The 72,089-nt window shown below is 41.0% G+C and overlaps 3 protein-coding genes across 6 annotated transcripts in view; 2 read left to right on the forward strand and 1 right to left on the reverse strand.

The window, feature by feature from the left end:
* The window catches only part of shtn2 (shootin 2), a 19,694-nt gene extending 18,533 nt beyond the window's left edge, over positions 1-1,161 (forward strand). For both annotated transcript variants that reach the window (XM_047386990.1, XM_047386991.1), the window contains one exon: positions 883-1,161. In XM_047386990.1, the coding sequence (XP_047242946.1) occupies positions 883-1,046 (164 nt within the window). In that variant the 3' untranslated portion in view covers positions 1,047-1,161. The remainder of the gene's footprint in view (positions 1-882) is intronic.
* A 10,116-nt stretch (positions 1,162-11,277) lies between these two features.
* On the forward strand, positions 11,278-17,916 carry tex261 (testis expressed 261). The gene is made up of 6 exons (XM_047386119.1): positions 11,278-11,510; positions 14,497-14,576; positions 14,695-14,848; positions 14,946-15,013; positions 15,114-15,216; positions 15,744-17,916. Exons 1-6 carry the CDS (start codon positions 11,441-11,443, stop codon positions 15,857-15,859), a joined length of 591 nt encoding a protein of 196 aa, XP_047242075.1. The 5' UTR covers positions 11,278-11,440; the 3' UTR covers positions 15,860-17,916.
* Positions 17,917-20,091: 2,175 nt separating this feature from the next.
* Positions 20,092-25,220, reverse strand: ankrd53 (ankyrin repeat domain 53). 3 transcript variants are annotated; one of them, XM_047386114.1, is made up of 6 exons: positions 24,601-25,220; positions 24,306-24,380; positions 22,208-22,426; positions 21,888-22,052; positions 21,686-21,806; positions 20,092-20,870 (listed from the first exon to the last, which is right to left on the reverse strand). In XM_047386114.1, the coding sequence occupies exons 1-6, from the start codon at positions 24,651-24,653 to the stop codon at positions 20,316-20,318; spliced, it is 1,188 nt and encodes a 395-aa protein (XP_047242070.1). In that variant the 5' UTR covers positions 24,654-25,220; the 3' UTR covers positions 20,092-20,315. The 3 variants fall into 3 exon arrangements, with proteins under 3 accessions (XP_047242070.1, XP_047242071.1, XP_047242072.1); XM_047386115.1 differs by having other exon boundaries at positions 22,208-22,407; positions 24,311-24,380; positions 24,601-25,217; XM_047386116.1 differs by having other exon boundaries at positions 24,311-24,380; positions 24,601-25,216.
* Between the last annotated feature and the right edge of the window lie 46,869 nt (positions 25,221-72,089).

The following is a 72,089-nucleotide window of genomic DNA, read 5'->3' on the forward strand; positions in this document are numbered from 1 at the left end:
GATGAGACAATAGTTGAACATTTTGGTCAACATGCAAAATGATATTGGCGGTGAAAAATAACATTACACACCCCATTCTTTCTGCGAAACATGGAGCTGGTAGCATAATGCTGTGGCAATCATTTTCTTCAACAGAAGAAGCAAAACAAGTCAAAGTTGATCGGGAGATGGATGGAGCTAAATACATGACAAAACTAGAAGATCTGCAGCAAGACTTGAAGACTGATGTTTACAGAGGCTCTCCACCCAAACTGACTGAGCTTGAGCAATTTTGCAAGGAAGAATAGACACACAATCTAGATGTGCAAAGCTGGTAGAAACGCACCCATAATAACTTGCAGCTGTAAAATGTATGAAAGGTAGTTTTATAAAGTAGTGGTTGAGGGGAACTGCATCGAAATGTACACCACACTTTTATGTGTAAAAAAAACTTTGGAAACTACTGATCACTGTTCTTTCACTTATTTTTATGCTACTTTGTGTTGGTCTATCATATAAAATTACAATAAAACACAATGACGTTTGTGGTTGTTTCAGAAAGTTCAAGGGATACAAATACATTTGAATGACATTGCATCTTTCAAATAATATGTTGTCTTTTCTGTAGGTTCTAAAACCTCTTGACTGACAGTGTTTTATGAGTTTGCAATATTGCATGTAAAATTATTTGACACAAGTCAAAGAATTAGATTTTTAAGAGTAACTGCACAGAACCGCTTTTGTATCAGGTAAAGACCAAGAGGTCCGTGGACATCCTGCCTAACCTATAATACTTAAACCAGAACAAACCTCTTTATACTAACGGATCTGTTGCACTGTGTCCTGTAGTTCTCATTTTTTGGGTTCGTGCCTAACCTGAATATGTGCTGATCTCTTGGTCAGATCTCCAACCAGGGCAGCAGCGCGTCCCAGCAGCAGGTGACAGTCCTTGGGCCGGTGAGAGCGGCAATGCACCTGTGCTCAGGAGGCTGAGGCAAAACAGGGAGAAGAGAGATTCCCGCATCAGAGCATCAGCGCTGATCATAAGCCACGGAGCCTTACAGTAGCCTTTCGAACAAATATAGAATACATCATCCTACTGCCTTACATACAGATGCACTCCAGTAACTAGAAACAACTGCCTGATTTTGGTTAATGTTAAATAAAAATATAATAAATAAACTATTCTGTTTTTGGCTTATTATTTTTCACATTTGTAGTCTATGAAGATCAAAGTGAATCATTATAAAGTGATATTGAACCCTACTTGGAAAAACCCAGTCCTTATTGAGATATACAGGTCCTTCTCAAAATATTAGCATATTTGGATAAAGTTCATTATTTTCCATAATGTCATGATGAAAATTTAACATTCATATATTTTAGATTCATTGCACACTAACTGAAATATTTCAGGTCTTTTATTGTCTTAATATGGATGATTTTGGCATACAGCTCATGAAAACCCAAAATTCCTATCTCACAAAATTAGCATATTTCATCCGACCAATAAAAGAAAAGCGTTTTTAATACAAAAAACATCAACCTTCAAATAATCATGTACAGTTATGCACTCAATACTTGGTCGGGAATCCTTTGGCAGAAATGACTGCTTCAATGCGGCGTGGCATCGAGGCAATCAGCCTGTGGCACTGAGGTCTTATGGAGGCCCAGGATGCTTCGATAGCGGCCTTTAGCTCATCCAGAGTGTTGGGTCTTGAGTCTCTCAACGTTCTCTTCACAATATCCCACAGATTCTCTATGGGGTTCAGGTCAGGAGAGTTGGCAGGCCAATTGAGCACAGTGATACCATGGTCAGTAAACCATTTACCAGTGGTTTTGGCACTGTGAGCAGGTGCCAGGTCGTGCTGAAAAATGAAATCTTCATCTCCATAAAGCTTTTCAGCAGATGGAAGCATGAAGTGCTCCAAAATCTCCTGATAGCTAGCTGCATTGACCCTGCCCTTGATAAAACACAGTGGACCAACACCAGCAGCTGACACGGCACCCCAGACCATCACTGACTGTGGGTACTTGACACTGGACTTCTGGCATTTTGGCATTTCCTTCTCCCCAGTCTTCCTCCAGACTCTGGCACCTTGATTTCCGAATGACATGCAGAATTTGCTTTCATCCGAAAAAAGTACTTTGGACCACTGAGCAACAGTCCAGTGCTGCTTCTCTGTAGCCCAGGTCAGGCGCTTCTGCCTCTGTTTCTGGTTCAAAAGTGGCTTGACCTGGGGAATGTGGCACCTGTAGCCCATTTCCTGCACACGTCTGTGCACGGTGGCTCTGGATGTTTCTACTCCAGACTCAGTCCACTGCTTCCGCAGGTCCCCCAAGGTCTGGAATCGGCCCTTCTCCACAATCTTCCTCAGGGTCCGGTCACCTCTTCTCGTTGTGCAGCGTTTTCTGCCACACTTTTTCCTTCCCACAGACTTCCCACAGAGGTGCCTTGATACAGCACTCTGGGAACAGCCTATTCGTTCAGAAATTTCTTTCTGTGTCTTACCCTGTTGCTTGAGGGTGTCAATAGTGGCCTTCTGGACAGCAGTCAGGTCGGCAGTCTTACCCATGATTGGGGTTTTGAGTGATGAACCAGGCTGGGAGTTTTAAAGGCCTCAGGAATCTTTTGCAGGTGTTTAGAGTTAACTCGTTGATTCAGATGATTAGGTTCAGAGACCCTTTTAATGATATGCTAATTTTGTGAGATAGGAATTTTGGGTTTTCATGAGCTGTATGCCAAAATCATCCGTATTAAGACAATAAAAGACCTGAAATATTTTAGTTAGTGTGCAATGAATCTAAAATATATGAATGTTAAATTTTCATCATGACATTATGGAAAATAATGAACTTTATCACAATATGCTAATATTTTGAGAAGGACCAGTATACCTGAGCTTTTCATCTCTATTTAATGTCTAGTAGCCTTTTTTTCACGTGTTTCACCAAATGTAGGTTACAGGACTTTTTTTTCAACAGAAAATAGATAAAAGATGACCAGAGCCATTAAAACCCTTCTATGAATACCTTCGCCCACTTCCCTCCCAGGGTGTAGCTTTCTTTCCCGAAGCGCAATCCGGCAGCGACAAACAGACTGCCCTTTATTTTGGCACATTAAAAGCTGTCGCACCTTATGCCCAGAGGCGTTGCTGAGATAAGAGCCCTGGGTGAGCCATGGCTTCCCTCCTGAAAGTTTTTAAATAAATGCAGCAGACCTCCTTTTGTTTTCTCACCTCTGCTCAGATGCTGCATATATGTGCGCATGGATGAATGAGTGCACACACCTTTGCTCCATGCCACCGATCTATCCACCTGTCTGCCTCTGTTGAAAGCCTTTGAAGAAAGGAGGAAATTACTCTCACCTTTCACTCTGACACCATTTTAGTGTCTTCACACTGTTTTGCATTATATATTTATCTTATTTAACATTTTATCAGAAGGTTTGCCTTTTCACTCCCAGGTATATATTTTTTATTGTTTTGGTCCTTGGTGTTAAAAGTGTCACCTTTTAAAATGTAGAAATGCACCTACTTTTTTGTTATTGAATCTATACGTGTGTGTGTCTTTGATGTGGGATGAATGTATGTGTGTGAAATCCTGAAAAGGCAGAACATGTTGATGACTCAAAGATGGAAGAATTGTGTAAATTCATGTGTTTTTTCTTCATTTAACATGTTTTCTGGATTCTGAATTTGTAATCATTTTAAGTCCCTACCATAGAAATAAGTATGACTTTAATGATAACATCAATATCAATTTGTCATAATCTAGATGTCACTGAAACATGCCATTATTTATTAAATATAAATCTTATTTTGAACCATTTCAGTAAATTTGAGATAAGCCACCGTCAAAAAGCAGAAGTGCTGTTTTCTGAACTCCTCTCAGATGATTTTGTTTGAAGGGCATTAATCATCATTTTTCTGTTATGTCCCAGCCTGTAGTGTCTGATAATTATATTAATTTCCATGTACAAACTTGAGAAATGTGTAAAAAAAAACAACAAAATAACATGAAAGAAGCAAAGCGAACACAAGACAACCAAATGTTTAGCTGAAAGTTAAATAACGGGACAACAAACTCAGATCAATGCATAGTACAACGTCCGCCCAAGAGAAAAGTATTGATAGCAATGTCTCCAACTCAAATTTAAGGTCAACAAGTGAAAGAAAAAATGTAGATTTACATTCTGAGATTTATCCAGTGAGGAGAGTAAAGTCGAAATGTTGTCTGAGGCCAGTAGCCTAGAGACGTACCAAAACAGTAATCTACCCAAAGATTTAAATGGCTCTGTGGTTAACTTTGTCTGCAAGTATTTCACCACAGTTCAGTTCCCACAGTTCACACTTCAGTTAATGATACCATGTAGATCTTGGAAGGGAAGTTCAAATATTGATATACAATCTGTCATTCATTTGGCTCTGACACTGATAAAAAGAAAACTTTGGGACAAATTTTTGTGGGTAAACAAATAGCATTGGACGGTATTTATTGACTTGATCTGTAGATGGTTTTTACTCACAGAGCTAAAAAAAAGTATAAAACCACTGTATTAAAACTTATTTTCTTAACAGATAAGCTTCATGCTCTCTAATAGAGATGCCCGTTGTTGCAGTGGCATGAGCTGCTTGTGTTGTCATCCCAAAGCCTTGGGTTCTTATATCTCTGCAGCCAAGTTCTTAATTGTTTCATTATGCTGGAGCAAAAACTGTTTGGAACAGTGACACTGCATTTGGTGAGGAAGGAGCTCACCTATTTTTCCTGATTTAGGCTTTTAGGAACAGTAATGGTTCTCACTCTGTTTTCTGTATTTCCACAAGAAGATTCAGCATATTTCCCTTAGAAATATATTTTTGCCAAGAAAACAGTCATTCTACTACAAATAAGAGAATGTTGTGCTCTGCTGTCACAGAAGCTGCAGTATTTTATCATCAGAACCAGAATCAGCTTTATTGCCAAGTTTATACAAACAAGGAATTTGACTCTGGTACACTTTTTTCTCAATAATAAAGAATATATATTTAAATGTACATATACAGGGGTTAGACAATGAAACTGAAACACCTGTCATTTTAGTGTGGGAGGTTTCATGGCTAAATTGGACCAGCCTGGTAGCCAGTCTTCATTGCACCAGTAAGAGCAGAGTGTGAAGGTTCAATTAGCAGGGTAAGAGCACAGTTTTGGTCAAAATATTGAAATGCACACAACATTATGGGTGACATACCAGAGTTCAAAAGAGGACAAATTGTTGGTGCATGTCTTGCTGGCGCATCTGTGACCAAGACAGCAAGTCTTTGTGATGTATCAAGAGCCACGGTATCCAGGGTAATGTCAACATACCACCAAGAAGGACGAACCACATCCAACAGGATTAACTGTGGACACAAGAGGAAGCTGTCTGAAAGGGATGTTCGGGTGCTAACCCGGATTGTATCCAAAAACATAAAACCACGGCTGCCCAATTCACGGCAGAATTAAATGTGCACCTCAACTCTCCTGTTTCCACCAGAACTGTCCGTTGGGAGCTCCACAGGGTCAATATACACGGCCGGGCTGCTATAGCCAAATCTTTGGTCACTCATGCCAATGCCAAACGTCAGTTTCAATTGTGCAAGGAGCATACATCTTGGGCTGTGGACAATGTGAAACATGTATTGTTCTCTGATGAGACCACCTTTACTGTTTTCCCCACATCCGAGAGAGTTACGGTGTGGAGAAGCCCCAAAGAAGCGTACCACCCAGACTGTTGCATGCCCAGAGTGAAGCATGGGGGTAGATCAGTGATGGTTTGGGCTGCCATATCATGGCATTCCCTTGGCCCAATACTTGTGGTAGATGGATGCGTCACTGCCAAGGACTACCGAACCATTCTTGAGGACCATGTGTATCCAATGGTTCAAATATTGTATCCTGAAGGCAGTGCACCAATACACGCAGCAAGACTGGTGAAAGATGGGTTTGATGAACATGAAAGTGAAGTTGAACATCTCCCATGGCCTGCACAGTCACCAGATCTAAATATTATTGAGCCACTTTGGGGTGTTTTGGAGGAGCGAGTCAGGAAACGTTTTCCTCCACCAGTATCACGTAGTGACCTGGCCACTATCCTGCAAGAAGAATGGCTTAAAATCCCTCTGACCACTGTGCAGGACTTGTATATGTCATTCCCAAGACGAATTGACGCTGTATTGGCCGCAAAAGGTGGTCCTACACCATACTAATAAATTATTGTGGTCTAAAACCAGATGTTTCAGTTTCATTGTCCAACCCCAGTATGCACAATTGACTTTACAATAGAATATAATGTGAGATCAATCCAAGTATGCATGGTGTTGTTCAGGGACTCTGACTCTCAAGTGTTTATCAGAGAAACAGCCTGGGGAAGAAACTGTCTCTGTGGCGGCTAGTTTTAGCAGACAGCGCTCTGTAGCGCCGACTTGAAGGTCAACATATTGTGCCATTCTCTTTAATGCCCTAATCACAACATATTTTAAAAACTACTATCGTCAACAGTTAAACTGTTGTACACTGAGCTTTTGTGTACATGAACACTATAGCAACTACCATGAGGTAGCGTTAGCTTACCCTCACACGTCCTCTAGCATGTACCCTTCGGTTTGATACCGCTTCCCTCTCTCTCCTGTAGTTCTCCAGAGTGTTTTCATCATGCTGCTTGAAGGCTCTCACCTTGAATGAAGAGAGACTTTTCTGGCTTTCTTCCTTCACTCTGAGTCTGACAACAGCCTCATTAGTATCTACGTGACTCGGGTTTTGTCGGTTGGGTCAACGCTACACGGTTTGGCTCGTTTTACATTACAATTGAGTACCATCTCAATGTGGGCGGGATCGTCGATAAGAAAATGCCCCCACAGTCTGAAAAACGTATGTAATGTAATTTGTAGGGACACAAACAAAACAACAATGGAGGATCTTCTTACTCTATGGCTGTTGTCAGACTCAGAAATAAAGAAGATGCAGGACCAATCACTCTGGATAAGTACAGTAGAGAGAAGGAAGTGGTATCAAACTGAAGGGTACAAGCTAGAAGACTTGTGAGGGTAAACTAACACCACACTATGCCATTTAAAGAACAACAGTTGAGAAACATATGTCAATCTGGAAAGTGTTACAAAGTCATTGGCTCCCACACTGTCAGGCGTGCTTGACTCCTTGGATGTCGGCCTGAACTAGTGGCAAACTCAATGGGGACATAAAGCGGGACAAGAGGGGATAGTGCCACCCCTCAAACAAATGTCTGGCCCCCTCAAATCAATTCTCAATCACAGAAGCACAAGCCCCTGCCATACCTCTCCCTCCTCCTCCTACATTTAAGGGCAAAACATAGTCACGCGTACTTGTCTCAGTGGACGTCCGCTGGACATGTCCATGCAAAGCTAAATTTTTACGACTGCATACACGGTATCACACAATACCTGCTTATGCTTAATATTATAGCGCTGCTGAAAACATTGCATGGCGTTTGGGCACGACACCTGCTGAAAAACGCTTGCATTTCCTTCCAATCACCATCCATGCATGACTGCATAATCCATTGCCTATGCGTTTTGAACTCAGAAAATCTGTGATTTCAAAGCCTTGTCCAGCTGTTGACTGATGTTTGTCAGCTTTAATAAAGAGAGAAAAATAAGAAGATACACAACCAAAGAGACAAATTAGACCTAATTTCAAGTCTGAAGAAGAAAAGAAAAAGCATGGCCACCACAACAATTTCCCTGAATGTCTAGTAACTTTCACAATAAAGTGTTGATAGTAGAAACAAACATACAGTATTATATATTTACATTATGTTGGCCAAAACTCTGTTCTGTGTAGTTAAAAGTCACTTTTACTCAAGGAGCTCTTTTTATGCAAACATTTTTACTTCAACAGTTGAGGAATCATTCTGCTAGGTAGTTGACAACAAAGGCTAATATATGTCAAAGGCTTAATATAATACGCTATGATATAGAGCAGCAAACAAAAAATTATGAATAAATAGGAAAATGTTACTTAGCTGTCTGTTTGATTGTATTAACATAATAATAGACCCAATTTTAACATTAACTACCTAAAGTAGGTTTGTGATTTAAAATGAAAGTCAGGTCTTAAGATGAGCTACATTAAAGGGTGGTGAGTTATATTTATATTGGTAGCCCTGGCCGTGTTTGCAGTGTCACACAACAAACTGCTCAGCAGGAACAAGTTTTCACATCAGACTGTTTTATATGTGATGCAGTGCTCTGAGCAACCAGTGGCTGTTACGCGCAGTGTCACTGCCATTGTCTGTGCTGCACTAAAAGGTGTATTCCCCTTTTTTGTCGCTAGTCTGGTTTAATGGCCTCATATGCCACCTTCTTTATTTTTTGTTTTTCCAGAACTACAAGACAAATGACCTCTTCACCCTCATTTGATGATGCCATGGCAGAAAGGGTGGGAAATGCAGGAATTCGTCACCATAAATGTAGGAAACTGGTAAGCTCGACAATGAAACCTCAAACATTGCTCGCAGAGTCTGTGCGGAGTACGTGCCACTCGTAGTATGCCTGACTCTGCAGAGGCCAAAGCTTTGGGACTCCAGAGAACCACAGTGAGAGCCAATGTCCACAGATGGAAAAAACATGGAATAATGGTGAGCCTTCCCAGAAGTGGCTGGACAAAGAAAATTACTCCAAGGGAGCATCAAGAAGGTCACAAATAAACCCATATACATGTAAAGCACTTCAGGCTTCAATTAAGCTCAGTGTTCATGACTTAGCAATACGAAACAGACTGGCCAAACATGGCATCTAAGAGTCCCAAGCCCAAAATCACTGCCAACCAAAATTAACCCAAAAACCCGTCACGCATTTACCAAAAAAACATTTTTATGATCCCCAAGGCTTTTGGAAACATATTCCTTGGAATGATGGGACAAAAGTGGAACCTTTAGGAAAGTGTGCCTATTTTTACAGTTGATCTAAAACTAACTCAGAATATCTGGCAAAAAAGATCATAAACAGTCAAATGTGGTAGTGATAGCCATGATGGTCTGGGGTTGTATTGTTTCTTCAGGACTTGACTGACTTGCCATAATTAATGGAACCATGAGTTCTGCTCTTTATCAGAAAATCTTGAAGAAGAATGTCAGACCATCTGCTCTAAACCTTAAGATCAAGCAACATGTTATGCAGCAGGACAAAGATCCAAACCACACCATCATGTCCACCTCTGAATGGCTCAAAAAACAAAATGAAACCTTTTGAGTGGCCTTGTCAAAGTCTAGACCAGAATTTGACTGAGATACTGTGGTGTGACCTTTAAATTCCGTTCGAGCCTGAAAACATGTTTAGTATGGCTGAAGAAAAATAAGTTCTTCTAAAAAGGGACGAACAATATTCTTCCACAGTAATGTAAAACAATCATTGTTCGGTATTGCAAATGTTTGATAGCAGTTGTTGCAAACAACGGTGGCACAACCGGTTTTTAAGGTTAGGAGGCAATTACTTTTTCACACGTTGGTTTAGAAACTTATTTCATTGATAAGTGAATCATCTTTTTATGAAAGAATTTTATATTTTCTCAGGCTGTCTTTACATTTGTTAATATAAAACATTTAAGTGGGGCAAATACTTGTACCTGATTTGTGCAACCTCAGACATCTCTGTGAGAGTACAGAGAACAATGTGATGGCAGAGCCATCTTGTTCTTACTGTAGGAGAAATCTTTGTTATTTATATTAATTGTTTTATCTTGCTATGCTAATTGATGTATTTGTCGGTTTTTACCGGCTTCTTTTGGGAGATGTAGTTTTTTTTGCCGTTTGCAACTTGACGGACTCACACCTAAAAGACATCACCGACCCCCTCCTTGACCCCCTGCAGTTTGCCTACAGAGCCAACAGGTCTGTAGATGATGCAGTCAACCTAGCCCTTCACTTCATCCTCCGGCACCTGGACTCCACAGGAACCTATGCCAGGATCCTGTTTGTGGATTTCAGCTCTGCCTTCAACACCATCGTCCCAGTTCTGCTACAGGAGAAGCTCTCCCAGCTGAGTGTGCCCGACTCCACCTGCAGGTGGATCACTGACTTCCTGTCTGACAGGAAGCAGCGCGTGAGGCTGGGGAAGCACGTCTCTGACTCCCTGACCATCAGCACCGGTTCCCCCCAAGGCTGTGTTCTCTCTCCTCTGCTCTTCTCCCTGTACACCAACAGCTGCACCTCCAGTCACCAGTCTGTCAAGCTTCTGAAGTTTGCGGACGACACCACCCTGATCGGACTCATCTCTGATGGTGACGAGTCCGCATACAGATGGGAGGTGGACCATCTGTTGGACTGGTGCAGCCAGAACAACCTTGAGCTCAATGCTCTAAAGACAGTGGAGATGGTTGTGAACTTCAGGCAGAACCCAGCCCCACCTGCCCCCATCACCCTCTGTGACTCCACAATTGACACTGTGGAATCTTTCCGCTTCCTGGGAACCATCATCTCCCAGGATCTCAAGTGGGAGCCAAACATCAGCTCCCTCATCAAGAAAGCCCAGCAGAGGATGTTCTTCCTGCGGCAGCTGAAGAAATTCAACCTGCCAAAGACTATGATGGTGCACTTCTACACAGCCATCATTGAGTCCATCCTCACCTCCTCCATCACCATCTGGTACGCCGCTGCTACAGCCAAGGATAAGGGCAGGCTGCAGCGTGTCATTCGGTCTGCTGAGAAGGTGATTGGCTGCAGTCTACTGTCGCTCCAGGAACTGTACACCTCCAGGACCCTGAAGCGGGCCGGGAAGATTCTGGCTGATCCCTCCCACCCCGGTCACAGACTCTTTGAGACTCTCCCCTCTGGCAGGAGGCTGCGGTCCATCTGGACCAAAACCTCACGCCACAAGAACAGTTTTTTCCCATCTGCCACCAGCCTGTTTAACAAAGCCCGGAAACCACAATGACACTCTCCCTTTCCCCCATACCCCCCCTTTTTTTGCTGACAGGACACCTGTAACCTGTAACTCTATGCGTTACATTAACGCTCAGCTTGGACTCCTGCTTACTTGCACTGCTTTACTTGCACAATGATCACCTGCACTGTTGTATTGCTCTTGCATCTTATACTGCTCTATATTTACTCTCACTCACTTAAAACTGTGCACTTATATTTATATTATATTGTAGATATGTTTGTACTGTTTAATTTGTACTGTATTGCACCGACTACGCCAAAACAAATTCCTTGTATGTCCACAAACGTACTTGGCAATAAAGCTTTTCTGATTCTGATTCTGATTCTGATTCTGATTTAAGCTCCCACCGCGCGTGGCGCTGTAGCAAAAACGTCGCTATCTTCTTGTCAATAAACCCGTCTTTCCTACACTTGTCAGCTAATACGGAAAACAGCGGAAGGAGCTCTGAACACGCTAGCAGGCAGCTAGCTAATTTCAGTCTTCATTCTCTTCATTCTGTGTTTTGTAGCATATGCAGAGAGATGTGGTTTATTTATTTACTGAGCTGGCTGTCGCTGGTCGTCCAGGTATCCTTCGTCACCCTAGCGATAGGTAAGTTGACGCTGAGAACGTCCTCAGCTGTTAGCTGTTAGCGGCTCAAATTAGCTCGGTAATGCTAACGCAGCGAACAGGTGAAGCAGCTCAGATGAAAGTCAGTGGAGCTTCAGGAAACAAAGTTAATTTTTAAATTTTCACATGATTGAGCTGATTTCCCCCCTCGCTTTTTCTTAGATGGGAATTTGGGGATTTGTTGAAAACCCAGCTAGCCAGCTGCCGTGTAACTCTCATTCTCTTTTGTGGGGTTATTGTAAATCCACTCTTATCTAGAGCAAGCTCTTACATTACACAATGAAGCAAAGATCAAAGTTACATCAGCTAGCTGAGACCTTCCAGTGCAACCAGTTCCTCAGCTGCTGAGTGAAATCTGAGTTTATTTACATGTGGAAAAACAGTTCAGATGAAAACTGAATCCTCAACAACAACGCAACAAATTAGACTTTAGGATCAGTCCAGTTGGCAGGTGTCGGTCAGTCGTCTTTATTTTCTAAGGTAAAAAAATAATAATAATAATAACAGCACACAGTATCAGAAAACACTTTAATACTTATTCTTATTTAAAGCCAAAAATAACATCCGTTGTTTGAAAGAAAAATTGTCTGCAAGTCTGTTGATGCTGCAAACAATTTTTTATCTATTTAGTTTTTCTTCAGGAATTAAAAAAAAATATTATTCACTAATGAAATTATGTTGTGTTCAAACTATTGCCTAAAGAGAAGCTGGTCTGCAAAGACAGCGAGGTCCAATTAAATCAAATCGTTTAAGTGAAACTGCAAGATAAACCATGGAATATACAGTATGTTAGACATATTGATCTTTTTGTTTTGTTAACTCCTTTTGCTTTGTTGTGCATTAGAGGGTGTTTGGGGATTTTAACTCAAACTAAAGGAAATATAGACTAAAGTACCTGAAATTTGCCATAGAAATCTTGGAAGCTCTACATACCCCTGTCACATTCAACATTGAAATGTCTGAGCCGTCCAAAGAGATGAAGAGAAACCACTTTAAGTACTTAAAAGTTCCTCGTTTTTGTTCGTAATTTGAATAGTTTAAATGCCTTTCTGTTGATGGCTATGTGGATAACACCTTCCTGACATTTAGGTATTCTACTTTCACGAAACATTTACTCTGTATTGTTTTACCTTTGTTGATGGGGAAAAAAAAATTCAACTTAACAGGAAGTAGTTTAGAGGGAAAGGATTAGATACTATACTGACCTACATTTCCCCAGTACACTGCCCTAGAACATTTTAGGTTTTATTCAACTGCCATTGAATAAAAATGGAAAAACAGTGAATACATTTGTTAAAATAAAGTATAAATATTTGTTTGCAGTGCAGTGGTTGCCCACAGAACATCTGCTGTAATATTAAGAACAGTTTCGCAGTGGCAGTATAATCCTGTCCTGTGGTTGGTGTAATATACATTCCTTAAGGAGAGGACGTATTCACTCAGAAGGAATGGTCCTGTTTGAACCTTAAGGTTCATTTCAACTATGGGGAGACAACATTTGAGGAGCTTCCTCTAATTAAATATTTTAATTTGGGTTTTTAGATTCAAACAGAAACTTTGTAAAACTCTTGTGACATTCAGCATGGGTTTAAATGCTGTTTGCAAAGAAAAATACAGAACTCCTTGTGCAATTTATAGTTAACGGAAAATGTGACTGGCAGAGGAGGAGATGACAAAGCTCCAGCTTTAGTTCAGCATCCATCCAAAAAGTCTGTCCTCCTAGCGGAGCAGGTTTCGGGGTACATTCCTATCCCCTCGTCTGATTTGGTTCTGGTTCCTCCAGTGGAAACACAGCGGACAGGAAAAACTACCCCATAAAACCACTGAAAAGGTTCCTGCAGTGGTAATGCACCTTTTATTTAGTACACTTGTAGACCAGTGATTGGAATTGGGGATGGGCAGTTAATATTTTGTCATTGGGGAAAAAGATTTTTAAGGCTAAACAGCTTAATTGATGTTTCCAAACCCTTAAAACTGAGAGTGTTGTTTGTTACTTTTACTGTTTAAACAGTACAACATCAATAAATATTGAAAAGTTTGAAAACATATGATTGGATGTAGTTATTGTGTGCTCTTTAGTGTAATGTAACTGGTGTAGCGATTAGCTTATTTGGTACTAGGACGGGGATCGTTTGAATCTGAACGGTTCACATTCCTCGTTTCGCTCGCGGTTCCTTAAGATTCTCGATTCGAGTTCTTTTAAGAGATCGGATCAAAAAAAGTTTACATGGTTTAAATGAGTTGGCTAACCATAGATATTCCTGGATAAATTAGTCTGGTCTTCTTTTTTTTAAATAAATTTTACTATGAATTTCTCACAGTGATTTCGGTTCGTTTGTCTATGAAAAAATGCACAAGCTTTGTTGGTGTTCGGCGGCTTCTTCTTCCAGTCGGTGGACTGGCTAGCGGTCAAAATTAAACAAAATTAAATCAATTTGGTTCTTGAAATTTGATGCCCAACTCTATTAATGAGCAAGTTTTAGTTTTACAAAAATATTTGTGTTATAAAACTCTGTTTGTATTTGGTGACAGCTGTATAGCCAAACAAACTAGGAGTTTTTGAAATACCTGTTCTTATCTCTTATCAGAAGAAATACTGCAAAACAATGTGTTAAAATTTTAAATCTCCATCACCCATCCCTAATGTGACTAAAAATTGGATTTGCAATGAGCTGAAATCTGTAGAACGTGATTTGATACGATCTCCCAGCTTTGTTAGTGCTGGTAATGCTGTTTTATGCATCTATGAGTCATCCTCTGTCTTTGTTGATCTTAACCCAATGTTTTGACTGATTATTGGACGCCCCAGCAACTACCTGTAACACATTTTTCCACTCATGATGCTCAGAGACCTTTTATACCCTCTGATGCCTGTTCTGGACTTGCCAGCTCCTTACTAATCAAACATACATCAAAAATGTTTTGCTACATACATAGTCCAAGTCATTTACTTTTCATCTTCCACCAGCGGCTGGCCTGTACTACTTGGCTGAACTAATAGAAGAGTACACAGTAGCCACGAGTCGAATAATAAAGTACATGATCCTGGTGAGTATGTGGTTGCAGGCTGATGCACTTCTTTAGTAGGTATTGTTGTAAGCTGTGCAGTTAATTGGACTTGTGTACAAACTAAAGTTTCATTGTGTGTGTGTGTGTGTGTGTCCAGTTCTCGACAGGTGTGTTGGTGGGTCTCTATGTTTTTGAAGGTTTCCCTGTGTTTATGGTGGGAGTCGGCCTCTTTACAAATCTGGTATATTTTGGCCTCCTGCGAACCTTTCCCTACATTCTGCTGAGCTCCCCGAACTTCATCCTCTCCTGTGGTACGCACAACACACACAGGCTTGATGTGTCACTTGTGGTAATGTTTTACTTTTAACAAAATGTTTTATTTATTTAATTTTGTCTTTTACACTGCAGTGTTAGTGGTGGTGAACCATTACATGGCCTTCCAGTACTTTGCACAAGAGTATTACCCATTTTCAGAGGTATTGCATTTCTACCATGTAGCCTTTTTGTTATAGCTCTGAATGCATAGAAATGTTTTTCTTATCCAACTTTGTACGGTTTGTTTCTGACTGGCCTCAGGTGCTGTCGTACTTCACCATCTGCCTGTGGGTCATCCCGTTTGCCTTCTTTGTGTCACTATCAGCGGGAGAAAATGTGCTTCCATCCACCATGCAGCAAGGAGGTGAGAGTCATCCAGATATTTGTTCATGACTGATAGTTTAAGATAAGGATGTTTAAAGCATAACATGACGGGCCTTCACCAGAGACATAACCAACAGAAAGGTTAGCCCTTTTTGTTTTGTTTTTTTATTGGATTTTTGCTTCTATTCAGAAACATTGCTAAATTATTTGTACTGAGAAGAGGAATGTGTTTTTAAGGCTTTAATAGAGAGGTTCATCGGGCTGAGATTTGTGGGCAACAATCTGGTTGTCAAAATGTGGTTTTAAGTCATTAAAACTACTTACAAGCAGACAGCAAACTTGAGCTTGCCTATTGTTTATGCTTGGTAAACATATTTGAAAATAATACCAAATTTAACACATTGACTGTTACATTAATGGGCCTCATGTGGGGCACAAATATTTTGTTGAATTCATTTTCTGTTGCAGATTACTTACTTTTCCATTAATTTTTGACCTTCTAGATAACTGTGCATTGTACAATTTACTTTGACATATTTTATTTTATTCCTTGTTGCTCTTTTTCAGACGATGTGGTGTCTAATTATTTCACCAAGGGCAAGCGGGGCAAGAGGTCTGGGATCCTCCTTGTATTCTCTTTCCTCAAGGAGGCAGTACTGCCCAGCCGACAGAAAATGTACTGAAGGGCTCGGTGTGCCGCTTTGCGGGCTGGGGATGTGTAAGTGTATGGGGAAGTTGGACAACAAGTGGGAAAGCAGGAAGGACAGTGGAAGTTTTTTGTGGTTTGGACTTAAGCAAAGCAGCGGCCAAAACAACGGGGAAACGCACAAAAAGGACGGACCAAGGAACAGAGTGAATGATTGAGTTTACAAAGGCCATGTTCATCTTTGGGTTTGTTCTGACTGTCAACAGCACCTACTGGAGACCTCTTTATAGGGATCTTGGCTGATACTGATTTTTGTATCATCATATTTTTTAAGCTTTAATGTTAAGGCACGTCTGAGAAGGATTTAAAATCACCAACAAACAGAAAATGTTGGTATGGATGGATAAATCATAATTGAATTTCCTCTTAAAGATTTCTTCTCCTGTCAGTTTTGTGTTTTTCTGATTAGGTTTTCAAGGTAGCATAAAGCCATGTAAGGGGGTGAAATATTTTCCATTCATTGAGGAAGACAGATTAGAGAGACCCGTAGCTGGAAAAGAGAGATCATCTTCGAAAGTACAACAGGGATATTTTAGGTCAGCTGCTGAAACCCACAGAAGACATTCATCAATTACTTTTAAGGATTACTTTCAAGCCTGTGAAAGTAATGGTGAGTTTTGTTCCAGCAATGAGGTGTTATCTTATTCAAATATACTTTGTAACTTTACTTTCTATAAATTTGGTTATGTGATCGCATATTTTATGTTTTAATTTAAATCTAGCGTCAAGGCATTTCTTTGCTCTGGATCAATTGAATTGGGAATTGGTCTTTTTGTCCCTTTGCCATTTTGGACATTTGCCATTCTGGTTATTTTGTACTCTAGAAGGAAGTGTGTAAAGAAGCTGTTTGCCAGGGGATGTTTCATATTAACCACTCATCCCTTTGTGCATGTAATGGGAACGGTTGGCGTTGACAGTGCATCAGTTTGTACCAGCGTGTTTGACATTAAGTATTCGTCCCCGCAGTAGGGTCTCCTCCTTTCACACCTGCTTTGGCAATGTTTCATACAGACCATGTACCTGCAGTTGGGTTAAATGTACCTTTTTTGGGGACATTTCTTATGTAACTTGCATTACTTCTTACTCACGGAGTATGCGCCAATTGGTACCTGCTTTAGGGATGTTTTGGATGCGTTATTTGTCAATGTCCACCTGTTATGGTTGTTTGTTGTTTTCTTACCCCCCAACTGTGTTAATCTGTACCCACTTCTGGACATTTTGTTCCCACCATGTGTCAGTTTATAACCACTTTGGACATAATAGTTACCGTAGGTCAATTCGACCCACCAATGTTTTGTAGTTTGTACTAGATTTCACAACCAAAGGTTTAAAAAAATCTTATAAAATCTATTCATTTTCTGCCATGAGGAAGTGCAGTTTTGTGACTCTAATGAACCTCATCTACTGGCAGATGGTTGCTTATAGATATTTTGTTTTAATCAGGGATCTTATCTAAGGCCAAAAGAGTCATCTGGGTCATACGGACGAGAACCCAAATCAATAACATATATAAAACCCTAAATTGTGTCTCATTATGAATATAAACTGATGCACAGTGGCTAAGTCCATAAATATAAAGGGGGTTGTTTACGAGCACAAACTTGAAGTAGGTTAGGACAAAATGGCAATGTGGTACGAATTGAAGAAGGGGCGAATTAACCCAGAGGTATCTACATCTGGTCACATTGCTTGGAGTTTGGTAGCATTCGCTTTAGCCCATTCACTACTGAGCAGGTAGCTAATGACAAGTGGCTACCTGCCTATCTTGATGTTGGACTGACAGAATTTATAGTAATAAAACAGATTTTTATAAATGTATCCAAGATTAAATTAGACAAGAAAGACAATGTAAAGACAACTAAAGATCAAACCGGTGAACTGATTTTTGTAGGATTACTGGTGGAGAGGGACAAAAGCTGCACAAACCGGTTTTATGATTGAAACACTAAAGCAGCTGAAACTGTTTTTACAAAGTATGATTTATCAAAGGTTGGTATGTACACAGCTGTGAAATAAATACTTTTATGAAAGAAATTTGTGAATTTAGCTGTTGATGTTTGAGGGAAACGAAGGGGAAACAAGTATTTTATCATTTCCAGTTAAATGAGGTCGGCGCATCCAGTCAACCACAAACTGTTGACCTTCACTGTTCAGAGAATGTGTTTACTGTCAAACTGAATGGGATAATGCTATTTTAGTCCCATATGACTTGGTAACAGGGGGAGCACCAGCTTCATAGTGGTCTGCACTCTGACCCCAACCGAGGTGTGAAGTGCTTAATCAAGTAAAGGAAAACAACAAAATCATGACCACACACACTCCAGAACACCAGACACCTTCAGCTGACAGGCCGTGACCCGTGGTTTAGATTCACATGCTGTCCAGAAGCCCTCACCTGGAACCTGGTTCCTATCCCTGGGGCAGATCAGTGAAAGTGCATACATCTGTGACAGGTGGCCCAGTTCACTGAGGTTTTCTCACCTTTCACTCACCCCACACCTTGTGCCAACCCTGCTTTTGTTGGGGTAGCATCTGGAGTGTATGACACATTTTGAGGTTGTCACTTTTGGCCTATAAAGTTTATGAAATGCAGTGACTCTCAATAGTCTACACCCCCCTAGTAAGATTCCAAGCATTCGAGGCCATGACCAATCATTTCAAAACCTTTTCCACCTTATTGTGACAGATATTCTGTAGAGAACACAGAAATTTGTTTGGGGGGAAATATAAAAACTGCAATAGATTGGTTTCAGTGTGGACACCCTTTCAGATTTTGTTGAACAACCTTTTGATTGAATTTAAGCATTCAGTTGTCCTCCCACATGCTGACTTAACAATATTTGCCTTCTCCATCTCGTGGAAGTTCTTCTATCAGATTTCAAGGACATTTCTGGTCCACAGCAATCCTCAGGTTTTCTCAGATTTTTTTCTCTGGACTAGGCTCGTTTATTCCAAAACTTCACTTTTCTTCTCATAAGGCCAATCTTTTGTTGATTTGGATGTATACTCAGATCCCAAGCAAAGCGAAAAATCAAACTGAAAACTGACTGGTGTTGGAAAACTTCAACCACTTTGACAAAAGACCCATTTCCATCTAAAGAAAAGTAACCACGGAGCATGATGCTGCCACCACTGTGTTTTACAGTGATCATGGTGATGGGCAGTGCTGTCTTTAGTGACCTAGTTTCAATAAATCAAAAGTTCCAGTTTGATTTGGTCTGACCATCACATATTGTCCCACAAGAATTTTGGAGTTTTTAGTCAGTCTTGGATATTTTCTTTGGAAAAAATGTCTTCTGTCCTGCAGGCCTACCTCCTCATTATTTCAGACTTTGTGAATACAGGAGACTGTTTTCATGAGTACAACACAATTACTTCTTGTTGGAAAATGCTGCAGCTCTGTGTCTGTGTTACTGTTAGCCTCAGTTTCTGTCTTGTTTTTATCAATTTTGGAAATGCTTCTTAAAGACTTTTTTTTTTTTTGTCACTGCCATGGTGTGTGTATGTGTGTGTATATTTCTACACTTATCTAACTGACTCCTTTGTACAATGAGATTGTTTTGATGCTTTGTGACCTCTCTGTAAACACTGGACTTTAGCTAAAGGATGCAAATGTCAAGACAATCCAACTAGAACTGAACTTCATTTCAGGTTTATCAGACTCATTAAAGCCTAATTAACAGCAACTGTGCACTCGTGAAAACTAAATGCTGAAATTAAAACAAAAGGAGTTTGGACAAAGTATCAGTTTATGGGTCTGAACACTTGTGCAATCAGGTTAGTGTTTTATATTTGGTCCCCTAACAGTTATTTTTCAGTTAACTCGTACAGGATATGTCAGATTAAAGGTGGGAAAATTTGGAAATTATTCTAAATAGACTTGATTTTCTTTTTTTTTTTTTTTTTAGATTATTAAAGACCTGTAATTTTAACGGTGTGTGTACACTTTAAGGGCCACTGTAGTTGTAAGATAAAGGTAAGAGTTGTTCTGTTGTAGAACGCACAGGATTATTGTTCATATGACCCATTTATACCCCAGCTGTGCACATTATGACATCTATGTAAGGCATGGTGCAAGTCCTGCAGTTTATGTTTGTGATCTTTTTGGGATGTTGGTGCTTACAAAAATAAGATCTGACAAATGCACAACGTTGACCTACTTAATGTGTAAAAGACATTTTGTTATTTTTCATGTCAGTTGGGAGGAAATCATAGTTTTGGGTGTTTTAATGTAATGGACTCAGGCTCCATATTTAATCTGATAGATTCTTAATCAAATGTGTCTAACTTAGGAAGTCGTGACACTGTAAAGTAAGGAGTTTGTTCTAACAGAAATATCCATATATTGGCGAAGCATCACAGTCTTTCTTCATGGAAACTTTATAAAGGATTTTAAACGTGATTTTTTTTTTATTGTCTGAAAACGAGTAAGCTCAGTAGTGTCCCAGCTCCAGGACCTCAGCCAGGTGCATGGCCACCTCTGTCCAGGGAGAGGTGCTCCTTCCCTGAGGGAATCTTCTGTGTTGGAGTTCCTCGATGTTCTGTGGCTCAAAGCCTTGTGACGTGGCGATCCTAGAAGGGAAGGCTCTGGGAAACAACACTCTTTCAACCACTTCTAGAGGCAGTTTAGGGGTGGGGTGAGGCTCTCTGTCCCACTTGGTGATGTACTGAAGCCTCTGGCTGCTGCTGTCCTTCCACACAATTACACTTTCTCTGAGGTCTGGCTCTGTGGGGAGTTTCTCTGGCTGGAGGCCAGCGAAGACAGTCCAGGGACTGTTGGATGAGGCTGCCAGTTGCATGGTGGAGATGCCCTTGTTTTCTTGAAGACCTTGTGACTGGCCCTTGGTAGGTTTTGGTTTACAGCTGGTCTGCTCTGGTAAGATACACCGTTTGTGGTATTTGGATACCTGGGCTCTGAGGGAGAACTCCTTCAAAGGGGGCAAGCCTTTTGTGTTTGCCCCCTCTTCTGTCTTCTCATTGATAAGAGCCTATTGAAACAAAATTGAGAAATACCATCTGAAATGATTGTTTGCATAGACAGTTACTTGCAAAGACGTTTTCCTGGTCGCTACTACATTTCATCAGGTTTCACCCACAATTTTAAGTGTATTTTTAAGAGATGTCTGAACTGTAGTTCTATGATCTCCTCAACTCTTATTTGCTGTGTCCTTGTTTTAGAAAAACATCCCCACAGCATGATGCTGCTTTCCACCAAATTAATTAATTTAAAGTTTTGGTCTCATTTTACCAGAGCACTTTCTTCCACATATGCTGAGTCCTATACATGGTTTGTGGTAAACTTTAAACAGACTGGCATATGGCTTTCTTCTTGCCAATCTTGTGGCAATGTCCAGATTTTCTCTGAGATTCTCAAAGCTTGGAATATTGTTTTATAACCAAACCCTGCTTTCAACTTCTCTACAACTTTCTCCCTGACCTGTCAGCTGTGCTCCCTGGTCTTCATTATGCAGTTTGATCTCTAATGTTCTCCAAGAAACCTCTGAGGTCTCTATGGAACAGCTGGATTAAGTGATCATTAAGTGACTTCTTAACTGGTTACATGGATTTTATTTAATGGTATCGTTGCTCTTTAGAATTTTGCACTATTTTAATTTGGTCTACCAGTAAGGTCCCGGTAAAATATATTTAGGTTTTTTGCTTGTAATGTGACCAAATGTGGAAAAGTTCAATGGGTATAAATACTTTTGCAAGACTGTAGAAAATTAAACGATTGGATTTCAGAAACAGAAACTCCTATTTATATGCCTAGGCTAGAATCTGTTTCTAAATATTAACAGCTTACCTTTTTATCCATATTCTTCTGCTTGACCATATTCATGAGATCTTTGTATAAAACTTGAGTCAGCTTTATCTCCTCCATTTCTTTCTCCTTTTCAGCATGCCACAAATTGTGTTTCAAATACCTGAATACACAAAATAACTTCTTTTATTCCAAATTATCTGATTTAAAAATTATTTGAGGTGCTTTCACTGTAGCTGGATACCTTGCTATTTTCCTGTGGCACCAGATGTGGGCCATGTCCAGAGGTGTGAGTCCCAGACTGTCTTTTGCCAAAATATCTGCTCCAGCCTTCACAAGGATTTCTGTGCAGTCAAGGAGGCCCTCGGACACAGCCAAGTGCAGTGGCGTTTGTCCTGAATCTGTGGTGCTAATTTGTACCAAACAAATGATTCTTTTTAAAATCCTTACTTTGCTGGTATAAATCATACAGAGATCTGTATATAGTTGTCTGGATTTTGAATCCAGTTGGGTCTGAATTAAAGACTAACAAGAAGAGAATATTTTTGTTAGAAAGGCTTTTACATGTTGACATCAGCGCCTTGCTCCAGCAGATATCTGAGGCAGGTGTAGGCGTTGGAGGAGCGCTGCGAGGACAGGACCATGTGTAGGGGCTGGAGACCCTGAGAATCCCTGCTGTTGATCCACCACGGTCTGGACTCCAGGAGGACCTGGACTGTAGCCAGCTCACTGTAAAGGCAGGCTGCATGGAGGGCTGGCAGACCCTGGTGGCAATGTTCAAGTCTTGAAAATGTAAGAATGGACAGAGGTCTGGATGGAACTACAAACACTTTTCCTCTAATACACTGCTCAAAAAAATTAAGGGAACACCCAAATAAGACATCCTAGATCTGAATGAATGAAATATTCTCATTGAATACTTTGTTCTGTACAAAGCTGAATGTGCTGACAACAAAATCACACAAAAATCATCAATGGAAATCAAATTTATTAACCAATGGAGGCCTGGATTTGGAGTCAGACACAAAATTAAAGTGGAAAAACACACTACAGGCTCATCCAACTTTGATGTAATGTCCTTAAAACAAGTCAAAATGAGGCTCAGTATTGTGTGTGGCCTCCATGTGTCTGTATGACCTCCCTACAATACCTGGACATGCTCCTGATGAGACAGTGGATGGTCTCCTCAGGGATCTCCTCCCAGAGCTGGACTAAAGCATCCGCCAACTCCTGGACAGTCTGTGGTGCAACGTGACGTTGGTGGATGGAGCGTGACATGATGTTCCAGATGTTCTCAATCGGATTCAGGTCTGGGGAACAGGCGGGCCAGTCCATAGCTTCAATGTCTTCATCTTGCAGGAACTGCTGACACACTCCAGCCACATGAGGTCTAGCATTGTCCTGCATTAGGAGGAACCCAGGACCAACTGCACCAGCAGATGGTCTCACAAGGGGTCTGAGGATCTCATCTCGGTACCTAATGGCAGTCAGGCTACCTCTGGCGAGCACATGGAGGCCATGCGACCCTCCAAAGAAATGCCACCCCACACCATTACTGACCCACTGCCAAACTGGTCATGCTGAAGGATGTTGCAGGCAGCAGATCGCTCACCACGGTGTCTCCAGACTCTCACGTTTGTCATGTGCTCAGTGTGAACCTGCTTTCATCTGTGAAGAGCACAGGATGCCAGTGGCGAATTTGCCAATCCTGATGTTCTCTGGCAAATGCCAAGCATCCTGCATGGTGTTGGGCTGTGAGCACAACCCCCATTTGTGGACGTCAGGCCCTCATACCATCCTCATGGAGTCGGTTTCTAACCGTTTTGCAGACACATGCACATTTGTGGCCTGCTGGAGGTCATTTTGCAGGGTTCTGGCAGTGCTCCTCCTGTTCCTCCTTGCACAAAGGTGGAGGTAGTGGTCCTGCTGCTGGGTTGTTGCCCTCCTACAGCCTCCTCCACGTCTCCTGGTGTACTGGTCTGTCTCCTGGTAGCGCCTCCAGGCTCTGGACACTACGCAGACAGACACAGCAAACCTTCTTGCCACAGCTCACATTGATGTGCCATCCTGGATGAGCTGCACTACCTGAGCCACTTGTGTGGGTTGTAGAGTCCGTCTCATGCTACCACGAGTGTGAAAGCACCACCAACATTCAAAAGTGACCAAAACATCAGCCAGAAAGCATCGGTACTGATAAGTGGTTTGTGGTCCCCACCTGCAGAACCACTCCTTTATTGAATCTGTCTTGCTAATCACCAAAGATTTCCCCCTGTTGTCTGTACCATTTGAACAACATCATGTGAAACTGATTGTCAATCAGTGTTGCTTCCTAAGTGGACAGTTTGATTTCACAGAAGTTTGATTTACTTGGAGTTATATTGTGTTGTTTAAGTGTTCCCTTTATTTTTTTTCAGCAGTGTATATTTTTCCATCTTTATAAATACATGGAAACTATTTAAATTAAATTCCAAACTTTTCTAGACTGCTCACAGAAAACTACATGTTGAGAATGCGTTTTGGTTAGTCTGAAATTTTTTTTTGGTAAACAAACAAGCAAAACATAAAGCCTTGTGAAAGAATGACCATCATTACATGTTTTTATCGAAAAGTATACATGATGTCAGCACAATTATTTAGCAGATTGTAATTTTCCCAGTCTGACCTCACCTCCTCTGAACTCTCGGCACCAACATCTGGCAATACTGGTCTGCCAGATGGAGCTTTAGGGGAAACTTTTCTGCAAGATAAAACCACAGTGAAACGGCTGTAGAACTTTAAAAGTGGAGCTTTTGGGACCACGCCATAACCGAATAGCTTTTTTTCTGCGTAACGTGATATGTTTTAGGCACGTAACTGACCAACGTTCCGATATTAACGTGTGGGAAAAGTTAAAACTCTATGTTTATAAGCACAAAGCTGAAATCCCCAAAGCTTTCATTGCTATTTAAATAGTTTACCTGGTTTTACGTCGTCCGCGTCTTCGTCTCCTGCTTGTGTTGGTGCGCTCCATAGTTGCCACGGAAACGTGTTACCAAGGACACGAACCCTTTGTCAACAAGGTCAAAAAGTTCTAATGTGTACTTATCGCACAGGAAATAAAGTATTTACTCCTGGTGTCGGTATAATGTTTTGTTAACTTAATCTACAGGCGAGGAGTATTTTAAAAGTAGCTAAAGTAGTTTTTAAAAAAGCTTTATGATTGTATTTGTAGTAAATGTTTTTGCAATGGATCTCTTAGTACGTATTTACGCCGACGTTTTACCAGGACTGATTCATTCATTAGGCCCTTCAGTACAGCCAACCAGACAGCTAAAGTGCTTTACAATAAAAATCAAAACCAGATAAAAGAATAAATAAAAGTTAGAAATCTGGGATAAAATGCCACGGTGCTACCGAGTATTAAAGGTTTCTCAAATAAAAAAGGTATTAAGTTTGGATTTAAAAAGGCAGGTACTTATCCCCAGCAGAATAGTATCCCCTGCGGCGGGAGCGCGCATTCGGCAGGAAAAGCGGACCCAGTTGTTTCCGTCTCATTTTTAACCAACTAGACCTGGAAGTACTGATGTTTTACTTTAATGAAAGATGAGTGTCGTTAGTTAATCGATCAGTTAGTGGTTAACGACAGAAAATGACACATTTACTGTTGTTCCGTGGTATCGGACGGGACTATTTGAACTAACCGAGAGCGTTTGCCTAAGAAGTGGATAATCACGTCAGTTGTAAACTTGATTCATAAAAACATTAATAAACCACATTCTCAACATGTAAGCGGATCTGTGATCATTTCCAGATCGCCATAGTTTTGTCTGCTGATGACAAAAATACACCTTCCTGTGTACATACCTGAACAGTTATCTACTTTATTCCTTTAAAGCTCAATTTTTGTTGCTAGATCCATATGAATGGATCATATGAAACAGATCCCAAATGTAAAAAATAAACACTGAATAAAGTTAAGCCCAACATGATTCAAAACCTTACCATATCTAGATTTAAAGTCATTTTAATTGGAAGGAAACAAGGCAGGTATCTTTCAAAATATGAGAATTGAAAAAAAAATCCCTTTTATTTATATTGTATTAAAATGGTATGTAGAAAAGTATGTATAGTCTTCTCAATGATCAATGGAAAACCATTTATTGATGCTGAAGCACTGAAACCTATTTTAAGTGTTAACCAGCTTTTTGCATGTTTCCACTGGTGCTTTGACATTTTTTCTTTGGAGCACAAGGTCATTCAGGCTGGAAGTCCTCCTTGCCATCACCATAATCTTCAACACGATGTCTTTTCTAACATCTTCATTCTAACATTCTTACTTCATTCTGCCAGAATCAGTATCTCCATTCTACTCCAACTATCTAGTATTTTATTTCTAATATCCTTAAGTTTATAATTAGTTACTGCTCTTTGTCTTTTTAAATTTTGTGTTCCCCAATCTTGCACAGAGTTGTCTCACAGTTTTCCCTCTGGGTGGAAACAGACTGTCAGGCTGACCCTGCCATAATTTGTATCCCCATCCCAATTAAGGACAAACATTATCCCACATTTTTGATTTTTTGTTTACAAACACTTCTTACAGTGACTAACTACACCTAAATTTATGTAGCTGGTAGCTCGTTATACAGTGGAGTTACAGGGGATCCCAAAAATATCAGGCTGACCCTGAACAGTTTTCCACGTTCTTGATTTCTCTGAATAAAACATTTCTCATCATGATTATCTACTCAAGAAACGTTGGATCATATCTTTCCCAGCAAGACCAAGCAGAGGAAGAAGACTTGCTTGGCAGCAAAGGAACATACAAGTACTTTCTCCATGTTATAACTTTATTTTTCTACTAAACTACATACATTTCAAAAACACTGCTAAGTTAAAGAAACCAATGATTGATGTTTTTTGCTAGCAGCCTAAATGTAGATGTGCAGATCTGATTTGTTCAAATAATCACGTCCGATACGGAACAACAGTAAATGTCTCATTTTCTGTTGATAACCACTAACTGAACAATTAACTAATGACACCCATCTTTAACTAAAGTAAAACATCTGTACTTCCACGTCTATTTGGTTAGAAGTGAGGCGGAAACAACTGGGTCCGCTCTTCCTGGCAAATGTGCGCTCCCGCCGCAGGGGATACTATTCTGTCGTGGATAGGTACCTTGGCAGGACACCTGTCCAGTGATTGAGCTCATGAGGGAGCTGGTTTCAGAGTCTGGGTGCCATGACTAAGAAAGCCAATAAGTCCGAAATGTAGGCTGTTACCAAACTGTTAAGAGCTTTATAAACAAACAAAAGTTTAAAATTAATTTTAAAATGGAAAGGAAGCCAGTGGAGGGAAGATAAAATGGTGGCAATGTGCTTGTGTCTGGAGGTGCCAGTTAAAAGACATGGAGCCACATTTTTTGAAGGGACAACTGAGAGACACCGACATAAAGAGCTTTACAGTAATTAATTCATGAGCTGATGGCATGTACAGCCGTCTCAGCCATCAATACTGTTTAAAAATGGCTTAACTTTTACTAAAAGACGAAGATGGTAAAAGCTCGATTTAACTACTGAATCAACATTGTCAAGAAACACCTCCAGATTTTCTGCAGTGTCACTAAATTAAATATTCTGAGAACTGACATCAATAGTGGTGTTCTCACCAAAGAAAATGTAGGTAGTTGGTCTTTTGTTAATTTAAAAACAGGAAGTTTTGGTTAACCACGGTTTTACTACAGAGATACCACCAGGGAGGGAGTGCTGAATGTGAGTGTTACCGGGTTTTAAGGACAGGTAAATCTGAAGATCATCTGCAAAACGGTGAAAGACAGGTTATGCTGAGTTATAATTGCTCTGAGCAGCAGCAGATAAAGGGGACAAAAGGAGGGGACCAAGAATAGAATCCTGTGGCACCCTTTGGTTGGGAGAAAAGATGTTGTATTTCAATTGGACCGTCAACATAAAATAGTAAAATAAAGTCTTTGCATGTTAAACTCTAAGCTTAGCTTAATAACTCATTGAAGATCAAATGACACAGCAGACAGGTCATGGATAAAGCTTTGGAGCAGTTTAAAGCAGGTTGACATTATAAAATAATATCCCAGGGTTGAACATCTCATGGAGCACTCTTTTGTCCATAATCCACAAATGAAGAGTTGGCATTGGGCACAACAGCAAACCTACCAACGCATGATTGAGCTCACAGGCCAGGCAAGGAGATGTATTAATTAGACAAGTGGCCACTGGTAACTTTGGGACATGAAAGCTGCTTTGAGTTGATGAAAAGGTTGATAGCAAGACATTCAATCCTGGGCAGTCCTGGAAGAAAACCTGTTAGTGGCAGCAAAAGACTTGAAACTGGGACAGAGGTTCATTTTCCAGCTGGACAACAACCCTAAAAATACAGCCAGAGCTAGAATGGAATAGTTTAGGTCAATGTATATTCATGTGTTGGAATGGCCTAGTCAACGTCAAGCCTGAATTGAATTTAAAATACAGGGGTTGGACAATGAAACTGAAACACCTGTCATTTTAGTATGGGAGGTTTCAAGGCTAAATTGGACCAGCTTGGTAGCCAGTCTTCATTGAAATGCACACAACATTATGGGTGACATACCAGAGTTCAAAAAAGGACAAATTGTTGGTCCACGTCTTGCTGGTGCATCTGTGACCAAGACTGCAAGTCTTTGTGATGTATCAAGAGCCACGGTATCCAGGGTAATGTCAGCATACCACCAAGAAGGACGAACCACATCCAACAGGATTAACTGTGGACGCAAGAGGAAGCTGTCTGAAAGGGATGTTCGGGTGCTAACCTGGATTGTATCCAAAAAACGTAAAACCACGGCTGCCCAAATCACGGCAGAATTATATGTACACCTCAACTCTCCTGTTTCCACCAGAACTGTCCGTCGGGAGCTCCACAAGGTCAATATACACGGCCGGGCTGCTATAGCCAAACCTTTGGTCACTCATGCCAATGCCAAACGTTGGTTTCAATGGTGCAAGGAGCGCAAATCTTGGGCTGTGGACAATGTGAAACATGTATTGTTCTCTGATGAGTCCACCTTTACTGTTTTCCTCACATCCGGGAGAGTTACAGTGTGGAGAAGCCCCAAAGAAAAGTATCACCCAGACTGTTGCATGGACAGAGTGAAGCATGGGGGGGGATCAGTGATGGTTTGGGCTGCCATATCATGGCATTCCCTTGGCCCAATACTTGTGCTAGATGGGTGCGTCACTGCCAAGGACTGCCGAACCATTCTTGAGGACCATGTGCATCCAATGGTTCAAACATTGTATCCTGAAGGCGGTGCCGTGTATCAGGATGACAATGCACCAATACACACAGCAAGACTGGTGAAAGATTGGTTTGATGAACATGAAAGTGAAGTTGAACATCTCCCATGGCCCGCACAGTCACCAGATCTAAATATTATTGAGCCACTTTGGGGTGTTTTGGAGGAGCGAGTCAGGAAACGTTTTCCTCCACCAGTATCACATAGTGACCTGGCCACTATCCTGCAAGAAGAATGGCTTAAAATCCCTCTGACCACTGTGCAGGACTTGTATATGTAGTTTCCAAGACAAATTGACGCTGCATTGGCTGCAAAAGGAGGCCCTACACCATACTAATAAATTATTGTGGTCTAAAACCAGGTGTTGCAGTTTCATTGTCCAACCCCTGTATGTGGCAAGAATTAAAAATTGTAATGGAGCTTCCTTATCCTTCCCCCTCACATTATGCACAACTTTGTGTTGGTCTGTCATAAAATCCCATTAAATACAATGAAGCTTGTGACTGCAATGTGAAAAATGCTCAAGAGATATGAATACTTTGGCAAGGTACTGTATATCAAAACTGAATATAGTGAAATATTTAGTTTAATGTGTTCTTGTGGCCAAGAATTGTTTGATCAGATGAAAGGAGCTGACATTATTATAGACTACCTAATGACCATCTCTTTCAGTGTTCAACCTACCTCGTTTATTGCTATAATCAGCGTACCATTACTACCTGATTTTTATTTTTTATTATTACCATCACTTATTCAAAGCCACATGTAGCATGTGAGGCTTACTGTATGAGATAAAGGTAGACGACACAGAAATGAATACGTTCAGCCTTCATCGCCTCTGTCCCACATGCAGGCTACATCCTGATGGACTCATCTTGATGGTGCATCAGAATTGCCCACTTGCTCTTGACCTTTAGTCAAACAGATCAATCCTGCCAATGCTGTGGAGACGTCAGAAGAATCACTAACACTGCAAGCTGCACTGGACGAAGTGGTCAATTCGCTCAGCAGGCAGTAGGCCACCTTGTTTGAAGCTATTGACCATTTGATCCATCAGTGAACTGGACGTGATGGACAGCACCTTTGTCAGGAAAAACAATCCTGGACAGTAACGTTGTGGTATGAATTTGGAGTGTTGGAACTGTTCTGGCCTCAGTGTGTGTTTGTGGTTCTTATAATAATATATGTAATAATAATATAATAATGTCAGGAAAAACAACAATGAATGAGGAACAAGACATTTGAAAAGATTCTATACATACACATACAATATATTTTCATATTATTCCCTAGTTTATTAGTTTCTCAAAGTTGTTTTAAAGTCTTTCTTCCTTGCTTCCTGTTTGTAACGCTTTCCTCTAAAAATATTGAAATCTTGAAAATCAATAAAAAGGGAATCAGATTGATTGAACCAAACTCTTACTAATTAGGAAATAAAATTAAAGCTATTTTGATTACTTATTACAAATAAAGCTTCACAATATTATGAAATCATAGAACTGCAAAACTATTGTTTATTATTGTGTTAGCATATCTGTTGTGATTATTACACATTTTCTTAATGTTTGTCTCTGCCATCACCATGTCCCCACTCCTCTCCATAACATTTAGCATCTAAAAACACTGAAATCTATACTGAGTGAGGGCATCATGGGCATAGAAAGTCCATCCATCTGGCAAATATACTGTTGCCTGGCAGAGCATAAATGAATAACATTTATGTATAAAAGCCAACTAAATAACACATCAGAGAGATCTTTGCAATATTACTTACAGTTAAGTCAAAAATTATTCATACCCTTCTTAGATTTAGGTTTAAATTAATCATTTAATTTTACTAGCATGGTTCTTTTGACTGGAAGTAATTTTAATGTTTCTGAGTGGCCCAATCAGAGTCCCCAGTTGAATGTGACAGAAGGCGCTAAAGAGTAGGTTGATGGTAGGAAGGCCTTCCCATAAATCATCAAAACACCACTGGTCAGCAAAAAAACTGGTCAGCGATCATAAGTTTGATTGCTGTAATGCTAATAAAGGGTCTAAATCATTTTTGGCATTTTATTTTTACACAAAAATGTAAATAAAAACATATTTTATTGATTCTCCTTTTACATTTTCATACTTTTTAAGACATTCCTGCCTCAGTTTGTTTCAGAAACAAACGTTTATTGATTAAAATGGACTCTTCTAAATCTAAAGCTGCCAGGGGTTTGAATAATTTTGGGCTTAACTTTAACTACAAGGCAAGATAAAAGAGGTATTAAAGGCATATTCAAATAAATCAGAGTCAAGCCATTTATTTCCAAAATACTCTAAAATCAAAACATTTCCATAAATGGATATCAGTACCAATCTTGCCCATTTAAATATTTCCGATAAATATATTTTGTGTCGTATGGTGTTTAAATGTCTAAAGGTACTCAAATTATGCATGTCCTATAAAGTATGTTCTGATATGTTAAAATGTGCAATAGACAAAGCAAGTAAAAAACTCTTAGTTTCTATCTGTGATGTTTTCCTCCTTGCTGTCAAAATTAAGCTGTGCTGCATAAACCAATAAACAGAGTTAAAAAATGGCTGTGCCTTTAGTGATTATCCTTGAAAAGAGTCACAAATGATAAACACTTCAGGCAGATCCTGGAAATGAGTTGGAAACATTCAGCTATCAATGTTACAATTTCTGCCTCCAAAAAGTTTGTCTTAAAACTACAATCTATCACTCACCACTTACTTAGCTTTTTCCAGAGCTTTCAGCTACATTTAACAAGTTAGTAAACTTAATAATTTATGACTCAGTCATCATGTATCACTTTAAATTTTCACTTTGAGCTCTCAAGACCTTTAATCAATGCCCCCACTCTCACTAGCTGGCTTGAAACTCATATTTGATTCAGTTCTTTAATAAGCGATCTCGCCTTTCACTCCCCATCATTCTCTGGATCCAGTGCGGGGTCAAGGACGGGCCATGAACCCGTGGCTTCCTGCTATGAGCTGTCGTCTCCCCGGGGCCTTTGCCTTTGTCCCTACATGGCCTTGTAGCCTGATGACGCAGATATGTGTGTGCAGAGAGAGGGAGCACAAGAGGCGCTCGTGTTTATGTGCGACCCATGCCAGAGTATATCACTTAATGGTACAGTAAGAGGGCAGCATAGCCCCACTGTGACCTAACATACTTCCTTTAACCTCGGTCATGTCTCATGAGAGGAGAAAGGGACTCCTTGATGTATAGAGCTCTTTCTTGTTTGACTTTCAGCACAAGTCCCTGGATGAAGACCAGTCAGCATGACCTCTTCTTGACAGTAGGTGTGTGTTTGACTGTCATCTTGATGTCGTGTCCATCCCTTATGTGGACACAAATCCCCTAAAAAACTTTTGATGACATTTTCTGTAAGGTTTACAGGACATTTAAATCTTAGATTTAGTCACATTCTTCTGCTGTTTTTAATTTCAGAAACTCAGTGAAGCTTGCATTTATTTGCAGAGTGTGCCTGCATTAGCTGCAAATCATCTAGTTGGTGCAGTGCTGATTAGCTACTGGCTATTCAGAGTGGTCTAAACCTGCTTAGGAAGAGGATGGAAATGATATATCCCTGCAGCAGGCTCTCTTATTGGTCCATTCATTTATCCACTTACACACCATCTGTTTTTATTGGCTTCATAAAATGAGGTCCTGCTCTGCAAGGCAACCAATAGGCCAACCACCGGTACACAGAGAGGGATTGGAAATATGTTTAACCTGGTTGAAATCATCTTATGTCCCCAATCTGTATTGTACATTTTTCTCTGAATGCTTTGGGGGCATCTTAACTGTTTTAATGGTCGATTGTTTTGATAAACAGGAATTTATTTTACATTCTGGATATAATAATATTAATAATAATAAAATGAAAACTATGTAAAAGAAGTTTTATCTTAAGAATTTATCTTTGATGATAAGCTCCGAGTCTTTAAGGTTTGAAAGACCTCTTTGCCCTAATGTTTAGTTCCCTCTGCAGATTTTATGTTGGGATTCTGACAGGGCCACTCTCAAACATGAATGTTACTTTCAGTCAGAAGAAACGTGTTGGTAAACTGGGTCATATTCTGACATGCTATTTTATTAGGTACGCCTGTTCATTTGCTTGTTAACAAAAGTAGTGTCTCAGCCAATCACATGTCAGAAACTAAATGCTTTTAGGCATGTAGGTGCGGTGAAGACAACTTCATGAACTTAAAACTGCAAATCAGAATAAGGAAGAAACGCAAAACATTTTGAACCAGGAAGCAGACAGGCTACAGTAGTACAAAGACACACTGCTAGCCAGTCCAGTCACATACAAACAGGAAACTGAGATAATATTTCACACAGACTCACTGAAAGTGGACAATAACAAATTGGAAAGATTGATATTAGCTGCAAAAATCAATTGTATGGTTGGAATTTGGCATAAAAAGCATGAATACCTTCTTCATCGTATAAACGGTTCAGTTCAGTGGTGAGGGGAATATTTTCTTGACATGCTTTGAATTCCTTGGTACCACTGGTGAATTATTTAAACCCTTTATGACCACAGTGTACCCATCTTCATCTTCATCATCTTCCGCTTTATCCGGGACTGGGTCGCAGGGGCAGCAGACTCAGTAGAGACATCCAGACGTCCTTCTCCCCAGACCCCACCTCCAGCTCCTCCGGGGGGAGCCCAAGGCATTCCCAGGCCAGCCAAGAGACATAGTCCCTCCAGCGTGTCCTGGGCCGTCCCCTGGGCCTCCTCCCGGTGGGACGTGCCTGGAACACCTCCCGAGGAAGGCGTCCAGGAGGCATCCAGTATGGATCCTCTTGCCACCTCAACTGGCTCCTCTCGATGTGGAGGAGCAGCGGCTCTACTCCGAGCCCCTCCCAGATGGCCGAGTTACTCACCCTATCTCTAAGGGAGTGCCCGGCCACCCTACGGAGGAAGCTAATTTCAGCCACTTTTATCTGGGATCTCGTTCTTTCAGTCATGACACAAAGTTAATGGCCATAGGTGAGGGTAGGAACGTAGACCAACCGGGAAATTGAGAGCTTTGCTGTTCGGCTCAGCTCTCTCTTCACCACCACAGACCGGCACAGTGTCCCCATTACTGCGGCAGCCGCACTCTGTCGATCTCCCGCTCCATTCTTCCCTCACTCGTGAACAAGACCCCAAGATACTTGAACTCCTCCAACTGAGGCAGGAACTCCCCTCCAACCTGAAGAGGACAAGCCACCCTTTTCCAGTTGAGAACCATTGCCTCTGACTTGGAGGATCTGAACTTCATCCCAGCCGCTTCACACTCGGCTGCAAACCGCCCAAGCGCATGCTGTAGGTCTTGGCTAGAGGAGGCCAGCAGGACCACTTTATCTGCAAAAAGAAGAGACCAAATCCACTGGTCCCCAATCCAGACCCCCTCCGGCCCTTGGCTGTGCCTAGAAGTCCTGTCCATAAAAGTTATGAACAGGACTGGTGACAAAGGACAGCCCTGCCGGAGTCGAACATGCACCGGGAATAGGTCAGAGTTAGTGCCGGCAATGTGGACCACACTCCTGCTGCGCTTGTACAGAGACCGGATGGCCCCTAATAAAGGGCCACGAGGGACACAGTCGAATGCCTTCTCCAGGTCCACAAAATACATGTGGACCGGTTGGGCAAACTTCCATGAGCCCTCGAGAACCTTTCAGAGGGTATAGAGCTGGTCCAGTGTTCCATGGCCGGGACGAAAACCACACTGCTTCTCCTGAAGCCACAGTGTACCCATCTTCTGATGGCTAATTCCAGCAGGATGATGCACAGTGTAACGAAGCTCAAATTTTAAACTGGTCTAATAAACACAGCTGGTTTATTATACTCCAATGGCCTCTGTGGTAGCTAGATGATGTGTTTGAATAGGAGATTCACAACACAGATGTACTATTGATAAATCTGCAGCAACTGGGTGATGCTATCATTTAAATATGGACTAAAATCTCAGAGAAACACCTTGTTGAATCTACACTGTGAAGAATTAAGGTAGTTCTGAAGGCAAAAGGTGGTCTGACCCTGTAATAGCAAGGTGTATGTGATAAAGGGGTCGTTGAGTGTACACGTGTTGCTTTATTTGAACTAATTCTCTTAATATCTGTTTAGGAACCATTTAAAACCTACATACAGTAGGATTTCCCACCCAGCATTGCAGAGATGGTTGTATTTGGTCAACCCAAGTGGGTCCTATTTAAAAAAAAAAACATTTAGGAAATACACATGTTAGCAGGTTCTTTGAGAGAACAAACTATTGGTGTGGATTAGTGCAGCTCTGGGTGTAAAATTTGCTGCTCTGTAGGAAGTTGTTATAGAAAAAAATATAAGATTTGAAAATGTGACAATTTCCAAGATAAGAAGTTTTTTGGGAACAAGGTGATAGAGAAAACAGGGTAAAGAAGGAGAGTTAGCAGAAGAAGGTGAAGATGAGCACTACTGTACATTCCTGAGTAAACACACACCTTGATATTCCTTTATATTTGATGAGCCACCTTACAAGGACCTGTGCCCCTGGAACCTCAGAGCTGCTGCTTCTGTAAGTGCGCTCATGTCCTCACTTTCCTCCCTCCATGTCTTCCCCCCCTTTCCTTTTCATCCCCTGCCTCCCACTCCGTGCTTTTGCTCCTCCTCTTCTTCCTCATCTCTCTCACTGCCTCATGCTTGGCCAGGCGGCAGCGCACTAATGCACCATGGCACATTCTGCAGCTCCAAGTCACAATGCGACTCGGCTTTACGCAGTGACCGAACGGCGACCTCCCTCAGCATCGCCGCGCACAAGCGCTGTGCTGAAGCAGGGCCTGTTCAGGGAGAGGATGAAAGCTGCGAGGGAGGGAGTGCAGGGTCAGGAGAGGAGAGGAAAAGAGGGCATGGACCTGACACTTACAGATATCAGATCAAACGACAGGAAGATGAATAATTAGTAACAGTTAAAGGGCGAAGCTGTCACATCCACATCAAGAAGATATTTTTTGTGCTACATACTGTATGACCTGTAAGGGTCAAACTAGAGGGGAGAAAATGCTTACAAAAACAAATCCAGCTCTGGGAAATGTAGATTATTTAGGGAATTGCTAAAGTTGTTGGTTTGACCTCTTTCCATTTTTTGGGGGAATTTGCTCTTTTATTGACCTGAGGTTTAAAAAGACACTCTGTTGTCACACCTTCCAATGATCTTCACATTTTTCCACATCCATTGGACACCTTGTTCTCAGTCCTCACAGCTCAGCAGAAATGACCAGAGGGAAGGAGAGGGAGATAAAAGGACTGTGTTAGTGAGAAAAAGAGAAGATAGTGAGGAAAGGAGAAGAAAGACAGATAAGTACATCATTTGTGTGCAGAAGAGGAGGAAAAGCTCCAGCTCAGTTGTGGTAAAGCTCTCCATTGGTTAGAATTGTTTAGAAATGTCTGTCCATCTGCTGATTCATCTTTTTTAATCTAGCACTGATTGTACCAAGCCCTGCTCTAAAGCAACTCATAATCTATTTAAGTCCACACTTTAATCTTTAACCTGAAAAAATTGGACATTACATCAGTTCTCCTTAAACATTTAAAGTTTAAAAATACGAGAAAACCAGATTTCATCTTGAAGTCAACAGTTTATTTTACTTGTCTCAGAAATTGCACAAGAGCTGCTCTGAAAACAGTGTCTATACTAACTGTTTGGCGTAAAACTCACACTCTAGTAGTGTGTAAAGTTGTACTGAAGCCAGAGTCAGTAGAGCACATCAGCAGCAGCAGCGGCAGTGATATCTGCACTGCATCCTGAACAGCAGCTCAAAGGAAGCGCACAAACATCTTGCAACACCTGTTCATACCAGTGCTTCATCTGTGTGCCATCAGATCCACAGTGCCGTGCAAAAGAAGTCACACTTGCTGAACTTTTCACAAGTTTTATTATGTTACAACTTCAAATTTCAGTGTATGGTATTGTAATTTTATGTTATAGACCAACACAAAGTAGTGCAAATTAGTGAGGGGAAGGAAAAGTGCAGCGTGCATTTGTGAACAAAAAGCATAAGGAAGCCCAAGGAACATAGGTCATAAAGAAAGATGTGAGGAAGTTTAAAGCAGGGTTAGGTTATAAAATAATATCCTGTTCAATCCATGATCTGAAAATGGCAAGAGTATGACTCAGCTGTAAAGCTTACCAAGACTGGGCAATGAGAGCATTAGAGTAGCAGCCAGGAGTGCCATGGTAACTCTGGAGGAGCTGTGGAGATCTGCAGCTTAGGTGGGAGAATCCTTCGACAGGACATGTTTTCATCATGTACTCCTGTAAAAATCTGCCCTTTATGGATGAGAAGAAAGCTATTGTTGACAAAAGTCCTATAAAAAGTCCAGTTTACACATTGCTGCAAGTGATGTTTGAGATACAGCAAATGTGAAAGAAAGTGCTCTCATCAGATAAGAACAAAATTGAACTTTTGGAATACATGCAAAACACTGTGGGACAGAGAACTAACACTACCTCACCTTCAAGGGCAGGAAAGGTTGAGGGAGTTGATGTAAAGATGGAGCTAAATACAAGATCATCCTGGAAGAAAGCTTGTTAGAGGCTGCAAAAGACTTGGAAATGTGCAATATGTTCCCTTCCAACAGGATAATAAGCCCAAATATACATCCAGAGCTACAATAGAGCTTATAACACAGTGTGTTGTGTTAGAATGGCCCAGTCAAAGTCCAGATCTAAGTCTAATTGACAATTTGTGGACCGACTTAAAAACTGATATTTACAGTTGTTCTCTGTCCAATTTGACTGAAGTTGATCTATTTTGTAAAAATGAACAAGCAGCCTAAGTCTTTAGATGTGAAAACGTTTTTTAAATTTTTGTTTGTGAATAATTTTGACAACCATCTCTAATTTTCCTTCCACCTCACAGCTATGCCCTACTTTATGTGGGCTGTCACCTAAAATCCCATTAAAATACATTGTAGTTGTTGATTGTGACTCAAGCAGTGTGAAAAGGTTCATGGGGTATAAACACTTTTGCAAGCCACTGTATGTTGTATTGTTTATTCCATATGAATGTGAGACTTCTTTCACTGTCCACACACAGATACAGCATGTCCGCTGGTGCTGACACTGTGACCCTTTTTATAAATGATACCCAGGTCACAGAGCATTGAATCGTCCCAGTTCATCAGCAGGGCATCACTCACCCTCGCCCTATTTGTTTCTCTGACTCATCCTGATTGTCTTCACAAAGTCTGATGAAGATTTAAATGAAAGAATAAAAGCAAATGCCACTGGGACATTGATACCACAACCTAACTTCATAAAGTGTTAAGAGACCAGTTATGCAAACATGACTCGACAGAGAGCAATAAAACACACGAGTCGGTCCGTGCATGTCTGCAAATAGTTTATTTTCCCGATTAAAACATAAATCATATTTCAGAGATTTTATCCATTAGTTGTCATTTAAACACATAGTTTAGAGTCCTATAATTACATTTTACTAATATTTAAAAACAGCTGTTATCACTGCCCTATTACAGCCTTAAAAAAAATGTATTGAGTTATCCATTGTGTCAGCCACAAGCAGAGATACCAAAATCCATTTGGACTGACAACGCTAAAGGGATGTAGCCTCATGCTCTGTGTACAGTACAACATGTTGACGGCTGCATTATTGATGCTGGATAGGCTGCATGTTTCACTAAGCTGTTAAGTGAGGTTTTGGAAGTGGTGAACCAGCAGCAGGTTGAAGGATATTTTATTGAAGTACTTCATGGGAAGGAGGGCGCTGTTTATGGAGAAAATGGAGTGTGGGGCCGAGAGACAGCTGGCTAAGCTTTAGTGTAGGGACAAGGACCTAACAGATGAGCAGTAAGAAGTTAAAGTCATGGTGTAGAAATAGAGACGATGACTGTGTGATTGATTGGGAGGTCCAGGATTCATGCAACATTGGGCTAAAGCAGAGCAGTAGCCTATACAGAGGTCTGTCACAGAGTCAATATTAATGGGGTTAGATTGGGTTTTGGAGATTGTTCCACCTAATTTCAGCTTCAGTATAGGTAAACCTCAATTAAACGAGTCAGTGTCTTCTTCTATTTATAGCCGTGATTTATTCTATTTAGGTTTAGACCAAAACAAAATAAAAAAAATTGTAAGGTCTACAAAACAGTCTGTAAACAAAGCAAAAATGTCATGTCAATGCAAAAAAGCATTAACTGACACTCAAAGACTGCTTTATTTGGTTAATTTCATTTTTTTGCTCTAATGATGTTACGGTAATAAAATCAATGTGCAGACAATATTCTGGATTTTCTTTTATTTGTACACAAAAATTGAAAATAATGGTAAAAATGGCAAGATATAGACATATTTACACTGTACTGATGGATGCAGACACGGATTTTAATTAAACAGCCCAGTTGCACAGACTGTGCACTGACAATAAGACACTTCCTTTATTGGTGCAGAATGTCTCCAAGGCAGATGTTTTTGATAGTCTGATCTTTGCAGTGCAGTATACTGTATATCTTTGTCTTCCATAAACCTGGTAAACACCTTTTTTAGATAAGTTTCACAGAATGCTGTGTTCGCTTTACTCCCATTTTAGTGAGTAAAGAGTTTTTTATCAGCTGTTAAGAAATATTATCATAAAAATGCTTTAATCCTTCATGTGGTGTAATTAACTAACTAAGGTAAATTTTATATTATATGAAATTTCCATTGTTTGGATTACTTGTAAAATATGAGAGATTATTACTCAAACCAAAATAACTGAGTGCTCTTCTGCTGATACAGATTATTTATTGAAGTCATGTAACCACATTTCCCTTGAGTGGGTTATAATTTGATTATAATGATTAAACGTCTTTAGATCAATAATCGATCGTCAGGCGTCTACGTATGATGCTGGGTTGATCTGAATAGTCCTGTGACATACTGCTCATTTTGTACCTATAAATTCGGGTACAGCCCAGTCAAAACCGCTAAAGTGGAAAAATGCAAAGGAGTGAAATGCTTTTCAACACATTTTTTTTATTATTTTCTGCACTTATTTCCCAAAAACGGACAACATGAACCTCAATAGCATGAATCAGTAGCTCATATTTTATGCTAATTTCACAAAGCTGCCAAAAGACTGCAAGGACAGCGGTGTCAATAAGACGCAGAAAAATTAGATTTAGAAGGAGGGCGAGGGCACGTTGCCAATGCAGATGCAACGCAGCCTCGTGCTGACCTAAAATTACCCCTTAACCTCCTTGAGCACTCGCTCGTTCTGTGACTTGAACACAGTAATATGTGCTTGGAAAAAACATTCTTTGTGAGTGTCTGTTTGGTAGAAATACATCCTGGAATGAAAAGTTGTCTCTTTTCTTCACGGAGGAAAGGAAAAGTAGCTTTGCTTTTAGCTTGACAGCAAGCATTTTTGACATTATCAGGTTGATTATGTAAAGGGTTCATAAGTTCTAGAGGTTAGGGAGCAATTCCCCTTTGAGCAACAGTACTGTAGAAGTCAGCAGTGGTAGAGTTCAATTTAAGGCTGCAAAACAACAGGGGCACAAAGTTCAAACAGAGTTCTTCCATTTAGACTTGAAAAAACGACCCATGCAAATTATCGATGCAGTCAGCTTTTGCTTGGCATCAATGAAGAGAGCTCATTTTGTGCCTGTCTGATGCATCTGAAAGGTTTATACCAGGCTGCCCGTGTGATTAAAATCGTTTAACTGGATGTGGTAACAACAAAAACATTTGAGTAATGAAAGATTGTTTCTGAAATTACTGTCAGTGGGAAGTCCATGTCTGTTTCTGAATATTCACAAAAAACAAACTTGATTTTGTTGCAACTGTTTAAAGATTTATTTTGTTTTGTTTTTAAAATAGAAATATAATTTTTGTTAGTTTGCTAGTTCACCTTTTTTCACATTTCGTGTCATAACAGCCACAAACATCTATTCATCCTATTGAGATTTTGGAGGATAGACCAACTTGAAGTAGTGTATATTGTGCAACAGCGGGGAAATGTTTTCAGGTCATTTTTATTTACTCTGATACCCTTAAATAACTCCAAAGCCACCTATTTCATTCAGAAGTTGCAATCGATCTTTGTGTATTTAATCTCAGTAAAGATCCAGCTGTTCTGTGAAGACTTCAGACATTTATTAGATAACAGTCAATTAATAGCTTTATGAAGACCAAAGAACACAGACAGATTGGGGAGAAACTATGTGGAGAAGTTAAAGCAGAGTTAGGTTGTAAAATAATATCATAAGCTCTGCTCCACCATCGGAAAAATAACTCAGCTGCCGACCGTCTAAACTAATAGGCTGAGGAAGGAGAACGATGATTCAGAAGAGCAACCAAGAAAGCTATTGTAACTCTGGAGAAGCTGCAGAGATCCTCACCTCAGGTAGGAGACGTTTTACAAGAGAGATATTAGAGTAAAGCTATAAAACGTCTTGTTTGCAGTTTTCCATAAGCCATGCAGGGGACACTCAAACATGTGGAAGATGGTGTTCTGGTCAAATGAGAAAGAGAACTAAACCTTTTGGCCTATCTGCAAAAACAAAATGGATGTGGCAGAAAAAACACAACGCATCAACATTAAGGAAGCATCATGCTGTGGATATTTGTTTCCTCAGCATGGAGAGAGAAAGTGGTCAGAGTTGATAGGAAGACTGATGGTGTAATGAACCAGACAAAGGACTCTAAATTTCAGCTAGACACAGAGGACGTTTAAAAAGATTTATTTCAATAACATAACTGGTGGATATTGGGAAACCTTTGCAGGAGCAAACTGAACACTGCGATAGGAAACGACAAGGTGTTAAAGAGTCAGAAAAATTGACAGGACTCAGAATGAAAGCCACTAAACTTTTCAATATCAGAATGAGGAACACGATCCAGATGGTTTGCACCTTTAGAAATTTAGAAAAGAAAAAGACTGCCTCAGTCTCCAAACAGTTCTACTTTGGCCTGCACGCTGTGGATTTCCTTACTTCTCCAGAGAGAAACTATGAAACAGCAGGTAAAGGGGATGATGTCACAACAGGCAGTGGGGAACAGACTCCTGAGCAAACTTGATTCGACACACAGCCGCCTCACAAACCATCAGAAGTGAATCCAAAACCCAGAGGGTAAAATAGGAAACAGGCAGGGGTCATAGACAAGGAAGCAGAGATTAGATTACCTACCCAGACACTGGGCAAATCTCAGAGGTTGGGGCACAGAAACAGGATTGTTATCCAGAAAGCAGAAGCTTGGCAGATGTTAGACACAGAGCAAGGCGAAAGAGGGGAATGAATCCAGGGCACAGAAACATGGTCGAAACATGGTCGAAACATGGAGATCAATCATGGACAAGGGAAAAACCCTGGACATCTACAGACAGTAACGCAACTCAATGTTATTTCACTCACAGGTCAGTGAAATAACACTGGTTAAAACAGAGGGGGTGGGCGTGGGAGAATGGAGCCGACGGACACCGATCAGAAGAAACGGAGCTTAAGGCAGAGCAGTTTCTAAAGAAAAACTGACATAGGCTGCAAAGGACTGGAGACGGAAGCAGATGTACACCTTCCAGCATGGCAACAACCCTAAACATACAACCAGTTACAAAGGAATGATCAAAGTATGTTACTGTGCCAGAATGGCCTACTCAAAATCCAGGCCTAACTCCTATTGAGTATCTGTGGCAAGACATGAGCTATTTTGCAAAGCATTTAAGTCTCTGGATGTGCAAAATGGTAGAGACATCCCAATTCCACATTGTATCGACTCAGGGGAGATTATTGCAATTGCATGCCACAATTTCTACAATTTTGTTTGTAAAAGATTTTGAAAAACCCATAATTTCATTTTCCTTATGCACTACTTTGTGCTGTTCTGTCAATTAAGTCCCAATAAAACACACATAGGTTTGTGGCTGTAATGTGCAAAGTGCAAAAAGGTTCAAGCCGTTTTAATGGTTTTCAATGGTACTGTACACCGATTAAAAAGGCCTTCAGTAAAAAATGGGATGAACTGTATTTTGAGAAACAGTTAAATGAATCTGTGTACACATGTGTGTGTATGTGTGTATGTTCATTCATGTGTGATCTTCATTTTTCCTGGCATCCCCTGCAGTGCCCACATCAAGGTGCGCCACACTTCCTGCCTATCTTTCCCTTACCTGCGGTCCCGAAGTCAGCGTGGTGCCGGGCAGCAGATTGTGATGTCGTCTGGCACATTTGGGCTCTTTCTGTATTTTTCTGCCACATCTGCCTGCTGGAACCTACTGTGCTCACTGTGCGATGCGCTCACAGCTTGTGTGCATGACTCTATGTATCTGTGACAGGGCCAAATGTGTTTTTTTAGCCTGCACACGCAGCTCCATGTGTTTCCCAGTTGACACCCTGATATATGCTCTGTATTGCCATCAGCTGTTTCATGTAGCATCGGCGCATATGGTTCAGATACTCTGTCAGATGTGCTGTGCGTCACCGGTAGCTTGTGTGACTGTGCGGGTATCCTCTTATATGCGCTATATGATCTAATTTAATGCAATCTGAAAATTTGTGGAAGAAATGCAGTGCGTGAACATCTGCTCTCACTGAGCATTGAGGCTTGGGGCCTATGTGTGTATGTGTACTCAGATGCCCTTTAGATGGTACTTATAACCTGAAAGGCCAGGCCAAAAGCATGCTCATTGTTTCCTGTTAGAGGAAGGTGAGGGTTTCTCCACATGCTTGACCTGGGGTCGATTTAGCGATTGTGATCCAAGTGTAAAAGGAGGTCCGGGCATGAGAAATGAGGGATGAATCACACCCCGGCCAAAGTCTAGCTCCTCTGATTCTCAGGTGTCATCTCACATCAGATAAGGCCAATGTGCGAAAGGCAGAACAGAACTGGAAGGATGCCTGTTTTCTGAAAAGCACCAAAAAAAAAAGAGTCAAACTTTCTTTTTCAGTCTTATTTCTCTCATTTCAAACACCAGGAGGGTCATAGATTTGAAAGCCAACGCCCCCTACCAGAGAGACTGAGAGGTACCGTCCTGCATGTCCGGTACTGCCGCTGTAGGAAACACCTCCAGGGAGGTAAAGATCAATACAGGCACGGCATATCAAGTTAGGCATAATACATGACAAGGTCACAGTGTGAGTTGTGGAGAACGATGCTGAAACAAGCAGTGCAGATTTTTTTTGGTGAAGATAAAAGACTCATTTATACCTTTATTTTCCTAAACAACTACTTAGGAATTTATTTTAAATTGAATAAAGACTGAATGGATAGACGACAGCTCTGTAATAGAGGTGTTGGACACAAATCAGATGAAAAAATTTAGCTTCACACCCTTCAGCTCTGCGGTGTACAGCGGGTGCAAATACAGTCCTCTAAGAATTGATATAAAGTGATATCAGAGATATTTAAGGTTGTTGAATACATTTTGTGTCTGAGTCTGAAACCATTACTGTGTCAGTGTCTTTCAATGGCCCACTGAGTTAAGTTTAGCAGAATCTTAAATAGAGCATAAGGTTTATGTAACGTCACTGTGTTTTGTTAGTTTCATTAGGTTTGTGACTCAGGTTACAATGAGTGCAGCAGGTTGCTGGAGAGATCCCCATGTCAGTTTAAATTGAAACATTGCCCTACTGTAATCACAAAAAAAACAAAAAAGAAAACAACAACACACAGCTTAGGGGAAACTAATGTCGCATTTTCTTAGTTTTCTTTGTTAAACACATCTTAGCAATGTTAAAACTCTAAATATTATTATGTATAGTGACTAGGAAAGGTAATCACACCCCTAGAACTATTTTACATTTTATCAAGTTAAAACAAGAATGTATCAATATATCTAATGAGCCAGACCAACACAAACTAGGTAATAATTGCGATGTGGAAGGAAAATTATACATGGTAATCAACATTTTTTTCAATATCTTGGTAATACTTACCATAGCTGCAAATACACCTGCAACTATTTTGTGGTTCATCTAGAAGCTTACATTTTTGTCTATTCAAAATCATTCAAATTTAATGGAGTCTGCAAACGGCAATTTTCAAGTGTTGCCACAGATTGTCATTTGGATTTAGTTCTGGGCTTTAACCAGGCCTTTTTAACAGCTGAATATGGTTTAATCTAAACCATTCCATTGTAGTTCTGGCTGTATGTTTAGAGTCATTGGAAAGTGAACCCCTGCCCTTTCTCAGTTCCTTTGAGGTCTCTAATGGATTTTCTTCCAGGATTGCCCTGGTTTTGGCTCCATCCATCTTCCCATAAACTCTGACCAGCTTCTTGGGGCCTGATGATGAGAAGCAGAGCACCTTCTTCCACATGTTTGCTGTGTTTCCCCCAAATTGGCTTTTAACAAACTGCAAATGTAACTCCTTATGTTCTTTTTTCGAAATAGTTTTTTTTCTTGCCACTCTTTCATAAAAGCCAGATTTGTGCAAAGCACTACTAATAGTTCTCCTGTTTATAGATCCTCCAGCTTGAACCGTGGATCTCTGCAGCTCCTCCAGAGTTACTATGGGCATCTTGGCTGCTTCTTTGATTACGTTTTCTTTGCCTTGCCTGTCAGTTTAGATGGTCGGCCATGTCTTAGTAGTTTGCAGCTGTACCATACTCTTTCCATTTCAGATGATGATTGAACCGTGCTCTGTGAGATGTTCAACACCTGAGATGTTGTTTTATACCTACCTCTGCTATAAACATCTCCAAGATTTTATCCACGCCTGTCTGCTGTGTATCTATCTCCTACATGACCACAAGGATGAGATAAAAAGGATACAAATAGCTGAAAGGAGCTTCCCCCCTGAGGGTAACAAGGCTCACCTTAGAGACACGGTGAAGAGCTCCATCACCCGGGGGGTCCAAAGAGTAAAAATATCGGTCTGTCAAAAAAAAAATATATATATATAAAGAATATATAAAATCAAAAGTTCTCCAAATTTCTTATCAAACACACCAGGGGAGGGGGCAAAAACAGTTAGTGATTAAAATAGCAGTAAATTGTGTCTATAACACCATTCATGTGAATGTGCAAATGTGTATAAATCAGTGGTTCGGATAAAAATCACATTATATTATATTTTCATATACAGGTCCTTCTCAAAATATTAGCATATTGTGATAAAGTTCATTATTTTCCATAATGTCATGATGAAAATTTAACATTCATATATTTTAGATTCATTGCACACTAACTGAAATATTTCAGGTCTTTTATTGTCTTAATACGGATGATTTTGGCATACAGCTCATGAAAACCCAAAATTCCTATCTCACAAAATTAGCATATTTCATCCGACCAATAAAAGAAAAGTGTTTTTAATACAAAAAACGTCAACCTTCAAATAATCATGTACAGTTATGCACTCAATACTTGGTCGGGAATCCTTTGGCAGAAATGACTGCTTCAATGCGGCGTGGCATGGAGGCAATCAGCCTGTGGCACTACTGAGGTCTTATGGAGGCCCAGGATGCTTCGATAGCGGCCTTTAGCTCATCCAGAGTGTTGGGTCTTGAGTCTCTCAACGTTCTCTTCACAATATCCCACAGATTCTCTATGGGGTTCAGGTCAGGAGAGTTGGCAGGCCAATTGAGCACAGTGATACCATGGTCAGTAAACCATTTACCAGTGGTTTTGGCACTGTGAGCAGGTGCCAGGTCGTGCTGAAAAATGAAATCTTCATCTCCATAAAGCTTTTTAGCAGATGGAAGCATGAAGTGCTCCAAAATCTCCTGATAGCTAGCTGCATTGACCCTGCCCTTGATAAAACACATTGGACCAACACCAGCAGCTGACACGGCACCCCAGACCATCACTGACTGTGGGTACTTGACACTGGACTTCTGGCATTTTGGCATTTCCTTCTCCCCAGTCTTCCTCCAGACTCTGGCACCTTGATTTCCGAATGACATGCAGAATTTGCTTTCATACGAAAAAAGTACTTTGGACCACTGAGCAACAGTCCAGTGCTGCTTCTCTGTAGCCCAGGTCAGGCACTTCTGCCGCTGTTTCTGGTTCAAAAGTGGCTCAACCTGGGGAATGCGGCACCTGTAGCCCATTTCCTGCACACGCCTGTGCACGGTGGCTCTGGATGTTTCTACTCCAGACTCAGTCCACTGCTTCCGCAAGTCCCCCAAGGTCTGGAATCGGCCCTTCTCCACAATCTTCCTCAGGGTCCAGTCACCTCTTCTCGTTGTGCAGCGTTTTCTGCCACACTTTTTCCTTCCCACAGACTTCCCACTGAGGTGCCTTGATACAGCACTCTGGGAACAGCCTATTCGTTCAGAAATTTCTTTCTGTGTCTTACCCTCTTGCTTGAGGGTGTCAATAGTGGCCTTCTGGACAGCAGTCAGGTCGGCAGTCTTACCCATGATTGGGGTTTTGAGTAATGAACCAGGCTGGGAGTTTTAAAGGCCTCAGGAATCTTTTGCAGGTGTTTAGAGTTAACTCGTTGATTCAGATGATTAGGTTCATAGCTCGTTTAGAGACCCTTTTAATGATATGCTAATTTTGTGAGATAGGAATTTTGGGTTTTCATGAGCTGTATGCCAAAATCATCTGTATTAAGACAATAAAAGACCTGAAATATTTCAGTTAGTGTGCAATGAATCTAAAATATATGAATGTTAAATTTTCATCATGACATTATGGAAAATAATGAACTTTATCACAATATGCTAATATTTTGAGAAGGACCTGTAGATTAGCTCATTGTGTGAACACCCAGGGTGTATGACTCATTGTCAAAGGAACTTCATCGTGGAGGTTATGGTTTTGCAGCTGATAATATTTATCCTTGCCTTTCTGCTTTAAAAGTAAGTGTTTTATCCGATTTCTTATTTGTTGTTTATTTTTATTATGGTTAATATTATGCACAAGTATATTAGTAATATAATTTTATCATCCTGCCAATTTTATTAATGCATTTACGTACCTCAATATTTACCTAATTTTTTCTTTTTTTTTTTCTGAATTGTTATTTTTTTCTCTGTGTGTGTAGCTTTCATTATTTTGCAGGCTGCACGGTGGAACAGTTGGTAGCACTGTTGCATTACAGCAAGAAGGTCCTGGGTTCAACTCCTGACTGTGGGTCTTCCTGCATGGAGTTTGCATGTTTTCCCTGTGCACGCGTGGGTTCTCTCTGGGTCCTCCAGCTTCCTTCCACAGACCAAAAACATGACTGTTGGGTTAATTGGTGTCTAAATTGCCCTTAGGTGTGAATGAGTGTGTGCATAGTTGTTTGTCTGTGTTGCCCTGCGATGGACTGGCGACCTGTCCAGGGTGTACCCTGCCTCCCGCCCATAGACTGCTGAAGGTAGGCACCAGCTCCCCTGTGACCCACTAAAGAATAAGCGGTATAGAAGATGAATGAATGGGTTATTTTGCATATTTACTGCTGCTGGAGTATGGCAGCCACAATCAAAAGGTGGTGGAAGCAAAGCTGCAGCAGCCTCCTCTTATCAGTGCCAATATCTATAATCCGAGAGAACTGTACCATATTCTGTGGCAGAAATGCGCTTTTAAAATTACAACTTCTGTTTTACCAAGAATAATCTGTACTTTATGCCTTTCAACTGACTGTTTCAAGAGGGTGTCTAACAGTAACTCATAAAAAATGCAGCCAAAGAGAAAATCTAATTATCCTGTTCAGTTCATTTTTCAGCTTTTTTCCCCACTGACGCCATTATGGTCTCCTGTCCTCTCTTCATCAGCAGGTCTCCTCTTGTGTTTGGAGGATCTGATAAGAAGCATCAATAAAAATAAGATTAAACTCTCAACTCTGCTAAAGAACCACATCTAAAATAATTTAAAAACTGACAAAACAGGAATATTTCTTACAACACATAAAGACCTAGAATATAAAGGGAATGAGAAAATATGTCCTGTATCGTTTGCATTTATTTTATTCGCACTTCCCTTGACTTGTTTCCACCTCTGCTGGTTCCAGCGCTGACTAACCCGACCCTGAATGTGATTCATAATCCATTAAAGTGGTTTTATGCAGCCACTTTGCAGCTTCAGTTCCTTCTAAACCCACCGCTGTCATTTGACCTAAACCAGCTCGGTCAGTTTGACTGTCAGTCAACACCTTTTTATCCCTGTGATGCAGTTTAGATGTTGACCTTGCATAACCTGAATGTACATGCTCGTGCTCTGATGCAGGAAAACGCCCCTTAGTTGCCTCATAATCTAAGTGCATTCACAGCAGAGATACTGAGCCCACATTATGGAGATCTCCAATAGATGGTACCAGGACTAAAAGCTCACACCCAGAAACATTTGCCTGCAGGACATCAAACAGCAGCACCTCAGGAAATGGTCCAGCTCAGTGGTTACAGTTCACGGATGGTGCTGGGACCAAATAAGGTTTCTCACATCAGCCTGTTTAATTAGACATCTGCAGGTTCAAATGACGGGATGAGCTTTGATGCTTTTTCTGCCCGCATCATACAAGCGATCTAAAAAAAACAGAGCTATTTCTGCTGATGTTAATTTGCTCTGTGTTAGGGCCCCGGTTCACAGCTCGGTCAGCCTTCCCTGATACTATATTCCCGTTTGTTTCAGTAAAGGTTCTCCTGTCACATCGCATTTAGGTCAAGATGCCTCTGAACTGTGAAAGCACCGCACAGAGGGACTGGGCCTCGCTCCGGCCTCCGGGTCCTGGGCTCCGCTGGTTTCGGGGATGACAGGTTTTTCTGCAGAATAGCAGTGCTGAATAAAGAGGTGGATTATTACTAATAAAAATTAAAACTGAATATATTTTTTAATATTATGTGGACACAAATGTAAATTTAACGCATTCAGTTTTAAATTAAGCTAGTAGCATCAATGAAGGCTAAAATTTGCACATATTAAAGAAATCACTAAAAAATTGCCTTCTTACAGATACAGTTTACAATGAAATGTATAATATAGTCTTTGTAAATATAAATTTTTTACCAAAGGTTTAGAAAAATAAAAAAATATATAAATGTTATTATAATAGTAAAACAAATGACCTAAGAAAAATGGAATTTAAATGTACTGAATAAAAATTTAAAAATAAAATTGTAATTTGTCAGAAAATAAGATATTAGTATATGAGAAAGAATTACCCGGTTTGTGCAGTTGTTTCCAGGCAGCAGCAGCAGCAGTCTGAGCATGTTTTCTAAGAAAAGGCAGCGGTGTCTCCTGTCTTTATACCAATCCCCCCCTCAGTGGGAAAGCTGATTCCTGCATTCTCTAATTTCATGAATTATTCATTACACAGTCAGACAGACAAATGAGTGTGCTAATTGGTGCCTTTTTTTAAAATCATCACAGTTATTATTGTTATTATTCCCAACTGTGGAGCATGTGATTTAACATGAAATTAAATTAACGTAATGATGGGAGAAATATTATTCTAACAGTCCCATTTTAACCCTGTTGGTAATTTGGAAACACATTTTGGGGAAATTAATTTCAAATTTGAGCACAGTTTGTGGAGATGCAGAACTCTAAATGGCCAATTTAGGTGTCAATTTGTGAAATAGTTCTATTTATTTCCCCCATGGAGATATGCAAATATTTCTGAAGATTTAATAGGGTTGTCATACAGCATGGGAGCAAAATAAACAAATAAATATGATCACTGTTATTTCTTCTCAGGAAAAAAATACTGAAATAAAAGCACCTTTGATTTCTTTAAAACTTTTATATAACAATAGTAATAACAGGAAGCAATAAGATAACATTAGGCTCCTTAGCAGATCCACATCTTAGCTAAATACACAAGTCTTAAGACTAGTTTCTACAGTTACCCTGTTTTCTGATGTTGCTGAAATAAAGTACAGAGCCCCTGTTACCATTTAAAATTGATGGAATAACCACACTCACCAGCTCATACTAAAGGCCCACTGTTTGACTACTTCGTCCTTCTGCATGCACAGATATGCTACAAAGGGGCTGCATCAAACACTTCATATACTGCAAATGGGCCTTATGTCTTATTAATATTTTTTTTTCTCTCTTTAAATGATTAATAAATAAATGGGCCTGGGCATAGCAACATTTCTAAGTCCGTCATGTATAATTCCTTTTGGCTACGTTCTAGACTAGATATCTGAGAAGTTTAAAATGAACTGTTAATTTGTCATGGATTATTCTGAAATAGCAATAGTTAACTTTAGAGTTTTCATCTTCTTTTTCACAACAATATGTTCACTCAGACTATCATCTGTTTTTGCATTTCCAACATTAAATGAGTGTCTTCAGGGATAATTGACAGCAACATGTTGTTGTTTTTGGCTGAAAACTTTTTATTAATATCATCTTCCTTTCTAACTCTAGTAATAAACAGTTTGAAACATTCTGGTTTTACTCATTATGACACGTTTTATTTAATTGTACAGTGCCCACTTATTGACTTAATTTACATCTACATCACAACTTTTAAAATGACAACTATAAAAAGCTTTTAAATTTATAAAAAAAATAACCTTGTAAGGTCCAAGCAGCAATAACACTCGTACTCGTTGTACTCATCGTCTTCCGCTTTATCCGGGACTGGGTCGTGGGGGAAGCAGACTCAGTAGAGACACACAGACGTCCCTCTCGCCAGACATCTCCTCTAGCTCCTCCGGGGGAAGCCCAAGGCGTTCCCAGGCCAGCCGAGAGACATAGTCCCTCCAGCGTGTCCTGGGCTGTGTCCTGGGCCTCCTCCCGGTGGGACGTGCCTGGAACACCTCCCGAGAAAGGGGTCTAGGAGACATTCGATATAGATGCCCGAGCCACCTCAACTGGCTCCTCTCGATGTCGAGGAGCAGTGGCTCTCCTCCGAGCTCCTCCGGATGGCCGAGCTCCTCACCCTATCTCTAAGGGAGTGCCCGGCCACCCTACGGAGGAAGCTCACTTCAGCCGCTTGTATCCAGGATCTCGTTCTTTCGGTCATGACCCAAAGTTCACGGTCATAGGTGAGGGTAGGAACGTAGACCGACCGGTAAATCGAGAGCTTCGCTTTTCGGCTCAGCTCTCTTTTCACCACAACAGACCGGCACAGCGCCCCCATTACTGCAGCAGCCGCACCAATCCGTCTGTCAATCTCCCGCTCCATTCTTCCCTCACTCATGAACAAGACCCCGAGATATTTAAACTCCTCCACTTGAGGCAGGAACTTCCCTCCAACCTGAAGAGGACAAGCCACCCTTTTCCGGTCGAGAACCATGGCCTCGGACTTGGAGGAGCTGATCTTCATCCCAGCCGCTTCACACTCGGCTGCGAACCGTCCCAGTGCATGCTGTAGGTCTTGGCTAGAGAGGGGCCAGCAGGACCACGTCATCTGCAAAAAGAAGAGACGAAATCCTCTGGTCCCCAAACCAGACCCCCTCCGGCCCTTGGCTGCGCCTAGAAATCCTGTCCATAAAAGTTATGAACAGGACCGATGACAAAGGGCAGCCCTGCCGGAGTCCAACATGCACCGGGAACAGGTCCGACTTAGTGCCGGCAATGCGAACCAAACTCCTGCTCCACTTGTACAGAGACCGGATGGCCCCTAATAAAGGGCCCCCGATTCCATACTCCTGGAGCACCAAACCACAGGGCATCACAAGGGACACAGTCGAATGCCTTCTCCAGGTCCACAAAACACATGTGGACCGGTTGGGCAAACTGCCATGAACCCTCGAGTACCCTGTAGAGGGTATAGAGCTGGTCCAGTGTTCCACAGCCGGGACAAAAACCACACTGCTCCTCCTGAAGCCGAAGTTTGACTATCGGCCGGACTCTCATCTCCAATACGCTGGAGTAGGCCTTACCAGTGAGGCTGAGGAGTGTTATCCCCCTGTAGTTGGAACACACCCTCCGGTCACCCTTCTTATGAAGGGGGACCACCACCCCAGTCTGCCAGTCCAGAGGCACTGTCCCCAACCGCCACGCAATCTTGAAGAGGCGTGTCAACCATGACAGCCCCACAACATCCAGAGATTTGAGGTACTCAGGGCAGATCTCATCCACCCCTGAAGCCCAGCCACCGCGGAGCTTTTTAACCACCTCTGTGACTTCAGTCTGGGTGATGAAAGAGTCTAACCCCGAGTCAATTTGGGTCAAAGGTTAATTTTTGAGCATTTTTTACATCTTACACATGTCGAACATGTCGAAACAAAGTTCTCTTAGGGATTTTGAGGTATTGACTTCAAATTTTGTCAGATTCCCCTAAAAAATGTGGGATTCAAAATTATCAAAGGGTGAGTTTTCCAGTATGTCTAGAGGGAGCGGCCTGGCCTCAATCTTTTGCGTTCTCTCCAAAAAATTCAAAACACTGTAACTTTCACATAGAAAAGCAGAATTACCATTTTGTGTTTTTTACACACGTATTATGTGAGCGAACTCCCCCTACAGTTTTTGACATACAGACTTCAAAATGACTCAGTATAGTCTTAAGGAAGTCAAGATCAAAAGTTATTAAAAACGTTTTGCTGCATCAAAGCATGTGGGCGTGGCCAAACCTCAAAATTTGACTTCTTGCCATAAATGATGAAGGTGTAATATATTACACACAGTACGTCGAAGCTGCACCAAACTTCCTGAGAATCATCACAGTCTAACACTCAACACATTCACATGGTCATTTGCTGACTTCACTTTAGTCCCGCCCACTCAGAACAGGTGACTTGTTTATCCTGGTCAGTGTAAATCATTTTGAACAAGTTTCAAGCTGTGTCTGATGATGCAGAACAAGGTGAAGTTGAATTCTACTCTGAACAGGAATTGTGATAACGATTTCCAACATCTCAGCGTTGGCATACGGTAAATCAGCATAAGGCTGTAAATCACACATGCATGATATGATTGGCTACAAACTAGATATGAATGATCTTTCTTAACCCAAAACCGCTCAATTGGATCACATTAGAATTTGAATCAACTGTGCCCCCTTCAAATATTTCAAATAGCTGCATCTCCCCGATTTATTTTCAGATCCACTCCAAATTTTGTGTGCTTCCTCATGAACACGTTGGTATGGTAAAACGATGACATAACTTTAGCCCTGCCCACTCAGAATATAGTCACAGGTTTCTGTGTTGTATGACCCTGCCTGACAGTGAAGTAACTACAATCTCCATCAGGAAGGTAGGATTTTGCTAAAATTTTAAACCCTTATCACCAGAGGCGAACTGAGTCTGACTGAACGTGATGTTGAGGCTCGCTGATACAACTGCCTATTGGTGACATGTGGGGAGTGAAAGGCTCACCGAAGCCATTTAGGCTGCAATGTGGTATGCCCACGGCTGTGACATGTGCTGAAATAGCATTGATTTACAAGCCCAAAGTGTTTACAAACGTGTTTTCTGTTAAGACTTGACTGTTAAGTTGTCTGGGGACTTGTAAATTACAATAATTAGCTGTGGATGCTAGCATTAGCATGCTAACATTAGCATGCTCTGCCAACTCAGGGCACAGTTTTTTATGGTTTATTTTTACTGATGTATAGGTTTTCTATACCACTCTACCGGTACAATGCCTATATTTCTACTACGCTATACAGCACCCTTCATAATTATTGGTATTCCTGGTTAACATGTGTAAAAAGTCTGAAATTGTAATAGCCTGGATGCTAAGGCTAAAACGTTAGTATGCTAACATTATATTGTGGTTGTGGTCTGTCGGCAGGGGGACCTGTCTTAGTGTGAGAGAGGGTTAGGAACCACATGTTTCCGATAGCCAATGAAAAATAGAGGCCAGGACACACGATCAGATTCCAGATGAATTTTTTAAACTTTATTTGTAACTACAAAAGATTATTAACATAAACGCAAAACAACAGTGGGATAATATAAACTTCTTGGTTACATTGGGGATTAATTTAGAGAAAGACTTTTCTGAATAATATATTTTGCAACTAAAATCAAGGTTTTTACCATAAATTCCTTATTTTTGTTTGCATAGTCTAGTTTAAACGTTATATTGTTGTCTGTTTAGATAAAAATAAAAGCATTTTTAGAATAATGTCAACACTGATAGTTATTCCTAAAACCCACCACCAACCTCACATGAAAAAAGAAATTCTCAACATGAGAAATAGAAAAACACAAAGCCAACACTGCCCAAATCACTTGTGGAAACTTAAAATATTTGCAAGACAAAATGATAATTTTCCGTGATTAAAGGCATAAATTTACAATATTAAAACTAAGATATTCCCTGACATTGTAAAGTCAGAAATGTGCATGAAGTCAGACAAGTCCTTAAACCTTAAAGGTGTCTGACTTTTTTACATTTAAGGACATCCCATTTTTTTAATCTCATAAATATGTGAAATGCATCTAGACATTTTCTCCTCAGTGGCCACCTAATCTTTTTCTTTTATCTAAGATGGCTTTAATACTACGTCGTACATCTATGGTCACTTTAGTGGACACTTTTCTGTAATCTTATGTTATTTTGTATTTCAGTGAATTCTAATATTTTCTTTCCTGTTACTGTAGTATTTGGTAATGTTCCTGTTATTGTTTCATTCATTTAGTTTCATTTATTGAATATCATCCACAGTGCCCTGCTTTCTGACAGCTGATTCTAGGTAACCAGACAACTATTAGACGTGAACCTTTCTTTTTACTTAAAATTACTTTTGAAATGATTCTCCCTGCCTCATGCCTGCGTTTGGGTCCAGAATCACACATAATGACAATGGTAGATTAAACTGCATGGGAAATAGCAATGTTTTTTTTCTTCCTGGTCAAAAAAACACAAACAGTTGACCATCATTTGGTGGCACTAATGCATGTTTAGGATGGTTTTCCCAATTTACTAACTGCAATTTAATTTGAACAAGAAGACACAGTAGCTGGTCTGTAGCTCAGTACGGTTGGTTTCTATGCTGTGTAGTGGCATCAAGAGTCAAAGCAAAAACCACCTGGTACAGCCATAAAGGACAAATACATCTCAACTGAACCTCCTAATGCAATAATTAAAAATGTACAACAAAGTGTTTGGAAAAACGGATTTTTCCGTAGAATCCAAAATAGGTGAAGCATAAATTGTCTAATTTTCTCTTCACCAAACAATTCCTAATTATTCTATTCAGTGCTTCGAGGTTCTGGAACTGAAAAGTTAAACATTTTGTTTCAACAAGAATAAACCTCAGAATGCATTGTAGATTTAGATTATACTAAATTCTTTAAAGATATTTCTGCTGTTTTTGGTGTTTTGAGCACTCTAAAGAAATGGCTGTGGTTCTGTGATGCAGAGAACACCAGAGATACTTCTTTCCCTCAGGAGCGGGAAGAATAAGATGTGTTCTGATGTGTTGGAAAAACACCTGTAATAGCCCAGGTGTGTGAGAGGATTGAAGAGCATGACCGGCAGCGCTCTTGAGAAGCAGGCTTCTCTGCACTTTAGTTAGCATCACAGTGCATACGATTGCACCTGCAGCAACAACAAAAAAGCATCCCTTACTCCTCTTTTCCTCCCCTTTTCTCCTTGTTTTCTGATCTGTCAGACAGCAGCAGCATCAGCAGCAGAGGCGGCAGTTGCGATGGCAACAGGAGCAGATGTCGAGGGGCTTCTCCTGTGTGACGGAGTTTGAACTGTTGAACTATGCAGATAAAAAAAGAGTAGTAGCAGTAATGGATATGGATTTACAGTGGGTGTACGGGCTGCAGCTGGATTTGTTCTAACACAGCTTGGCACACCATATGCCGCAGGATGCATTTTTTATGACGTGGGCCCATATACTTGCAGGAGTTGGAAGATTTACTTTGCTTACAAGTTTTGGGGTTTTGCAGCTGCCTATGCATAGTTCAACATACATAATATCTTCCTTTGCATAAAACAGTAATGCCTTTAAATCTTGATCTCTGCTGTCGACTTAAATTAACACAATAAATGATTGTATAGTAAAAATAACATGGGCAAAATTGCCTACAGCTTTAAGAAATGTCGACCCCATTCGACAGACTTGGCCACAAGTATGCATTAATGACTTTGGGCACAATGTGAATCATAGTAAAGCTTACTCCGAGGGCCTACGTCTTCATGATTATCCAGAGGCTACAACATGCAACATAATGATAATCCCAGACAATTTATCTTTTGCAGAGCGGTTATTTCACTGTTGTGTTGCTCAAATATCAATGAAAGGAGGACTGAGGATTATTTTTCAGCAAAAGCTGAAAAATAATCCTCAGTCCCCCTCATGCTCGGGGTGTTGGAGTAAACTGTTAAACCTGAATAACCAGATCATTGCTATTGACGATTTGTTGTTACTAGAACCATGGCGTTCATTTTTCTCCTAACAAATCAAAATGTAGCACAAATATGAAACTATGCAGCGACAACTACTTATTGCAGGTGACAAAAATATCAATAATGATGTAACTTTATACTTTTACAGCGGCATGTACCACTACTTTGTTACATTTCTCTGGCTGAACAAGAGTTCATTCTGAGCTGCCAAGACTTTTGGTTCAGATGTTTTATTATTAGGCTGGTAATGAGTTGGCTGTGTTATAAAGCGAAAGATAGAAAAAATGAGTACAGAAATAATAATAATAATAAAAGCAGATTTTGGTGTGTGTTTCTCCAGCTGTTTCATACGGATGTTTTGCTGCATTTTATGTTACATTTCTATTGTGGCACATTTTCTTTCATTTTACACAGTGCCTTGCAAAGGCTTTCATGTCGCTAGAGGTTTAAATTATACACATTAGTACATCTTTTTGAGGTAAAAAAAAAAAGAAGGAATTACAAATGCAAGACTTGTGGGGGTATGTTTCGATCAGCTCTGCACTTGTAGAAACTGATGGTTTTTAACACTCTTCTTTGCAAAATAGCTCAGGGTCAGTCAGAGTGAATAGAGGGTGTCTTTAAAAATCAGCTTTCAAGTCTGGCAACAAATTCTGAATTAGTTTGAGGTCTTGACTTTGACTGGGCCGTTCTAACACATAAATTTGCTTTGATCTCCTCACCTGTCTTGTCTGTCTCTGCTGAAGAAATCATGCCGACATTATGATTCTGCCACCACCATGTTTAACTGTAGGGATGTTGAGTTCAGGGTGATGTGCAGAGTACGTTTTCCTTCAAAACATGTTTTGTGTAGGCCAAACATTTTTAATTTTGGTCCCATCTGACCAGACCACCTTCTTCAACATCTTTACTTTTTCCACTAAATTGACTTTCTTTCAACAAAGGCTTTCTTCTTGCTACTCTTCAGTAAAGCCCAGACTTGTAAAGTCTGGTCCTACGTGACTTGTTGAAAGCTAGATGTATAGTTTTATAACCAAATACTTCTTTAGAACTTCCCCACAATGTGTGTTCCTTGGTCTTCATGAGACAGTTTGGTCACTGATGTCCTCTAACAAACCTCTGAGGTCTTCGCAGAACAGCTAATTACACACAGGTGGACTCTGTTTGCTAATTATGATCATGCTGAAGGCAGCTGGATGTTATTTAGAGGAATCATACTCTGACTACAGAAACATGCCACACTTTTCAGAAAAAAAGAATGAAAACCATGAATCATTCTCAGTTTAAAATGACGTGAACTGATCTGAATTAAATCTGAACTGAATTGGGTTTTATAATTGGAGTACATGAACTGAACCAGTTTGTTTAGTAAAGAGTCTTAAGATGACATTTTTTGTGGATTAGTTTTGTATAAATGAAGTAAATCTAACTGAATAGTTTTGTTTTTCAGATCTCATATTCATAGATTTCTTTTGCATTTATTTGTCATTTGGTCCCCCTGATGCATGATAATTATACGTCAAACCTTTTCCAGTTTGTCCACTCTTGATCTCTTTATTTACTTTTTGTTTTATTGTGGACTTTACCTTTTTTGGTTCAGATTTAGTTAATTTAGAGTTGGTGTGGGTAGTTGTGTCTGGAGTTATCTCTGTTACTCTCTGCAATCCTGTTGCAATTCTTGACAAAACGTTTTTGTCTCATTTTCATAGTTTGGGCTCTTTCTTTTAAAACTAGAGCATCCTGACCCATTTGGCCCCAGGGTCTGCGCCTCCTGTATAATAATCTGTCCGAGTGTGTGTCTGTATTCAGAAAGCACCCTGTCACTTTTCTGTTGGATGCTAACTCCAAGTAGGAAAACCCAAATCAGGATTCAAACTCACGACCTTGTGGCTGCAAGGCAACAAGGTGAACCATTGCTACATTGTTACATTAGTAATCCATGATTTCCTGTTTCCCTGATGTATAAATATGATCTGACACAGTAACTCATTTCTTTGTAGTGAATCCTAAAAATGGGAAAGAAAAGAGAACATGCCATTCTAATATGTTGCTGATCTTCATAAGTTAGTAAACTGTAGCAAAGAGTGGCACCTTGAAGTCACCAGGTCTCCATAACAACTATTAGACCCTGTACAACGATACTTCTAAAATACATTTATCTTTTTTTAAATATCTAAAACCTTTGACCCTTCAGTTTCCCTAGCAATATATTGTAGGCACAGAAGCTTATGTCTTTAAGCCACTCAGCAAAATGGGAAAAACAAGTAAACATGCCATTCAAGTGACTGATCCTTACAGATCAGGAATTTGCTACAAGTAAATAGCAACTTGTTTAAACGTGCCCATATTTTCAGTCAGAGTTATGATTCAAATGTTTACAGAAAACTAAAAATAAAGCTAAGAGTTTATCTCCGTTATTGTTGCATATTTTGGAAAAGTTATAACATTGGCAACAAAAAATAAAAAGAACATAACATGTTTGAAACAACCTGGAAAAAAGTCTAACTTTTATAGTCACATTTAGAACCAGTTACCCATCCCAATTTTCCATTGTCTGATTTATGATTTGAAGCATTTTCTCACCAGCTGCTTATGTTATTTGGGCATTTTTGGGTGCATTTATTCCCTTACAGTGTGCAGGTCACCAACACTGCTGCTCAAATGAGTACACACATGCTCTGTCTCTCAAACACACGCACAAATGCCAAGAGGTGGAATTTTCTTATTTTTTTGTCCCAGGAGGACTTCATTATACAAGACAATTAATCTTTCATCTGCTCCTCACCTCCACCCAGAGCTGTGACTGCTGACTCATGAAATATTCATGAGGGTAATGGAGATAAAGCCAAAATGGAATAAATCCTCCCTCCTTTCAGTCCCAGAGGAAAGGTGAAAGGAAAAGGTTTTTAAGGTGTTACATTGTGCTAGACAGCTTTCTGAATAGGGTTTTCTACACAAATACAGGGTCACTGAATTTTATCAGATGAAGTGAATTGAATATTTACAGAGATCTGGATAAACTGTGGGATGTGTGTAGGTGTTCCCTGATGTTTGCCAATAAGTGTAGCCTATATAAACGTGGAGGTTTTAGCTCAAAATTGTGAGATTTTTCTTTCTTCAAGAGATCAAACATGTTAAAAACAATAAAATCTAGCTCAGTTGCTGCAGTTGAGATGTCAAATAGGGGGGAGTGTGTGTTGTGTGTGTTTTAGTCAGATAATTCCCTGCTCATCTGTCATGCAAGTCTTATATAATGTAACTTACCTGAGGTAAAGCACTCCCTTCGGTGCATGTGTGAAAAGACAGGACAAGCAGCAGAGAACAGAATCAGATGGCGTAAGCATTTTAAACTGATATAAATATTTCTAAAATTATTGTTGCCTCAGGACATCCACTCAGGCGTGCATTCATCCGCTTAGTGTATACAGCCACATGTGATGCACTGCATCATGCAAGAACAGAACTGCAACCTAACCGCTAGAAGGCGCTTATCCTCTGTGAACTTTTGACCCCCTGCTGCTGGGCATTCACACAGTATCACATCTGTTATAATCTAATCCTGCTTTGACTAATTAGATGAATGCAGCAGCACACAGTGACTCCATGACCTTACACGAGGACAGAAGCTCTGTACGTCCATTGGAGTTTTGATGTAAACAGGCCAGGGAGAAGTGATGCACATTGACAAACTAAAGGCAACGAGAAAAGTGGAGCTGACACAGGAATGTAACAGATGCTGTAAATATTATTATGATTATATTATTTAACATTTAATTATATAATAATTCCATCTGTTAAATGTTGTCCGGTGAATACCAGCCCAATAAGGCGGTGTTATTAGGACAATTGTCAGTGTGCAGACGAACACTTGGGAGCAGCATGGTGAGTTGAAGAGTCTTTTTAATAATAATAAACAAAGATAACTTACATGGGTAAGCCAAAAAGTGAAATGGACATTGAGCCAGGAAGCAAGCAGGGTAGCATACATAGTTGATAACAGGGATGTACACAGAAGGAACTAGCGAGGAACAATGAAAACCAGGAAGCTAATATACTGAGGGAAGTGGAGTATGAACCAATGAACAGGGAGACAGGCTGATCAGAAGTAATCTGGAACAGGTGTGGATCAGGGCTGCAGGGAGACCGAGGGAGTGTGACCAATTAGTATGACGAGCAGGGGGAAAACAGGGACATGAGGAACTGAACAGAAGGTAAACAAAGGACTAGACCAAGGAACAAAACCAAGGGAATACAGATCTGAAGGAAAATATAACTAGACACCATAATCAGAAAGAAACAAAATCTAAACAAGACATCCACTAGACCTGCGGGAACAGAAAACACCTGGCTGAGAAAAGAAAACAAAAACACAACACTGACACTGGCTGAGAAGAAGGAACAAAACACAAACTCAAAAACCTAACACTGGCAGATCATGACAACAATAGAGAAAAGGGTGAACCGAGCTCTGGCATTGTGAGCAGCAAAACTCTGCACACGCATGGAATAAATTCAGACAATTTCTTAAAATAGAAGTATTTATTAACACAAATAAGTCAACTCAAAGTCAAACATATTTCAGTCAACAAATTCTTTACTATGCTAAAACAACCCAACTAAACTACCAAGCAGAATGAAAGAAAAAGGAAGATCAATGAAGTCTATGTACAAAATGAACAAATGAATCAAAGAGTGAACAAGACTGATGCAACATTACTATTAAATGTTATTTATGTTTGAGAACCAAGGATTATCTTGAGGAATCTGGAAATGAAATGAAATTGATCTTGGAACTAACTTGGTATAATAACAATAATTGGTATACCTTTGTTGGGACCCACAGCCATGGATTTCAACATTAAACTCCGGTACGAACTCTTCTGGAACTTTTCCAAATAAATTGCATTAACCTACTTCCGGCACAGCTTAGGAATCGAGGGTAACAGCGGACGTCCCATGATGCCTCTGTCTGAATAAGAGCACCCCCTCTCCAACAAGCCGATCTCTTTCCACACGGCCTCTAGTGGGACCGGTCAGGGGAGGCCCAGCGCGCTGATGTCTTTTTTCTGGCAAAAAGACATTAACTCTTCAAAATGGATCCAAGAGTGTCATACGATCATCGATCATATGCAAAGATAAGTACGAATGAAATACTGTCTGTGTATTCGGTATTTTCATTCATGAACGGGGGTAATTAAGGTACAAGCATTATTCGACTTTCTCTCCGAGCCCTGTAGGAGCGGACAGGATGGGCCGCCCAGCTACAGCTCCGGAGCTAACCCTTTTGTTCAGAGCGAACCCACCTTCAACCCCCCGCGAAGCTACCGAGCTAACCGCTTGTTGACTGTGGATACTTTCTTCAAACTTCACCCTTGGACAACGTTTCCTCACCATGGTTCATGAGGTTAGGTGTTTTGGGCAGAGACAGATTTAGAATGAAATGATCTAAACATTTTTCATTTTATTAAGTTTTGTTTGTGTTGAACTCAGCTATCTTGGTGCTAGCAGGCTATCTGCAGCACACGTGTTCAGGTTGTGTTCTTTGTGTGTTTTTAAAGTTAAGACAAACTTTACTTGAAGGGTGATTCTAAACAGAATATTGATCATAACGCGCTGTCCGCGCTTATGCATTTTAAGCCTTTTATTAAAGGTATTGTAAAGGTATGTGTTGATTCTGGTGCTAAGCTATTAGCTTCTTTTGTTAGCTCAAATGCCTCAGAAGAGAACATCAAGCTTGTCTTAATTACCCCCTTTTTATGAATGAATGCTGTGTTATTGAACAGCAGATCAATAATTAACTTTGTGGATCCAAGTTGAAGACATGTCTCCTCACTTGCGAGGAGACATGTCTCGCCTGTCCGGTTCTTGCCTGAGATCCATGTGGAAAGAGACCGCCATGTTGGAACGGTACATTTGTTTAAGACTGAACGGGACGTCCAGCAATGACTCCTCCTCTTCCTTGTGATTCATTTTAAAAGTTCCATGAAAGTTCATACCGGCCTTTGATTTTGTACAGTTCTGAGTCCATGTTCATCCATGTTGTAACCCATGGCTGGGGTCCCAACACAGATTTAACTTATAGATGTTTAGCTCTGGATGTGTGCAGAGGAGCATGTTTTTGTTTGTCAGATGACCCCAGAGCTCCATCTATACCTGGAAGAGCAAGTTGTAACATCTTGTAACTTTAAGGAAAGTATAGTGTGCTTATCATTACCAGCTACAGCACAATAAGGGATTTCTGGAAAAAAAAAACATTTACTCTCTTGTTTTTTTTTTATTTGTGGTAAAGTGAACTTGCCAGTCGAACAAAAGTCTCGTGTTGCATAATTTGTTTAAACTATGTTGTTTCTTAGTTAAAACAGCTGTTAAAATTCAATATACAAAGCCATGTTGACATATTGCTCTTCCAGTCTTTTCTTAATGCTGGCTTCATGAATGTAGACAGAAATGCTGACAGAATTAAAATACAAAATATTTATGCAATATTTAATACCTAGCCTATATTGTGGCAATCCTTATCACTTAACAATAGTGGATGAGCCCTGAATTATTGAAATAGCTTCAGTGGCTGGTAGATTTTGGTTTTTCCTGAAGCGGTTGCCATTTTGAAAAGCCTTTAAAATTGCCTGAGTCCCACTCTTGACACACCCATTATACAACAGGCATAGGATTGCATGACCTTCTCAACTGAGGATTTAGACAATTTTACAAGAGGTGTCTAGCATCATGAGGAGATGATGTAGACAAAAAAAATAATTTTTGACCAAAAATGACTTAGGCCATTATTTCAGGAAGGTGACAATATGCAGTTTGATCACCATTAAGGCCGAGCTGACATGGAGATGTCTTTAGAAAGACGATCTCTGGCATGAGTTTTGCAATACAGTTACACCCTAAAATTATTCAAACCTCACAGCAAATAAGGTTTTATTGCAAAATATAAAAACTCGCTGCTGTTTGCAACAAACAAATCAAACAGGAACAGTTGCTCAACAGAACAACTTTTATGTGTTTTTCAAAATAAACATCAAAGACAGCCTTCAGTGATTACCGCAGTCTCAAAAGCACATATTGTTACTACCTGCTACAAATGTGATTCATGGCTAGAGATTACCTTCTGGCAGCGATCATGAGGGATTTTAGCCCACTCTTCGCAGGTAAAGCCCTCCAGTTCATTTATATTTATACATTTGGGTGCTGCAACTACCTTTTTCAAACCCACCATAGATTTTAGGTAAAGAGGTAAAGAGCAGATCTGATGACTTTGTAAAATGGCCGCTACAGTATCTTCCAAGCCTTGGTGGACTTTAAAGTAGGCTTGGGATCTTTGTTGTGTTTGAAAATGCTTTAATACCCATCGTTTCTGTTTCCTCACAGCCAGCCTGACATTTTCTCCCAGGACTTTCTGATAAATGTTTGAATCCATCTTGTTCTTGACACAAAACAACATCAACTGAAAATGTTTATATCTGTGGATTATGACGCTACATTAGTGGGTGTTGAACATCCACACTTTTACAAGAGACTGTTGTGAAAAGTGTGTTGCCGTTTCCTCAGCTGAACTGCATATATGTTACAACACCACATTAATGGGTGGGGCTGCTTGCCATGTAAACTCACTTCATCATCTTATTACCAAACAACTATGAAACCCTGTGAAGCTCAGACACATACATTTTTTTGTGATGTTGTTTAATTGAAAGCATCTTGGAAAATCTGAAAGTTTGTTCAACTCCTGCAAACGAGTCAAGCTGATTGATCAGACCGATAACAGCTGACAGCATCAACCTGGTGGCAGTGAAGTCTTTTACTGAGAAAACAGCAAAAGTCTTAAAAATGCTTCTCTGTAAATATTCATTTTTGTTTTGTTTTAAATTGCTGAAAACAATTTAAATAGTCCCTCGCTGTCTATTAGCATTCCACCATACTAAGGATTACCTCAGTGTTGCCCAAACTCAAGACAATATAACATCCTTCTACCACAGGTAAGAAAACTAATAATGATAACTTCACAGAACCCTGTTCAGAACAATTTGATCTCACGCAAATGTGCAGACACTCTGTCTACAATGATGAAGACGTGTATTCATCATTGTAAGACAGACATTTAGCATGTTGGTAAACGTTTCTTCTTGCAGACCCAAGATGACAAGCTTGGGCTGTGGAAAAAAGACATAGACGTGCATGCATATAATCTGAATCTTAAATTGCATCTTTCTGAACCTGCATTCCCAAATTTCCAACTTGCATTCACAAATCTGCCTGAGATGACCTCAGAGAAACCCATAAAGGCTATAGAAACACTCAAAAATGACTTAGCTTGACATGCAACACGATCATTTTGCAATTTCTCTTTAAATATGCAAATTAATCTTGAAAGGTTCAAAGGCATGCATGAAAAACAAAGAACAATGTAGTTGTGTGTATGAATCAGGGTCTGTTCTCATAATCTTTCATGCTTTCTATGCTACTTTCTAAATTGTCAGCTTTATGTCACAGATTGGATTTTCCCTTTTCTGTCTTGGCAACAGCTACACTGTTTGCCTCCTCATCATCCTTATTCTCCTCCTCCTCCTCCTCCTCTTCCTCTTGTCATTTAGCCTTTGGGCATCTGCCATCATGGGCTGATCAGAGAACGTCCACTTAGGACCTGAAATGTTCATTTTTCCCTCTCCTCCCGTCCTGACCCTCAGCTGAACCCAACTCACAGCTCCAAGGAGACTGCTGAGACAGAGAAGCTAAATGTCAACGCTGGGGTGAAAACGCAGAAGGTTGGACTTTTTCACATTCTCCGCTTAAGTACATTTCAAATGTCTTGAACTCGTGTTACCCCCTTTATCTTCCTCTTAAAAAAAGCATACAAAAATGTACCTCAACTTTTAAAATGATCACCAGTTTTAAAATAGCTCACTCCTTTGCCCCAATTGTCGAAATAGTTTTAACCTACAAGCAATGGCGGTGTCAAATTTACCAGGGGGGGCAATGTTATGGGGGCACAGAACAAAAGAATAAAAACAAAACAAAAACAAAACTAAAAACGGGGCATTATTTTATATATTAAGTGAGCCACAGAGAGATTTGTGGCCCTGGAGCTGCAGGTAGCGAACCCCTGATCTAGCAGATGAAAACTGTGATCCTATCTCAATGTGGCTGAAGCTAAAAGTGCAACACCTTAATTTTTAAATCATTGTTAAAATAAAACTGTAAAGTTAAAACATAAAATTGGCCCAAGGCACCAATCAGTTAGGGTGTCTGTGCCGTCACATATAATTATAAGAAATGGATTTAGTATTATGTCTTGAGTACAGGGGCCATATCAGCGGCCCGGACCAGTTTTACAGGGCTACTGGCCCCAGTTGGCCTCTGTCTAGAACAGCCCGTGCCTGTAAGTAAAAATATTTTGTGTACAGTTAATTTGAAAGGCTTAGGACTTTTCATATAGTTAAAAATACAATGTTTTATTTCTGTAGTAACACACTTAGCTTGTTGATATATGTTTACAGAAGGGGGACGGTTGTCAAACTGTCTCTGTGAGGAATTTTCATGTCGTTAAGGTCAAAAGCATTACTGCCCTGAAAACCGTTTCTCTGTGAAGCCATCATTACCCATTCAGCCTTAAGGAGCAACCGAAAGAATAAAGGTCGACCACGGTGGCAGCAGAGACAAAGTTCATTTCAGAGCAATTCAAAAAATGTGTTAAAAATAATTATCTCACAAACACTTATCTCACTTACATGTAAAATAATTCAATAAAACACAAAAACAGTAAAGCTAAAATGAACATTTTCACCTGTTTGGTTTTGTTTTCAAACCCTGGAGTGTAAAAGCTCTCACATATTAAAGTACATAGTTCTCTCTGCTCATTTAGCTTCTTTACTGTGTGCCACACTCGATATGAATACCCCGAGCCTGATATCCAACACACTCTGACAGCACTCAATCAGCCTATCATCTCTGCCCCTGCAAGCTCCTCGGCCAATAGGAAGGCATGTTGCCCTCAGGTGGTGTGTCTCATTAGCTAGATTCCAGGACCTGGCTCTGGCCCACTGGACGCGCTCAGCCGGAAAGGATGCAGTCCAGAGGGGGATTCATCATCTGTGGCTTCGCTCCTCTTCCTTGCTTCATCTCTCCCTCTCTGTTCAGAAGAGGAGGGGGAGGGGGAGGGGATAGGGTGGAGAGGAAAATACAGAGAGAGAAAAAAAACTCAAAGAACTGTTGAATAAATCTCCTGTAGTTTCTTATTTTTTAGTAAAATTCTGTAAAACAAAAAAAACCTAGAACTTATACATAATGCAACAACAATATTTTGACACACTGCAATAAAATGCATGTTTCAAATGCAGGAACACTTTACATTTATAGGATAAAAACCACAACATACTATTATACTAAAACATACTATTCAGCACTTTACACTTCCAGGTAATGAAGTATGGATTTCTGCAGTAGGATTTATCAGAATACAGTTAAATAAAATGACTAATTCTGCTTTGTGTGCATTTGGGTCAATGACATCACAAGAATCAAGGTGATCATTTGGTGATGGTAAGCTCTGTCATTTATCAACTAGAAGGCTTCCATGGATGATAAAGCTGAAACAAACATTCGCAATGGCAACAATCTTGTCTTTAAAACCATTGAAATTTTCCTCTGATTGGTTTCCAGGTATAAAGCATTTCTAAAATCCATGCAGTGTTCTCACATAGGGTCCAACTGTGCTGCAGCTGCATAAAACACAAGTAAGCTTTTTCGAAGGAGGATTTTTGATTAAAAAACATTCCAATGAAGAAGGAGAAACAAGAAAGACACATTAGGATATGCTCAAAAGAGCTCTGATCAGTTGCACTGTATGGTGTCATAAGGTGCACATGTCCTTCTACAAGTGACAAACTATCTAAAGTGAGTTTGATTTCACAGAAAAGCCTGTTTAGCAGCTTTACATATATGTTTTCCACAAACATTTATGGATTTTATACCCATTTTTACACCCACCAAAATAATAAAATATGAGCAATTGATAGGCTTGCCTCCACGCACAGCGTGGGCTCTGGAACCCATCTCCTTGAGAGATGCTGGACTCTCTTCTACTCTGGAGTGGCCCACGGGGAGAGGCGGCGGGCTGGTGTGGGTTTGCTTGTCGCCCCCCAGCTCAGCCGTCTGGTGTTGGGGTTTACCCCAGTGGATGAGAGGGTCGCATCCTTGCGCCTTCGGGTTGGGGAGAGGTCTCTGACTATCATTTCAGCCTACGGTCCGAGTGGTAGTGCGGAGTACTCAGCCTGCTTGGCGTCCCTGTCAGGCTGCTGGATAGTGCCCCTCCCGGGGACTCCATTATTCTGCTAGGGGACTTCAACGCCCACGTGGGAAATGACAGTGACACCTGGAGAGGAGTGATCGGGAGGAATGGCCTCCCCGATCTGAATCTGAGTGGTGTTTTGCTATTGGACTTCTGTGCTAGTCACGGATTGTCCATAATGAACACCATGTTCAAACATAAGGCTGTCCATCAGTGCACTTGGCACCAGGACACCCTAGGCAGGAGGTCAATGATCGACTTTGTTGTCGTATCATCAGACCTTCGGCTGCATGTTTTGAACACTCGGGTGAAGAGAGGAGCTGAGCTGTCCACTGATCACCACCTGGTGGTGAGTTGGATCCATTGGGGGAGGAGAAAGCCGGACAGACTTGGCAGGCCCAAGCGCATAGTGAGGGTCTGCTGGGAACGTCTGGCGGACGCCTTGGCCAGGGATGTATTCAACTCTCACCTCCAGGAGAGCTTTGACCAGATTCCGAGGGAAGTTGGAGACATAGAGTCCGAGTGGACCATGTTCTCTGCATCTATTATCGATGCTGCCGCCCGTAGCTGTGGCCGTAAGGTCTGCGGTGCCTGTCGCGGCCTGTCCCTGAACCCGGTGGTGGACACCGGCAGTAAGGGACGCTGTCAAGCTGAAGAAGGAGTCCTATCGGCTGTGGTTGGCTTGTGGGACTCCTGAGGCGGCTGACGGGTACCGTGGGGCCAAGCGCGCCGAGGCCCGGGCTGTGGCAGAGGCAAAAACTCGGACCTGGGAGGAGTTCGGTGAGGCCATGGAGAAGGACTACCAGTTGGCCCCAAAGCGATTCTGGCAAACCGTCCGGCGCCTCAGGAGGGGGAAGCAGTGCTTCGCCAACACTGTTTACAGTGGGGTGGGGAGCTGCTGACCTCGACTGGGGACATTATCGGGCAGTGGAAGGAGTACTTCGAGGATCTCCTCAATCCTGCCATCACGCATTCCCTGGTGGAAACAGGCCGGGGACTCGGGGTTGGACTCTTTCATCACCCAGGCTGAAGTCACCGAGGTGGTTAAAAAGCTTGGCGGTGGCAAGGCTTCGGGGTTGGATGAGATCCGCCGTGAGTACCTCAAGTCTTTGGATGTTGTGGGGCTGTCATGGTTGACATGCCTCTTCAACATTGCGTGGCGGATGGGGACAGTGCCTTTGGATTGGCAGACTGGGGTGGTGGTCCCCCTTCATAAGAAGGGTGACCAGAGGGTGTGTTCCAACTACAGGGGGATCACACTCCTCAGCCTCCCTGGTAAGGCCTACGCCAGGGTATTGGAGAGGAGAGTCTGGCCGATAGTCAAACCTCGGCTTCAGGAGGAGCAGTGGGGTTTTCGTCCTGGCCGTGGAACACTGGACCAGCTCTATACCCTCTACAGGGTACTCGAGGGTTCATGGGAGTTTGCCCAACCGGTCCACATGTGTTTTGTGGACCTGGAGAAAGCATTCGACTGTGTCCCTCGTGATGCCCTTTGGGGGGTGCTCCAGGAGTATGGAATCGGGGGCCCTTTATTAGGGGCCATCCGGTCTCTGTACAAGCGGAGCAGGAGTGTGGTCCGCATTGCCGGCACTAAGTCAGACCTGTTCCTGGTGCATGTTGGACTCCGGCAGGGCTGCCCTTTGTCACCGGTCCTGTTCATAACTTTTATGGACAGGATTTCTAGGCGCAGCCAAGGGCCGGAGGGGGTCTGGTTTGGGGACCAGAGGATTTCGTCTCTTCTTTTTGCAGATGACGTGGTCCTGCTGGCCCCCTCTAGCAAAGACCTCCAGCACGCAGTGAGGCAGTTCGCAGCCGAGTGTGAAGCGGTTGGGATGAAGATCAGCTCCTCCAAGTCCGAGGCCATGGTTCTCGACTAGAAAAGGGTGGCTTGTCCTCTTCAGGTTGGAGGGAAGTTCCTGCCTCAAGTGGAGGAGTTTAAGTATCTCAGGGTCTTGTTCACGAGTGAGGGAAGAATGGAGCGGGAGATCGACAGACGGATCGGTGCGGCTGCCGTAGTAATGGGGGAACTGTGCCGGTCCGTTGTGGTGAAGAGAGAGCTGAGCCGAAAAGCGAAGCTCTCGATTTACCGGTCGGTCTGCGTTCCTACCCTCACCTATGGCCTTGAACTTTGGGTCATGACCGAAAGAACGAGATCCCGGATACAAGCGGCTGAAATGAGCTTCCTCCGTAGGGTGGCTGGGCACTCCCTTAGAGATACGGTGAGGAGCTCGGCCATTCGGGAGGGGCTCGGAGTAGAGCCGCTGCTCCTCCACATCGAGAGGAGCCAGTTGAGGTGGCTCGGGCATCTATACCGGATGCCTCTTGGACGCCTTCCTCGGGAGGTGTTTCAGGCACGTCCCACTGGGAGGAGGCCCAGGGGACAAACCAGGACACGCTGGAGGGACTATGTCTCTCGACTGGCCTGGGAACGCCTTGGGCTCCCTCTGGAGGAGCTGGAGGAGGGGTCTGGGGAGAGGGACGTCTGGGCGTCTCTGCTGAGTCTGCTGCCCCTGCGACCCAGTCCCGGATAAGCGGAAGACGATGAGTACGAGTACGAGTACAATTGATAGAAAGCTGTCACGTTCTTGTTTAAGTTAAGTTAAAATTAAAATGTAAATCCTTTCCACCACTGCAGGAACATTTTATGAACTATTTTGTTATCACATTCTGCCCCTGAGGAGCAGATTTGCACAAGGGGTTTGCTTTATGTACCAGTCTAAAATGATCTCACTAAATGTGAATGCCTAGCTTTAGTGAAGATAGCCCCCCATTAGGTGGCTGTGGTGGAGACTAAGAACAACAAAAAGCAAATCTGCACCTCCTCGTGGTCCATCAATTTGAGTATAAATCATTGCCCTCAAGGGGCTGTGACTGACCTTTGCAATTATGCAAATAACAACATTTTCACCTACCTGGAAGATTCACCTCAGCTCACCCAGGTTCGGAGAGAAAAGGCAATATATCAAAATCTGTTGCAAAGAAAAACAAATGGACATGTAGAGCACTGAAGTTCTCCTTCCTAATGAGATTTGATTTAACTATTTTCTTAAATCTAAAGTATGTTATTTATTTGTTTAGGGGTGGAAGATGATCTGTCAAAAGCCATAGCAAGAAATGATAAATAGCAGAATTCACAATAATGGGACACATTCCATAGAAATATTTTATTTGTTCACATTTATCAACTTTAACCCCATACAGAATATATTTTTTTGATGTTGTGCTTGTGGTGGTATTTTATTTCTGCCATCAATCTGCAGTCACAGAATATGATTTATCATTAATTGGCTCCAGGCTGCAATGCTAATTACGGTGAGACTATATTAAACCTAGAGTATTAAAACCACTTGAATATTAATTATGGTGTTTAAACTGAAACACATTTATTTCCTTCCTGGGTCAAGTGCGCAACAGAAAAGGAAAAAAAAAAGTGTTGCAGGGAACACCATTATTCAAATGAGAGTGCACAGACCTTAATAGAAATCAGCCCAACCATTAACTTCGGTTTTAAAACAGCCCCAGTAATTTGGTTTCCAGCATTTGTAGATGTGATTGACTGTGCATTGCTGTCTATTGTGTTGCATGTAAATTTGTTCCCATCCATATTTTCCCAAAAGCCTCAATCAGGACCTTAAAAGGCGACAGATAAAGAGAAATTAGGGTTACAGTGTTGCTTTAATCTGAACTGGTGTCAGCTAAAACCAAAATGAG

The sequence above is a fragment of the Girardinichthys multiradiatus genome, chromosome 14, assembly GCF_021462225.1.
Source record: "Girardinichthys multiradiatus isolate DD_20200921_A chromosome 14, DD_fGirMul_XY1, whole genome shotgun sequence".
Lineage (NCBI taxonomy): Eukaryota > Metazoa > Chordata > Actinopteri > Cyprinodontiformes > Goodeidae > Girardinichthys > Girardinichthys multiradiatus.

Excerpts from the sequence above, each read along its gene's own strand:
- tex261 (XM_047386119.1), top strand. The coding sequence starts at position 11,441 with ATGTGGTTTATTTATTTACTGAGCTGGCTGTCGCTGGTCGTCCAGGTA. Across the intron at positions 14,577-14,694 it reads TAATAAAGTACATGATCCTG|TTCTCGACAGGTGTGTTGGT; the intron begins GTGAGTATGTGG and ends GTGTGTGTCCAG. Across the intron at positions 15,217-15,743 it reads ATCCACCATGCAGCAAGGAG|ACGATGTGGTGTCTAATTAT; the intron begins GTGAGAGTCATC and ends GCTCTTTTTCAG.
- ankrd53 (XM_047386114.1), bottom strand. The coding sequence starts at position 24,653 with ATGGAGCGCACCAACACAAGCAGGAGACGAAGACGCGGACGACGTAAA. Across the intron at positions 22,427-24,305 it reads GAGAGTTCAGAGGAGGTGAG|ACTTGAACATTGCCACCAGG; the intron begins GTCAGACTGGGA and ends TACATTTTCAAG. Across the intron at positions 21,807-21,887 it reads TGCCACAGGAAAATAGCAAG|GTATTTGAAACACAATTTGT; the intron begins GTATCCAGCTAC and ends TTGTGTATTCAG.